Here is a 72,089-nt window from a genome sequence, read left to right on the forward strand (position 1 = left end):
ACAGATTAATCTCTTGGCTTCTAAGCCCATACAGGTTCATCACCATACACATTGCCTTGATATGGCAGACTGCGGCATTGAGATCTAGGATTTACCCCAGGCTTTTAATTAGTATTTTGCCATGAGCTTGTTCCAGTGGGAAACAGCCCCCCTTTCTTTTCTTATTTAGAAAATCCTTCTCCTTATTCATACCTCCTGACCATTCAACGGGCAAGACCTATTGCCATAAGGGATAGGTTCGCCCCTCCTCCTGTAGGCCCCTGCGCTTGGGGGAGGATGCACCTATGGGAGGAAGAAAAAATGCTCAAATCAAGGGTGCAGTTAAGACTGCAGGGGGATGGATCCGCGAGATCCCAAAACCCAAGACCCCTGAGTGGCAAGCTCTGGTGCATGACGGTTGGCATGCATATCCACATGCCATCTCCTCAAAAAACATGCCAAGGCCTGTAAAACTCCCCACCCCGAGTGAGGATGCTTGCTCAGAGCAGAGAAAAACCCTGGGCCCTTAGAGGAAGAGAGCCTCTGTCACCCCCTCAAAAAGAGCAGCCAACAATTGATGGTCAATTTTCTAAATAAGAAAGGGGGAGATGTTGGGAGCCCTGCAGGGAGTCTCTCTGCATGATAAGCTTGACTATCTTGCTGGACCATCTCTCGAGGTTATTTACAGAATCTGGTCTTTGCATCCTGCCCCAAACATTGCCCTAAGCAAACATCTTGCAGCTACTATGGCCAATGAAAAAGCTTCCTTATTCTAAGCATATAAATACCCCTGTGTGAAAAATAAAATTTGGCAGCTTGATCAGAATCCTTGTCTTGCTGTCCTTCTTCGTGTCTCTTGTCCCTTCATTCCTTCTCGCTTAGGTTCATTGCCCTGGTTGAAGTCCTGAGGGTCGGGACAGAAAGATGATCTCTCTCTCTTTCCCTCTCTCTCTCTCTCTCTCTCTCTCTCTCTGTCTCTCTCTCTCTGTGTCTCTGTCTCTCTCTGTCTCTCTCTCCCTCTTTCTCTGTCTCTCTTTCTCTAATGCACACACACACACACACACACACACACACATACACATGACTCAGAGCAGTGCCTCTGTTCATTCCTCATCTGGGACAATGTACAAGCTGGAGCATGGAGGTTCCCTTGAGACAACCAGGGGCTCCCACCCAAGGGGAGCACCACTCAAATGATGCAACACCACCCCGCCTCTCCGTTTCTCCAGGGTCAGATCCTTCCCCTTGGGAACAACCAGCCTTGACTCTACATTCACCAAAACCCTAGGCCAGGATGCTGGGTGAAGGAGTCCTGAGACAGGTGTCTCCTCAGAGCCTGGGAAAGGAAACTAGCAGAGGGTCATGTTGACCTCAGAAGGGTGTCTGACCAGGGGTGGGGCACTGTTGGTGAAATGGATGGAGTCCTGAGGCTACATACATCGACATACTCCTTCCTTCTGGCCTACATGCTTCTGGGCTAATTGGTGGATTCTTGGGGAGGATGAGGAGACCAAATGGACCAAGCATCAGAACATGCTGGCAGAGCTGGGAAAGGTGATGACCCTGTGAGAACTGTTGACAGCTGAGGGGTAGGGGAACAGGCCGGGTGTATGTGTGTGTGTGGGGTTGGGGTTATTCCTCCCAGATATTCACCTTCTGCTTTGACCGCCTGCGTCCTTCACCTCCCTTCTGGGCTTTTCTGGGACCCTCTTCAGGTGAAAGGATGACCAAGCACAGAAGACAAGAGCTCACACAGCAAGGGGGGGGGGTCTATCTTCTGCATCCAACAACCCCCATGCCCAGAAAAAAGGAAAAGACCTGAGAAGGCAGGTGTGGAGGTACTGTTCCCCACCTTTGACTAAAGCCACCAAGTTCCCACTAGGGAGAGAAAGGGTGCAGATGCATGGCTCTGTAGCTCCCACTGCTCCAGGCCAGGGACGATGTGGTGCTCCCTGTAAGGTCCGCTCCTGGATGGCGAGCAGACTCCACCCTCCTCGCAGCAAAGTCTCCACCCAGTACCTGCATTACCTAGGCAACTGGGACACCTGGAAGAGGTCACATCTGAATTTGATGTGGCCACACCTTTCCCCACCCATACCCTACATAAGGGCTAGCCCAGGCCCAGACTCTCTCCTTTTTCTCTCTCTGTTCGTTTCTAGCTCTTGCTGCTCTTTTCTTGCTCTCTTGCTCTCTCTCTTTCCCAGCCACGTGGAGTGCCAACCTTGCCTGGTCCCAGCAGATCTACCCCTTACCTGAATACCACGTGAGTGCTACTGTTCTTACCCCTCTCTCTGCTCTTTTCTCTCTCTTTCCTCTCTTCCCAGCTCTCTCTCATTCCCAGGCCTTTCCCAGCCACGTGGAGTGCCACCCTTGCCTGGTCCAAGCAGGTCTACTGAATAAACCTACCCCTTATCTGAATACCACGCGCGTGCTGGTGCTGTTCTTACTCGGTTACCTCTTTTTAAAAAACCTAACACTCCCTTTTCACCCATCACTGCATCTGCCCTTTTCCTGGGACATTGATCACTAGGGATGGGAGTGGGATCCCCGGGTTAACACCCACCCCCTACCCTTGGGGCGCATTAGTGGCAGAACCCTGGCTGGACTGTGGGGTGTGAGGGAAGTGCAAGTCCGTGACCTGGGGGGGTGTCACCAGGTACGGGTGTTGCAGGGTGCAGGCCCACTGGGCGACCACTCACCTGTGCTGCTGGGAGAAGTTGTTGGTGGATGCTCCTGGTGGGGTGAGCAGCAATGGAGGGGGCATTGCAGACACTCAGGTCCAGAGCAAAGGACTAGGGGCCGGGACCAAGTCAGGGCTGCAAGCCTGCCAGCAGCTTGCCACCACCTGAGGTTTGAAATGCAGTGCCTTGGAGGAAGCAGGGGAGGGGGCTGGGAAGCAGGAGGCCACATCAATTTCCTACTCCAAAGTAGCTTCAAGACTCTTGCTCACTACTCAGCCATCTCTACCTTCTTCAACTGCTGGTAGTGGTGACAACCAACCTAGGGAATCCCAGGGGGTACGAGGCAGCATGGAATGTGGGCGTGGCCACCATTCTTGTATTCCATTGGTCTGAAAGAAACACGAAAGAATGGTGGTGTGGCCAGAATCATGTGATGCAGGCAGCATGGGCAGAGTCAAGATGACAGCAACTCCCCCAGCCACTTTCCCAGGGAACAATGTCCAATTCAGTTGGGGACAAGAGGGTAACCTGCTTTAGCCAGATGGCTGCACAGAATCTTGTGTGTGCCTATTTGTTGCCAGTCCCAAAACTTGAAATCAGGATCTGAGCACAGTCCATGAGCTGCTTTTGCTCAAGGCTAGCCCTCTACCACAAGAGCTACACAACTCTTCTTCTGGCTTTGTTGGCACTGAAGTTGGACAGGGGTCTCAAGGACTTTCCTACTTAGGATAACTTTGATCCTCCCATCACAGCCTTGTAAGTAACAAGGAGGATTGCTGAGAGCCACTGGGCCTGCCTAATCACTGGTCTTGTTTATGTTCTTGGACAGACTGGTGAGTTCCCTATCCTCAGGTTGAAGTGGTGGGAGCTGGAGCCCACTATTCGAATCCAGGTCCTGCCATCTCTAAATGGTAGGAGATCCTAAGAAACTTGTTCCTATCCATATGATTACCAATGTAATGTGATGTAAGTCATGATTGAACAGTTCTTGAATAATTCTAGGATAAAATGATACACAATTATATTATAAGACACTGATTGATTTTAATTAATACTTTATTAAGCATTTAAACAATCACATTCATAAAATGGAGGCATAATGAAATACCTAAGAAATGGACCTTATATACTATAAAGGTGCCATTTTTTCTGCCAAGACTGGGATTGGAACTCATGGTCTGGGTAACTCTCTTGCACTGTGTGGGAAGGGGAAGATTTCCTCCTTGAAGTCAAGAAAATCAAGTCTTCCTTAAGCCTGAAATTGATCCCCACCACTAGAAAATATCCTACTCATGTACAATTTACATATATGATTTATATTTATATACATATGTTGACTCTATATTGCATTCAGTGGAGTTATTCATTTTATTTTTTGTTTTAATCATGTATTGACCGTTTATTTTATTGACTATTATGACACATAGAACATTGATTACATTGATTACATAGGACATAGGTCTGCATATGTATTCCACTTCATACCTGACACCCAGAAGATTCACAGTAAAGGAAAACATGTCACCATCAGATTCTTACTCCACGATTCATTGTTTGGGAGTGCTGGCATCTGAACTCATGGCCTACAAGGCCAAATTCATGAATGGGTGAGTGTCCACATGCCATTCTGGGGCAAATTGAGCTGACAGGCAGTTCCTATGACCTAAGATTGAGCCCCAGGGATTGACAAAATAAGAACAGATTGACACACAGGTGGCAGTATACTAATAAATATATATCTTTATACCATTCCAGAGATGTCTGTCCATTATTCACTTATATAGACTACATTTGTACCAATTCTTGGATATTTATTATATCTCCATGTAATTATTGTTATTGTTTTCATCTTTAAACTATTAATGAACTCTGTGTCTTGAAATTATTGTGTTCCTGTAATAGTATTCTTTTAATGCTTCATAATATTAAATAAAATCAATCAGCCTCCTGAAATTATGCTGTCTAATTTTATAGAAGCATCATTCACAATCAACTCATTCAACCGTGACATTGATAACATTCCATTGTTATTCCTATTGATGAGAATAAGTCTCTTAGTATCTCCTGCCATTGGTTGTGTCAGGACAGGGATTCAAAATCAGGGCCTACATTGCCACGTGGGCCTATGGTTTTCCCGGTATTCTGCCAGTCTTCAGCAATGCAAGGTGAAGTACCCTTTGCAACAGTGTCATTTAGACCCAGGAGGTCACCGTGCAAAGGAAGAAAACATAAAAAGCTGTCTCACAGCATTTTTCTGTGTATTTTTCCCTGCAAGGCCTGGGGGTTTAGGATCCCAGGAGCAGCTATGGGTCCAGTGGCTCCATCCCAGCCTTGAGTGATCAAAGATGAGGCAGAGTTGCCACGAACTGAGTTCAAGTGCCGTGCTGAGCATAAAATAAAATAAAATAAAAAAAAATTAGCTCTCTGGTTTGCAATTTGCACTGTTTATTCTGCACAGTTTTCGATTTGAACTCAGGGTCTGGGTACACATGCAGCACTGTGGATGAAGCGGAATCTTACCATACTTGAAGATAAGAAAGTTAGGCCTGTTCATTAGGCATGAATTCAAGCCCCAGCCCTGGAAAACATACTATTTATATACATTGTAAAGATAGGATTTATACTTACCTATAGATGTTCAGTCCATGCATGTTTGGTGTGGTTGTTCCTTGTATTTTTTTATTCATTTATTTACCATTGATTTTATTTACTACGATGACACCCACTCCATTTATTACATTGATGATATACTATCACATAGCATCTAGATTTGTAGACATGTTCTCCATCATGCCTAACACCCAGGACTCTCAGAGAAAAGAAAAATAATTTTCACACTCAGTTTCTTACTTCATGATCCACTTGGTAATGCTGGGATCTGTCTCAGGGCCTAGCAGGACCAATTGGTGAATAGGTCAAGGTGAACAAACCAGCCTGTGAGTAACTAAGGAGCTAGGCCATTCCCAGGACCTGACAATGATCCTCAGGGTGCCCCACTATAGTCATAAATTCATTATTTAAACATAGGATCTATATTTACATACATGTGTGGACAGCATTTTGCATTCAGTGTACTTCTTATTTTGTGACTAATTCATGGAGGTATTGTGTATTTTATTGAGTTTGGTGACAGGTATAACTGTGCTGACATGGATAACAACCTGTTCATATGGTTATAGAGTTGCCTATGCATTCTCCATCCTTGTTGAGACCCCGCATTTCACAGGAGAGGAAAACATGTGCAACGATTGCTTTCTGACATAAGGATGAATTTTTGTCAGTGCTGGGATTTTAACACAAGTCTGGGTAACTCTGTGGCACAGTGGGGGAAGGGGAAGCTCACCATCCTTAAAGACTAGAATGTCAGTCCCAGTCCAGAGCCTAATTTGAAGCCCCAGCACTGGACAAAATAATAAACCCATCTTTTTTAAACATAGGATCTCTCTTTACCTACAGGTGTCGTATGCATCTTGCATTCAGTGTAGATTTTTTTTATTTTTTATTTATTCATGGATATATTGTGTATATTATTGAGTATGGTGACAGATATAACTGTGCTGACCTGGACAACCTATTTCTATGGCTATAGAAATAGAGTTGCCTATATAGCATTCTCCATCCTCTCTGAGACCCAGGACTTTCACAGGAAAGGAAAACAGGTAGATCGATTGGATTCTCACATCAGGATGAAACTTTTGGCTGTGCTAAGATTTGAAGTCAAGGCCTAGCAGACCCAATTGGTGAAAGGGTCATCGTGAGCACACCAGCCTGTGAGCCACTAAGGCGCTAGGTCATTCCCTAGACCTGAGATCGAGCCCTGGTGGGGGACAATATAGTCATAAATTCATAATTAAACCAAGGATCTATATTTCCATACATGGGTGGGCAGCATCTTGCATTTGGTGTAGTCATTCTCTTTATTTTGTCTCTTATTCATTGATATATTGTGTATTTTTTTGAGTATAAGATGACAGATATAACTGTGGTGACCTGGATGACAACCTAGTCCCATGAGTATAGAGTTGCTTATACATTCTCCATTCTACTTGAGACCCAGAACTTGCAAAGCACAGGAAAACAGGTGCAATGACTGGCTCCTCACATCAGGGTGAATTTTTGGCAGTGCTGGGATTCACACTCGGGGCCTAGGAGACCCAATTGCCCAATGAGTCTACGTGAGCACACCAGCCTGTGAACCACTAAGGAGCTGGTCTGTTCCCAGGAGCTGAGATCGAGCCCTAGGGAGGCCACAAGAGTCCTCAATTCATCATTGAAACATGGGATGTATATTCACATCTGTGTTTAGACTGCATCGTGCCTTTAGTGTAGTTATTCTCTATTTTGTATGCTATTCATGATTTTATTGTGTATTTTCTTGCGTATATGATGACAGGTATAACTCGGCTGACGTGGATGATACCCTATTCCCATGGCCACAGCGTGGCCCATGCATTCTCCATCCTAGCTGAGACACAGGACTTAAACAGGAAAGGAAAACAGGTGCAACGATTGGCTTCTGACATCAGTATGAATATTTTGGCAGGCTGGGATCTGAACTCGGGGCCTAGCAAGCCCAATTGGCAAATGGGTCCATATGAGCACAGCAGCCTGTGAACCACCAAGGAGCTAGGCCATTCCCAGGACCTGAGTTTGAGTCCCTGGGGAGGGAGAAGAAGAGCACAATAGTCATCCATTCATAAGCTGAATTTAGTATGCAAATAAGTACATATTTGTATAGAGTAGGAGAGAAGGCGACCTGTGATGGAATCCAATCTACCGTGTGACTTCCGATTTTTGGATCTTTTTTTTTTTATTTTTTTATTATATAGAAGAATTTTTTATTTTATTTTATTTTATTTGTGAACATACTGTACAGAGGGGTTACAATTACATGGGCAGAGCATTACAAAGAATTCTAAGAGGGGGGACACAACCTGAAGAAAGCAACCAGGAACTGGGGCCTGCCCCAAACAGGCGTTACTCAAAGTCTAACTGAGCAAGCACAGGAGGAAAGGAAAGAAGAAAAACTTAGGAAAACGGAATGACAGGGACAACAATGCATCTCTCTATACTTTCTCTTAATATAAATGGGCTGAATTCGCCAATTAAAAGAAAATGAACTGAGGACTGGATCAGAAAACAAGACCCATCCATCTGTTGCCTTCCTGGAGACCCACCTCTCAGCCAAACATACAAACAAACTCAGAGTGAAGGGGTGGAAAAGGATCTACCAATCAAACGCCCCCAGTAAGAAAGCAGGTGTAGCTATCCTGATATCTGACAAAATAAACTTTTCATTAAAATCAGTACAGAAAGACAAGGACGGACACTACATATTAATAAAGGGAACAATCCAAGAGGAGGATATAACCATCATCAACTTATATGCCCCAAATATTGGTACACCCAGATATGTCAAACAAATGCTCTCAAACTTACAGAATAAAATAGATCCCAATACGATAATACTAGGAGACTTTAACACACCACTCTCGCCAAAGGACAGGTCTACCAACCAGAGGATTGGCAAAGAAGCTACCGAATTAAGAGAGGTCATACTTCAAGCGGAATTAACTGACATCTACCAAGTATTTCACCCTAAAACAACACAGTACACATTCTTCTCAGCAGCTCACGGAACTTTCTCCAAAATAGACCATATCATAGTTCATGCAAGGAACTTAAGCAAATACAAAGAGATCGACATAATCCCCTGTATCCTATCTGACCACAGTGGAATCAAGCTAGCTCTCAATAACAAAGCATACCGCAGAAATTTCTCTAATACATGGAAATTGAACAGCACACTCCTTAACCATGCCTGGATAACAGAAGAGATCAGAGAAGAAATAAAGCATTTCCTACAACTCAATGAAAATGAAAACACCTCACAAAGAAACTTGTGGGACACAGCAAAAGCAGACCTGAGGGGCAAATTTATTGCCCTCAGTGCCCAGATCAAGAGAATGGAGACAGACCAAGTAAATAATCTCATGTTGTAATTAAAACAGCTAGAAAAACAAGAAAAAATGGGACCTAAAGCTACTAGACGAAGCCAGATAACGAAATTAAAAGCAGAGATTAACAATTAGAAAATCAGAAAACCATAACCAAAATAAACCAAACAAAAAGCTGGTTCTTTCAAAAAATAAACAAAATTGATGGCCCATTGGCTAGATTAATTTAAAAAAGAAGAGAGGAAACCCATATTAATAGGATTAGGGATCCACGGGAAACATCACAACACGTACTCAAGATATCCAAACAATTCTAACAGACTACTTTCAAAAGCTATACTCTCTAAAGGAAGAAAATCGGGCAGAAATGGATGCATTTTTAGAGAAATACAAGTTGCCCAAACTGAGCAAAGAAGAAGTTAACCAATTAAATAAGCCAATATCCTATAATGAGATACAGGAAGCTATCAAAAGTCTTCCAACAAAAACAAGCCCAGGACCAGATGGATTCACAGCAGAATTCTATAAGACCTTTAAACAAGAACTAATACCCATACTCCTCAAGCTCTTCAGAGAAACAGAGAAGGAGGGAGCTATCCCAAACTCATTCTATGAAGCCAATATCACACTCATCCCCAAACCAGGCAAAGACCCAACCAAAAAGGAGAATTACAGGCCAATCTCCTTGATGAACACAGATGCAAAGATCCTTAACAAGATTCTAGCTAACAGAATCCAGAAACACATAAAAAAATTAATTCACTATGACCAGGTAGGCTTCATCCCAGAGACACAGGGATGGTTTAACATACGTAAGTCAAGAAATGTAATCCAACATATCAACAGAGCCAAGGTCAAGAATCACATGATTATCGCCACAGATGCAGAAAAGGCCTTTGACAAAATTCAACATTCATTCATGCTAAAAGCTCTGGAGAAAATAGGAATAGAAGGAACATTTCTAAAAACAATAAAAGCCATTTATGACAGACCAATAGCCAAAAGCTACAACCAATTCTCCTAAAATCAGGAACAAGGCAAGGATGCCCACTGTCTCCACTCCTCTTCAATATAGTCCTATAACCTTTAGCCAGGGCAATAAGGCAAGAAAAAGACATTAAAGGGATCCGCATAGGGAAAGAAGAAGTTAAGCTATCCCTTTTTGCAGACGACATGATACTATACCTCCACGATCCCAAAAACTCCATCCCCAAACTCTTAGAAATCATAAATCACTTCGGCAAAATAGCAGGATACAAAATAAACCCACAAAAATTAGTTGCCTTCCTATACACTGATAATGTACAGGAAGAGAGGGAAATAAAGGGAGCAACCCCATTCACAATAACCTCCCGAAAAATAAAATATTTAGGAATTAACCTAACCAAAGATATAAAAGAACTATTTAATGAGAACTATAAAAAGTTAAAGAAAGAAATTGCAGAAGACACTAGGAAATGGAAAGACCTCCCATGCTCTTGGATAGGCCGACTTAATATAGTAAAGATGGTAATATAGTAAATATAGTAAATATAGTAAAGATGGTAATATAGTAAAGATGGTCATGGAGCTTGAATTCTGGGCCTTGGTGCTATCACTCAGCTCTTCAATTCAAGACTAGCATTCTACCACTTGAGCCACACTGCCACTTTCAGTTTTCTGCTAGTTTATTGGAGATAAGAGTCTCATGGACTTTCCTTGCCGAGCTGGCTTTCAACCGCGATCCTCAGATCTCAGCCTCCTTAGTGAGCCACGGGTGCCCAGCAAGAGTTGGCTTTTTGGAGTATGTGAAGAAGTAAAGAATTTTGAAAGTCAAGGTAAAGAAAAGCAGTCAATGTCTATGTGGATTGTAATTCCTCTGCATTTGTCTCTTATAGTAAATTCACTGATGTCTTTCATTTGAAAAGCCTTATTAGTCCCTCTCCAGCTATGTTCCCAGGCACCTGCTCAGGAGGCCTGGGAGAGTAGAGGTAGAAACAGGCCCCTCCCTGTACAGGACAGAAATCCAGGCCTGGGGCATAGGAGTTGTTTTACAGATTTTCACACAAATATATTTGCCCATTTCTTATATTGTTCTTATATTCTTGATGCTGGTTTGCACACATATTTAAAAATAGACCTCCATTTCTGTTCTATTGGAGGTGAGGAGGTGCCAAAGGGAACGGAAAAATGAATGTGTGTGTGTGTGTATAATATATATATTATATAATATATATATTATATATATACTACACCTGCCCCCATGTATATATATAATATATATTATATATAATATATATTTGTATGTATATAATATATTATATATAATATTATATATAATATATTATAATATATTAAATTAATATTCTATATTATTATATATTCTATATAAAATATATATTATATATAATATAGAGTATTATATAATATATAATATTTATAATATATTATATATATATACATCGGGGGCAGGAGTAGTATATGGGCATGCCCTTCCTAACCAATGCCTCCTGCTTAAGTTTTTGAGGTTCTGTCCTCCCACGTAAAATGAAGGCAGTAACACTCACATTTTAGAGAGGGTTGATATAAAGATTAAAATGTATTTAATGAAATAAATGAACATTAAATAGTTGGAATGATGCCTTGTACAGAGCAAGACAATCATTATCAATGCACATTAACATGGTATCTTAAAGCTTAAGTTCAAAATGTATTTGAAGGCAAGATAGACGTTTATTTGGAGGAATATTGGAAATGCTCCAAGAATGCAATCTCTCGTTGTGTATGTGTATGTGTGTTTTTGTGTGTCTCATTTCCTCTCTCTCTTTCCCCTCTGTCTTTCCATTTCTTTCCCTCTCTCTTCTGAACCCCAGACACAAGCTTACGTAGTTTCTCATTCTCTTCATTTTTCCTCCAGGCTTGATTGCTCCACTCATTGAATGCACTGTGGCTGAAAATAGACTTAAGCTCTATCACAGACTCCTATCTGCTGCCTCATTTTCAGGTCCTCAATTCTATTTTCTGAGGCAAGATTGGCATATTAGACTTGGTTGGCAGAGTTCTTCTCTCCTGTCATGTTGTCCTGGTGCCGACCGTTCCAGCTGCAGGGTTAGAGTGCCATGAAGTGATTGAGACTGATTCTAATCTCTTGCAAACAGAAAAGAACAAGTGTTGAGGGAGGAGAGAGAAGGAGAATATGTGAGTAGATGTGTGTATACATGCACACACTGTTGAGGGAGTATTGAGTTAAATGAATAATGTATATTATTCATTTAACTTAGCACCTAGAGTGGTGATTCACATCTGTTACTTGCAGGAAGAACAAATCATAGATTTCAATCCAGTTTGGACAAAGGGAATGAGATAGTATCTCAAAAACCAAATAAAAATCAAAGGCTGAAGTGTTGTAGAACACTTGCCTAAAGTACATACAATTAGATTTAATCCTCAGTATCAAAATAAAAAGAGTATTTAGCATAGACTCTGCCACTAGAAAATTCATAAATGTTTTTAGTGAAATAAACAGAAAAATGCTAGAGGAAATTCACTAAGACAGTAACTGTTCGGGCTGTTTACAGATGATTATTTCTCATTGTTCTCAAGATATTGTACTTAAAATAATTTTTTACAATAAATGTGCATTTCTTACTTATCAATACAGGACAGAAATGTATAAATTAAAGAGTGACAGTTTATTTTAATTTATATTCAACTACTGAATCCCCTATATATTCGACTGCAGGAACATCATTTTTAGCCATGCAATGGACAAAGATCTCATATCTAAAATATACATGGACCTCAAAAAAAATAAATCCCCCAACAACAAATCTTCAAAGAAACAACTGCCCAATAAATAAGTGGGCTAAAGACTTAAAGAGAAACTTCTCCGAAGAGGAAAGAAGGATGGCCAATAGACACAATCAATCTACCTAGCCATAAAAGAAATGCAAATCAAAACAACATTGAGATACCACCTCACCCCTGTTAGAATGGCTATGATCAAGAACTCTAATAAAAGCAGATGCTGGAGGAGATGTGGACAAAAAGGAACCTTACTTCATTGTTGGTGGGAGTGTAAAGTTGTTCAACCACTTTGGAAAGGAGTATGGAGTTTCCTCAAAAGACTCCACATAGAGCTCCCCTATGACCCAGCAATTCCCCATTTGGCATTTACCCAAATATTTACAAACAAGACCACACTAAAGCTACCAGCACGACTATGTTTATTGCACCCCTATTTACTACAGCTAAGATATGGAACCAACCCAGACACCACTCAATAGATGAATGGATCAAGAAAATGTGGTATATGTACACAATAGAATTCTATGCCTCCATCAGAAACAATGACATTGCCCCATTTGTTAGGAAATGGAAAGACTTGGAAAAAGTTATATTAAGTGAAGTAAGTCAGGCCCAAAGAAACATAGGTCCCATGGTTTCCCTCATTTGCAATATCTAGTATATGTCTGAGTCAAGCAGAAAAGGTCAGATAAGGTGATGTTAGGGAAATGAACCCTAAGATATGTACTCAAATGATTTTTTTTATTTCTTGAGATTGTTTCTAACACATTTATAAGATTATTTCTTTGTTGCTTTGTATGTCCCTCCCCCACAGTATGACCCTTGCTTTCACTGTATTTGATGTTATAATTTGTGGAGGGGAAGGGGAAAAACACATCGTTGAAATAGGGATACAGATGGACCCATTGCAACAATGAGATGTACAAGTCGTTATGTCAAAAACGAACTTTACAACTTTGGTGCGGGTGGGGGGGAGATCGGGGAGGATTGGGTGGGGGGGGCGGGGAAAGGATAGGAAGTGATGGAAAGGGGAAACAAAGGAGGAGGCTACAATGCTTGATAAGGAATGTACTCATCTTGTCCATGTAATTGTAACCCCTCTGTGCAGTATTTTCACAATAAAAAATGTAAAAATAATAAAAAACAATAAATGTGCATTTCTTACTTATCAATACAGGACAGAAATGTATAAATTAAAGAGTGACAGTTTATCTATTTTATATTCAACTACTGAATCCCCTATATATTCGACTGCAAGAACATCATTTTTTGATGGTACTGTCCTTTTAATATTCTTATTTCTCCAGTTTTTTTTCAGGGTAGGGGGAGAGGTTAAGTGTTGAGAGGTACCTAACTGCATGTGCTTTGTGATATGTGATGGTTTCAGCAGTTGAAATTTTGCGGTACGTATACTGGATAGTTTCCAAGTTGGTAAAGTAGAGAGAAAGCATTCAAGAAATAAAAAAAATGCAATGTACACTTAAAATCTTCAAACCAAAATTAGTTATTTAATCACAAGATGGACATGTTGTTGCCTTTGATGATTGTTTGGTATCCATCAATAGCACCCAGATAATTCCTATCATCCTAAATGTTGTTTTCCTTTTTAAAGATATCCTGCCTTGTTTATCTGATTGCTGAGTATAATTGCTTTGTCTTTGATTTCAAAATCAGAACTTTTCAGCAAAAAACAAAATGTAAACAAAAAGTTTTCTTATCTTGGATAATAAAAGTAGGAATAAGCAATGGTATCACACAGAAAGACATAGTTTTATATTTTAGCTTGATGCCCTATCTGCTGTGAGAATCTAGTACTTCTTGGTATTTTGTTAATCATAGATAACTTTTCAGATTGTTACCTGGATTTCACTTAGAATGTTTACCCTTAGAAAGTCTAAAGTCACGGGTGATCTCTCTCATGTGGCACCTTCAAATTGCCAAGGTAGATTCTTAGTCTGAAGACTAATAACCATTCAAGTCACAACATTTTAATGAAGAAAGGGGAATATGGGCTTAGACTGTCCAAGTTGTATCTTTCTTGGGAAACAAAGCAAATTCTTTGCCCCTTTGAAATTGCCACTGAGTCATTGTTCATGTTTCCTTTTGTTCTGGGCCTTCCAAGAAACTCAGAAACACATCATAATCAAATTGTGACAATGATCCCTTAGAATTGTTTTGTGTAATAACATTCCATTATACTTTTCTTTTCTTTTGTTTTTCCTGTAAATCTATTTCCTTAACTATATCATTTTTACCGAGATTGCTCCATAAACTAACTCAAAACTTTATTGACATAAAAAATTGCTTACGTAAAAAGGGAATTTTATAAGCCTTATCCCAATGTAGCTGCTGGTATAGACCCAGGACACTTTAAAAAGCCTGTTACACTTTTTTTAAGAAGGGAATTCATTCCTATGGTTTAGTCAGTGTCCACTACACAAAACTCTGTAGCACCACTGTGAACTTGTGACAAGTTAAAGAATTACTCTGAAGATTTAGAAAGTTCCTTTGCTGCATACATCAGCACTGTCCTTAAATCTCTTTTTCAGTTCAATTTTATCCATAAAGTATTTCTATCTACGGGATTTTTTTAGCAGATATTTATAATTTAGAATAAAACTTATATGCATATTTTTTCATGGTCCTTTTGTGTATCTCTATATAATGGTAAGAAATCCTCAAAAGCTCTGCAACAGCTTCATAATGGCAGCTCTATTTCAAATGTGTGGAGACAGAAGATCACATTCCAGTAAGCAGCAGGGATGGGAATGAAAGGCAGGTTCTTTTATTTCTAGGCCAGTCTGTTCCGAACTCTGAACCATGACAGTATTCAAGCTTCTAAAAATTAATGGTTCTTTCCCCAGAGGACACGGAGGTTCTCAGGAAGCTGACCTCATCCTACTCTGCCCTGTTATCACTGAATATCAGAGGCTGAGTGGACTGAGGGAGCTCTTACTAACACTGTCTCTGCATTTATGACTCTCTTTTCAGATTTCAAATCTAAATTCACTTGGAGGTTTTTCAGCCTTGTATATTTTAAATCATGCATAGATACTTAGTATAAACACAAGCTTTTCTACAAAACTCCCTTTGCAAATCAATTACAAAATGGTTTTGTGTGTGATGTTAAAGAACGCAAATTTTGGGGAGGGGGATAAGTTAGATTTAAAGTAAAATAATACATACAAAGTCCTTGCATTCAGAAAAGAAAAAAAAAACAGCACAATGTTAATAGAACTGACATTGTTTAAATTGATGCATTTAAAACAGAGATAAAATATCTTTATTATTTGAACTTTATATTTGTAATCTAGCATGTCAAACACAAATTAGACTTCTTTTTCTTTCTTTCAAGTGAACATATACCTTAAAATTGTATTATCTTTAAGTAGTTATACAAATGGGTTTTCTTTCAAGGTGTCAGGTTCTGACATGACATCTTGATTAATGTATCCCCTTTCAACATTCTCTGTTCTCTACACCCTGCCCCCGAATACTAGGATTTGAACTGAAAGCCTTGTGCTTATTAGACAAGCAAGCACAAACCTCCAGCCCTTTTTTCTGTTTACTTTATTTTCTCAGATAGGGTCTCTCTTTTTAATCTCTGTTTCTCTGCCTCTCTGTCTCTTGTCTCTGTCTCTGTCTCTGTCTATGTCTATGTCTATGACTCTCTTGAATTTTAGGCCTATTTTATTTCCATTACAGCATTTAAAAAGTCTTGTGAGGAATAAATGATGATGTGCCCTATGTTTTATACCACAATTCAGATAGCATTTTAGCATTTAAAAGAATTTTTAGACCTATAGATTTATCCAGAGTGAATTAATGAGGCACAGGTCTAATGGAGGACCAAGTGTCATTTATTATCTTTTGGCCCAGGGAAACCTCAGACTGTAATCTTCCTACCTAGCTGAAATCACAGGTGGGAAATATCATGCCCAGCTTACTGAATGAGATAGGATCTCACTAGCTTTCAGTTATGATTAGCCTTGCATCCCAATCCTCCTGATCTCCACCACCCACGAAACTAGGATTACAGGTATACACCACCTTGATGAGCTCTATTTAGAACTCCTGAATTTCTTTTCCACCCACCATACAAAGCAGTTATGTGCACCCATACACCAAGTTTCCAAAAATTATTATTGGCCTCTCCATTCTCCTTTTGCCTCAAACTGAGCAATCATTTTTGCCTCTTTTTTTTCCTTCACATATTACAGCAAAATATCCCTGGAATCACAACATTACTGACACACTACTGAGTTCTCCAGAGGTCTTGCTCTAGTGGTCACCTACCTGCATTCCCTACATTTCCACTGTTTCTCGTTGCCCCCTACATACCCTAGCAATAGCTGGAGTTGTTGTTTAGTGTGTAATTCATTTGGTTCTTCCTATCCATTGCCTTCTTGATTTTTTTGAGATCAGACCCTAATCACCTCTTTCTCTCTTTCTTCTTTCCTTCTTTCCTTCTTTCTCTTTTTCTCTTTCTCCTATCTCCCTGCCTACCTCCCTGCCTCCCTCCCTCCCTTTCTTTCTTTCTTTCTTTCTTTCTTTCTTTCTTTCTTTCTTTCTTTCTTTCTTTCTTTCTTTCTTTCTTTCTTTCTTTCTTTCTTTCGTTCTTTCTTTCGTTCTTTCTTTCTTTCTTTCTTTCGTTCTTTCTTTCTTCCTTTCTTTCTTCCTTTCTTTCTTCTTTCCATCCCTCCCCCTTCCTTCCTCCATTCTTTCCTCCTCCCTCCTCCTCCTCCTCTTCTCTGTATATGTGTGTGTGTGTATACATGTGTGTGCATGGGTACACATGCATGCCAGTATTTGGGCTTGAATTCATGGCCTTGTACTCTCTCTTAGCATTTTTGTCTCAAAACTCTACCACTTGAGCCACATCTTTGCATCTTTTTTGCTGGCTAATTGGTTACAGAGTTTTTTTACCCAGGCTGGCTGAGACTCATGATCCTCAGAGCAGATCTCAGCCTACATTTCCAGCCTTCTACCCTTGGACTACCCTTGGGATTCCTTGAACTCCAATCTGCAGGAGAGGTGGCATTCTTGTTTGTCTTTGAAATGCCCTGGCTTGGCCTTCGCCTCAGGCTTTGTGTTCTTCACATCTTTCTGCCTGAACACACTTTCTTCTGAACTCTGTGTTGTCTACTCCTTCAATTCAGTGTCCAGTCTTCAGAGTAGCTCTTCACTCTACCAAAGTGTGGCTCCTTCATCTCTACTGCTGTTTCCTTGCCCTGCTGCTTTATCTTCACAGCAAGTTAACTACCTGGTTGCTGCTGAATGCACATTCATTTCTAATCTGCCTCTCCCTTGGGAGCATTGGCAACAGAGGTCCCTGTCCACTACAGCCCTCATGCTTACAGCAGTTCGTATGTGAATGATGCTTTGCTTTAACTTACAATCTATAATCAGAAATGAAGTACATGCTTTTTCCTAAGCATGAGTAAAGACCCATTTATACCCTCAGAATATTTTTCAAAATGCAGCCATAACAAAGAAAAAAATGAACTCTCAGGAGAATTGAAGTTCAATGAAGAAAGTGAAAGTTGAGCTGAGTATGACCTGAAACCTGGCATTACAGAGACTGAGAAAGATAATAATGGAAGAAAGAAAATGAGACTGAAATTAAATATAGGAAGGTCAATGAAAGCCAGCTTCTGGGTCATGGATGGTGGAGCAGCAGAGGGAACCAAAATCTGTAATGCGCTATCTGTAATGCCCTGGGAAAAGAGCTGCCAAGGGCTACACTCTGTGTCAAATCTTGGGGAACCTTTTAATGAAGACGACTGACACAGTCGTGTAAGGTTAGTTGCAGAGTGCATCTGAGATGACAAGAGTGAGATCACATAGCTCATGTAAAGTAATTGTACTACAGGTAGTCAGAAATGTTGCTCGTACAGAAACCACACACAGAACAGGCCATGTGCAAGAGGAGTACAAACTGTTTTCAAGATCAGGATTCCTAGAATCATGTCTAATACTATACATGGCTAATTCTATAAACTATCCACTTGCATAAAAGAAAAAATCTAATATACTAGATGAAAAGGCAGACAAGACAGTGGTTCAAAACAGCAGTTAAACATGGATGTGAAACAGAGTTGAGCATCCCATACAAATAAGGCTGAAGAAATCTGGAGAGTCTAAATCATTGCACACATGCACAAACATGAACATGCTTATGCTTTACATACAGAATAACATAGGAGAATATTTCTGCATGTACTTGATTAAAGATACCTCCTGGTAATAATTTGACAACACTGAATTCAAAGCCAGAATCCCTGGGATTCGAGAACAGATCAGATTGCAAATTAGTTGAGCCATCTTCTCAGTCATTCACTCCTTGAAGCCTCACTTTTTCTCATGGCTAAAGGAAGAGCTCTAACAATTTATGTGCTATAATATTTATGACTAATTTGAGCTAGAAGAAGTATTACAAGTAGAACAAAGCTCATGAAGAATAGGCCCATTCCTATGAATGGCTTGAAGTCAACTACCCTTTGTTCACCATTTATCTGCCCTTCATGCAGCAAATATATACTTAGTAATTACTGTATGCCAAGCACCACTTTAAGAGATTCAACAGGCATAGATTATATTCTTTCCCATAGAGAATTCAACAAGAAGCCAAGTGTTGGTGGCTCATGGCTATAATCCTAGCTACTGAGGATCTGAGAATTGTGGTTCAAGGCCGACCCAGTCAGGAAAGTCCACGATATTCTTATTTCCAATTAATCACAGAAAAAGCCAGAAGTGGCATTGTGGCTCAAATCAAGTGCTATTCTCAGGAACAATGCATAGGCCCAGAGTTCAAGACTTATAACCAATAGCAACAAAAATTTAACAAGGTCAATTGCAGTAGCTTAAATTTATAATCCCAGTTATTGGAGAGGCAAAGTCAAAGACAATCTTGTTTAGAAAATTGGAAAGATCGGGGCTGGGAAGGTGGCTCAGTGGTAGAGTGCTTGCCTTGCATGCATGAAGCCCTGGGTTTGATTCCTCATCACCACATAAGCAAAAAGGAAAAAGCTGGAAGTGGTGCTGTGGCTCAAGTGGTAGAGCACTATCCTTGAGCTGAAGAGCTGAGGGACAGAGCCCAGGCCCAGAGTTCAGGCCCCATGACCGGACCCCCCCCCCAAAGAAAATAAAAGAAAATTGGAAAGATCACTTCTGAATCAATAGCTGACAGTGGTGCTGTGTGTCATCCCAACTATATTAGAAGTATAAATAGGAGAATCATGGTTCAGGCCACCTGGGAATAACCATGAGGTGAGACCTTTTCTGAAAAATAAAGCAAAAATGGCTGGAAGCCTGGCTCAGGTGGTAGAATGCCTGCCTAACAAGCTAAAACACCACTAACATAAAGATGGAGGAAGAGGAAGAGAGGGAAAAGAACAGGAGGAGATTAATGAAGGAGGAGGCTAATTAAAGGTGAATTTGGCTTCAGGATCTGGCTAAGATTCTCTTACTGGTAGTAGACATGAATTTATTTAGCAACATGAAATTTGCATGCCCATGTTTATATCTGTATTTTCTTGTAAATCATATTAGAATTGTTGCTACAAAGATTACATATAGCCATATACACATATGCACACTTCCATGTTCTGCATTCTGGCAGCCTTATTAATATTGCTAAGCATAGTTTTTGTTTAGTTCACTTCTCCAAGTTGGTTCACAGGACTATCCTCAATAGATTCCACACCTGGGTTTGGCCAAAGCGATACTACTACTTGTACAGCAACTATGGGAAGAAGTGCCATGTATACCTTGACTCCCCTAGGTGGTGCAATGAAGCACAGAGTTCCCCTAGGGCATTCAGTGGTCTCACTTCATCATATGTCTCATTCTCTTTTCCATGCCCATTTCCTGGAGGATGAAATCATTTATCTTTCCTTTTTCCTCTTCAGGATGGTCTCTGGCAATTTTTCTTCTTATTTTGACTTGCCAGCCATTCCTAACATCCCTGCAATTTTGCCAGAACCAGGGTTGATATTCACTTGGAAACTTTTATTAAAATAAAATATCTAAGCAAGATGACCTTGGTTATGAATTTGTGCATCCATTGTGTGTGTGTGTGTGTGTGTGTGTGTGTGTGTGTGTGTGTGTGTGTTGGAGCTGGGGCTTGAACTCAGGGCTTATGGTTTTGTCCATGAGCTTTATTAGCTCAAAGATAGCACCCTATCACTTGAGCCATAGCCACTTTCAGCTTTTGGGTGGCTACTTGATGATAAAAATATCATGCACTTTCTTGCCCAGGCTGGCTTCAAACTATTGGCTATACATGTTTAGAGAATTGAAGTTAGATACTTACATATCATCCTGCATCAGACTCAACTGCATATAGATCACAGACCTTGAAGTAAGAGCAGATCCTCTGAAAATATGAGAGGAAAGGATAGGAGATACACTAGGACTCCTTGGCACAGGTTGAAACTTCCTAAATAAAGATCCAGAAACACAACAAATAAAAGAAAAGCTGGATAAAGTGGGATTGCATTAAACTGTGGAGCTTCTGCATGTCAAAGGACATAGCTAGCAAGATAAATGAATGATATAAAATACTTAAGTAGCCCTCTCTGACTGCCTGTAAGTGGGAAAAAAAAGCCCAAACACACAAAACCTTCAATAGCCTTTGAGAGTTTGGATGGTACTTACCCCATTGTGAAATACACAAAAGGAGCTATCATTGGTTTGCAAAATTTAATATTTTTAATCTTTATTTACCATTGATCATTTACTTTAGGCCATGAACCATACATTCCTTTACTTCCCCAGTGTATGACCTGTGAGAAAGAGAAGGGTTATTTATACGTATAGTGTGACTAACAGACATCACAAATGAATCCCCATGAATTATCATGGCATCATGCAGCTTGGTCTCCAGCTTCTCCACTTGCATAATGGAATCTCTCAAGGCTCTGTAGCAAGTCCGAAAATTGCTGGGCTGGTGGTCATTAGCTGTAATCCTACCTACCTAGAAGGCTGAGGATTATGACTCAAAACCAGCCCAAGCAGACAAATCCAAGAGATTCTTATTGCCAGTTAACCAGAAAGAATAAAGTATCGGGGTAGCTGGGGTTGGGGGGGGTTGTTGAAGTGTAAATGTGGCTCAAGTTATAGAGCTCCAGCCCCGAATGAAAGAGTTAAATGCGAGAGTGAGACCCCCTCAGTTAAGCTCTAGTACCAGCAAACACACACACACACACACACACACACACACACACGTCCTAGAATTATGGTCACATGGTCATATGTTTCTCCTAGCTTTTTAAAAGTAAGATAGTTCAATTGAAATCAGGCTAACTTTTGTCATCACTTTCCTCTAATGACAGTGGAGATGTTAGTAGCAAATGAAGACACATTTCGGGGGATAGTGACATACCTATGTTTAGCTATTGACAGTCATCACAACGTAGGATATGTCTCTAATAATACTGCCAAATTATGACACATAATACAGGAGCAGAGGTTGGGTCACCACATCAACTTGACACCTCTTTCACTACTAATTTTACTTTTATATTTTCTATTTTTCCTAAAAGAAGGCTTCTAAAATTGGATTTATACCTGAAGGGTGTGAGGTGTAATCAAAATTTAAATTCAGGTCTGTTTGATTTCAAAACCAGCCCTTGTTATGGTTTAGAATTAAACAATTAATTAAAAATTAATCATTAATTTCTATTATATTTTTATTTTCTTTAGGTAGTTACAATACAACACAGCACATTAGAAATACATTGCCATTCCCTGCCCCCCTTTTTTTGTCAGTTGTAGAGCTTGAACTCTGGGCCTGGGTGCTGTCACTCAGCTCTTCAGCTCAAGGCTAGCACTCTACCACTTGAGCCTCAGTGCCACTTCTGATTTTCTGGTGGTTTATTGAAAATAAGAATCTCACGGACTTTTGTGCCTGGGCTGGCTTTAAACCATGATCCTCAGATCTCAGCCTCCTCACTAATTAGGATTACAGGCATGAGCCACCAGGGCCTGGCAAGTGAAGCATCCTTTACTCATAATGGCTGTGAACCAGTGACTGCAAGCAGACTCATACCCCCCAAAAACTTGCAGTGCCTAATGCAGCTAGTGCAAAGTTTTTGAAGGCAAAAGCCACATCAAGGCAGATGTCACATGGTATGGGAACTAGCAAAGTGTATTTTACAGAAGCAAAGCAAGCTATCCAGGGGTAACAATCAGGGTCAATCAAGGGCCAGTTATCTAAGGGGAACAATAAAGGATATGCAAGGGCAAGTATTCTCTGGAACACATTTTTTTCTGGAGCTAAACAACCCATGATACATCTGCAATTTAACAACTCACAACACAGCTGTAGTTCAAAGAGAGTCCTATGTCACCTCTATAGTTCTTGGAACTGGGTGAAAATTTCCTAACACCTATTAAGACACCAGGATGGTGCTGAGGACAGATAGTATTATTTAGACAAAGTATCCATATTTCACCATCTGAGGCTGTTTTTCATTTTTCTCTGATTGTTCTTGAAATATGGATACTGGTTCTAACTGGCAGCATCTTTGACATGTTGATGGATGAGAGACTTTCTAAAAACTCTTATAGGTGAATCCTAACCCTGGGTGATAGGCATGCCTGAATTGTTAGAGGCAGGGGCACAGACTTGGACAATAGGTTACTGGACCACCAGACCTGTACCATGAACTCATGAGACTCTTTGAACTCTCAAGTTCCTCATGACCCTTTCCCTGACCATGACCGTATTTAGGTCCCAACACCTCAGCATCATTTTGTGCCATGCCTCACGTCTCATGGCCCTCCTCAAGTCACCATGGCATCCCTCTCAACTCTCCATTAGAGTTTATCTGGTTTGTTTTTCTGCTCTTTCTTTCCTATCTACATGCCTCAGTGTTTTAAAACAGTTCTAAGTATATTTGAGGCTGTGAGTTTCTTGGGAACATGTATCCCTCACAGTTGTTGGCTTTCTAATAAAGACTCCTGATTGAAACTTTCAGACTGTGACTTCTCTCTATCTTGTGATCAAATTCCTGTATAACATTCTGAGGCTACTATTTACTTTCCTAAGGAAGGGCTTTAAGTTGGTTCTTTTTGTTCCTAAGTAGGTTTTGGTTATCTCAAATGTATTAAATCTTAAACATTTTTGGCATTTTAAAAAATTCACCCACATTTGTCATTTTTTTTGAAAATATGTATTTTTATTGTAAAGATATTGTACAGAGGAATTACAGTTACGTGAGTAAGGTAATGAGTACATTTCTTATCGAACATTGTTACCTCCTCCTTTGTTTTGTCCCCTACTGTCTCTTCCCTCCCCATGTCCCCAACTCTCCCCCACCATAGTTGTAAAGTTCATTTTCACCATAGTGTCTTGTACATCTCATTGTTACAATGGGCCAAAATGTATCCTTATTTCTGCTTTTTGTTATTTTCCTTCCCCTTCCCAAATTAGAAAAATGTATGTACAAGATGCAGGGCACCAGAATCAAATGCAGTGAAAACAGGGGTTATACCATGGAAGAAGAATATACAAGAGAAATAAAAAAAATCACATAGTACATTATAAGTACATTAAAAACAACAGCAAGAAAGATAAAACCTCTTGTGTCCCTATCTTGGGATTCATTTCACTTAGCATCATCTTATATGCACATAGATTTTAAATAGGGATACAGGTGGACCCATTGCAACGATAAGATGTACAAGTCGTTATGTTGAAAAATGAACTTTACAACTTTGGTGCGGGGAGGGGGACGGGTAGCGGGGATGATTGGGTGGGGACAGGGAGGAGGATGGGAAGGGATTTGAAGGGGAAACTAAGGAGGAGGCTACAATGTTTGATAAGAAATGTACTCATTATCTTGCCCATATAATTTTAATCCCTCTTTACAGTATTTTCACAATAAAAAATAAAAAAAAGAAATAAAAAATGAAAAAAAGAGGTTGGTATAATTTGTGGAGGGGAAGGGAAAAACAAATCGTTTAAATAGGGATATAGGTGGATCCATTGCAACAATGAGATGTAACAAGTCGTTATGTGGAAAAATGAACTTTAACTTTGGTGTGCGGGGAAGAAGATTGGGTGAGGGGTGGGGGGAGGATGGGAAGGAATGGGAAGGGGAAACAAAGGAAGAGGCTACAATGCTTGATAAAAAATGTACTCATTATCTTGCCCATGTAATTGTAACCCCTCTGTAAAGTATTTTCACAAGAAAAAAACGAAAAAAAGAAAAAAAGAAAGAAAAATTTCCAAGGCATCTCTGATGCCATCTCTCCCTTTCTGACACCTTACCCTTTAATTTTGTATTTTCTATTGCTCTTTCTATTGCTTGCATTTCTCTCCTCTGCCTAGATTGTACTTTCTATCACTCATCTGAAATAATTAAGCAACTATCAATGCCATCCACTAGAATGGAAGGTATAACTTGGACATGAAAGATGTCTATCTTTCTGATTCTAAATAGAGATTGAGGATTATTTGGGGAACTTCAAAAAAAGTTGCAAGTAACAATTTTCAGGTAACCTACCTGAAATATGTTTTAGTATCCCTGCCTTTTTTAAGTTTACATTTCAATGACATAATCTAAATAATTAGAGGAGGAATGGGGCTGGTGTGCAACTTCTTCTTTGAGGGAGATTGTTGATGACAATTCAGCTAAAGCACCGAAAGCCCTTAGGGGAGGAAGGCAGGGGTGACAATGGGAGCAACACTATCAGACATCCCATTCTCCAAAGGATAATTTTGTGTCTGCATCAATTTTGAGAGAGTTAATAACTGCAAGGCTATTCAAGATTCATCTGGTCTAGGGGTGACAACTTGTTTTCTGCTAATGCTGATGAGTTTTCTTTGGTCTATATCATGGTCTTCATAAAAATTATGCCAGCACATAAAAATTCTGAAGATCTATACTAATGCAAGCTGTGAGTCTTAAGAACAATTAGGAGATTTGACAATTCAAATTTCATTATGGCAAATGTTGGCTCAATCTGATCATTTATATTTGTTTGTTTGTTTATGCCAGTACTAGGGTTTGAACTGAGAGCCCGAGCTTTTTTGCTTAAGGCTCATGCTCTACCATTTGAGCCACAGCTACGATTTTGGGTTTTGGTGGTTAATTGGAGATAAGAATCTCACAGAATTTCCTACTTGGGCTAGATCTTAGCCTGTTTATTTTTTGAAATTAATTTAATTTATTGTTATATAGTTGAGATACAGAGGGATTACAATTCTTTTTTTTTGGGGGGGGTCCGGTTTTGGGGCCTGAACTCTGGGCCTCAGCTCTTCAGCTCAAGGCTAGTGTTCTACCACTTGAGCCACAGCAGCACTTCCGACTTTTTTCCTTTTGCTTATGTGGTCCTGAGGAATCTAACCCAGGGCCTCATGCAAGCAAGGCAAGCACTCTACTGCTGAGTCACCTTCCCAGCCCGGGGTTACAATTTCTTAAGTCACCTATTCAGTACATTTCCCTTTTATCTGTTTTTTAAAAATTTAATTTTATTGTCAAGGTGATATACAGAGGGGTTACAGTTACATACACAAGATAGTGAGTACATTTCTTGTGGAACATTGTTACTCTCTCCCTCATTTTTCTCCCACTTTTCCCTTCTCCACAAGGTCCCCTCCCCAGGTTGTAAAGTTTCTTTCCAACATACTGTCTTTTGAGTATCACTGTTGCATTGGCTCTCATTTTGAGTAGCTAGGATTACAGATGTGATCCACCAGCACCTAGCTTAAGCTGCCCCTTTAAATGGAGGTATTCAGTAGATATTGATGTCTAACCTTACAATTGCTCGTTTACTTTTTTTTTTTATTACAAATGTGATCTCCTAATCTCACAAGTGTTAAAATTGATGTTCCAAATTCATGTAGATAGGCATGTCATATTTTCATTTGTAGAGCTCTTTCTACATGCCACATTGTTTCCCAACACTACTTGAATCTAATCATTTGTAATATGCAGAAGCAATGACCTGAATACTATTAGAGACACAAAATTCAGGTAACACCTTACCTTAGCACCTCCTTTTTAGTACAATGCAGTTTGCTCAGGAATTATTGTCATTGGGCCAATCAACAGCTCTAACCTACTTGATTACCTAACTTGCAGTTGTGTTCCTACTATAAAACTCATTGTCTATTGAAGCAAGCACACAATCTTCATTTGTATTTCTTACAATCTTGCTCAAACCACATGTGCTGAGGGTCAAGCCTTCTTCCTAGAGTTGTAACCACTTTTCTTTTAGTTTCTAATCAGCTAGGGGAAAATAAGAAGCTAAAACTGATTGTATAGTTTGTTGTCATATTAGAAATTCCTTTTCTCTGTATCTTTAAATATTATTGGTTGCAAACTCCTTATTATCATTACACAAGAAAATTCCAAGTGAACAGAGATTGCAAAAGTTCAAAAGCAGATGAATAAGCACATCAGTGAGGACACTCCCAGTGAGCCACACACACACAAGTCACTGCCATTGTTCCATCTCTATTCTCTCTAGCAGGCTGACTGTCAAAGGAAGCACTGGAATTATTGTTGGGTTGCCTTCAGCCTTGAAAAGTCACTTTGCCTATGAACACTACAAGCAAAGCAGTATTGTTTGTTAAAGAGTACAGGTACAAGTACAGGAATATACCATAGCTAAAGACTTGTGCAGAAAAAGCACATAACCAATAGCTAATCCTTAGAGGGATATAAAAGTGTGATTCCTTCAGTCTGGATAATCCTGACAAGTAAGTTTCCACATAGTTTTCCAGAGTTTGGCTGTAGTATAGCAGTGATCAATTATCTACGACAATAGTTGACTTGATAACTAACAAATCACTTGGCGGTGGCCCTCCCTCTTCTGAGTGCTTTCTTCCTTACCTACCCATGTTCTTTGCATCTGTAAGAAGTCTATTTGACTCAGAGATCTTTGGCTCAGAGTTTGATTTGAAGGATACTTCAACTAAGATAGAATCACTTAAGATTTCCAGAATGTCTCTTATAATAGAGAATATATATGTAAATAGTTACAAGAGTAAAGTCACAGAGGAACTTCAGGGAAAACAATTCCATTTGCTCAAATTAGACATGGTGTCAAATTACAATGTGTCATTTGAAGTAAGTGGAGAATAGTCCTGATTAGATAAAATAGTACCAGCAGCTCAACTATTTCTGCCTTTGCTTCTCATGAAAGTTGTATAAGTGTTTTTAAACATTTTATAGGGTGCTTTCTTATGTTCTAATTTTTATAAATGAAGAAATGGGCATTTGGAGAAATAATTCAAACTGTATAAAGTTGTTCTGCCTGCAAATGGCAGGTTTAAAATTTAAACCTAGTAAATACCTCCTGATAGTCAGAGTTCTTTATGGCATTAAAAGAAAATAGCCTTTCAAGGCAGAGCGAGGTAAGCTTGAATTTTCTCATGTATTAGCTGAACAGAAATTAATAGCTAAGTCTATTATCTCAACTGAAATGGAGATAATTAGTCTGAAGGTCTTGGTATAAGGTTTTACTAAAATGTAACATGTAATATATTTTGTCCAATGCTTGTCATTAAGTATGAATTAAAAAATAAGCAACCCTTTTGTGACAATAACAACGATCATTGGGGGCATGTGAAAACTTCATGTGTTACATCTAAAAATCAGTCTTCTCAGCCTCTGATGGGGTAGTTTAGTTCTGGAGTATAATTTTAAATGATGGAAAATGAGGTTGCCATACAAACTTAGAAACGAGTATTTAGACATTTATGTCAGTTTCAAGTAGTTGACTATGTTCTGCAGAAACAAACCATCAAGGATTTTAAGCAGGGATGAAGAAAGCATGTTAGTCATGCATTTTGGGATTAAGTATACTGGGGGTCACATAAGATGGCAACCTAGAATCACTAAGAATGAAAGATTAGAGGCCTGCAGACTTTTCTGGAAGGCTTTGGGTTCTGATGTAGAATTTTACCCATTCTTATTGTTTTCTAACACTTGTAGTTATACACAAAAATGATTGTGAGTGAAATCAGAGGTGGGTGTGTGTGAGGGATAGAGAGATTAGAAGAGAAAGTGAGGTAAAGATGGAGAAAGACAGAAAGAGAGAGAAAAGGGAAGGAAGGAGGGAGAAAGGAAGAAAGAGAAAGAAAAAGAGAGAAAGAGAGAGAAAGTGAGAGAGAGGGAGGGAGGGAGGGAGAAAGGGAGGCAGGAAGGAAGGAAGGAAGGAAGGAAAGAAGGATGGAAGGGAGGGAGGGAGGGAGGGAGGGAGGGAAGGCAGGAGGGAGGGGTAAAAGAGAGGAAGAAAGAAGGAAAGAGAAAGGAAGGAAGGAAGCAAAACAGGAAATAGTTGGGCTGAACTATCATAAAAATGAATAAATAATCACCAAAAACATTGAAAGCATTCCAGGAATTCTAGTCAAGTCAAATTATTTCCTCTGAGGGAATCCGTGTCTATGACAGCCAGTCTCCAAGATGCAATCTGATGATCAACATCTCCTGGAACTCATAATCTTAGGTAGCCAGCCCCTCTCCCACATCAAATCAGTACTATAGATATGTGACTAACAAAATACCAATGGAAAAGGTAGTCTGTAAACAGTTTTCATCTTGATTCCCTAAATCACTCAAACATGTGTACAACCAAGCAGCTCCAAGCAAAAGTCATAATAGAGAGAAACAGGTTTCAAGTAGACAGTCCAAGCCAGCTTGTCCTTCCTTCAGATGACTAGTCCAGGTTGACTTCAGACTGCACTGCATGAAAGACTGAGAAAGGACAGACGAACCTAGCCCTTTGGACTTCTTGATCCACAGAAACTATGAGAATGTATAAGGTAATGATTGCTGTTTTAAGCTATAAAGTTTGGGCATCAATTATATGCTGCAAAAACTAAAGTACTAATATTTTTCGAGTCTATCCTATATGCCAGAAATTCTATAGGTAATTTTATACTGTCCTAGAAATTCTAAGATTTTTCAATACTAGGTATTGAAATGTTGTTCATTTCTATGCCTACTCTTTTGATGCAGAGAAAGAGAGAGAGAGAGAGGGGGGAAGAGAGAGAGAGAGAAAAAGAAAGAAAGAAAGAAAGAAGGAAGGAAGGAAGGAAGGAAAGAAAGAAAGAAGGAAGGAAGGAAAGAAAGAAAGAAAGAGAGATATGAACACTTAACAGAATTTTGAAACGTTAAGGAGAGTCCATTATAAGTGACAACAGTCTTTAAGCTATTTTATTCTAGTCTAGGGTTTCTTTAAACTTTGGTTAAAGAAACAGCTTGGGTAGACTCCGGGATGCAGAAATAGATGGATAAAATGCAATAGCAAAGATGCCACAAAATACTATCCTCTCTTATAGCGTGAGCTAGGATGAAAAGAATGGGCTAAATCTAGGAGAAGAGGAAAAGATTTGAGCAAAAAGAAAGAAAGAAAGAAAAGGACAAATGAGAATTAATGAGAAATGTGAAGCAAAATGGATTGTCTCTGAAAGGCACCTGAGACTTAGTGCCAACCAGTAATTCACTACTGATAGTAATCAAATGTCCAGCTCCATTTTGTAAAGCTTTGGAATACTCAGGAGTCACTGCTTTGGTGGGTACATTAAGCAAGAAAGAAAGCAAGATACCAATGAATCAGTTAATACCTTGACAAGAACTAAAGTTTATATGTCTGTTCCAAAGGAAGTTTAGCACATTTAGGAGTTGAGCTTTTCTTCAAATTTTAGGTAAAATTATCTTCCCAGCCTTTTTTTTTACCAAAAATTCTCATTCATGTTACTTATAAACCTCCAGGGGTTCATAAATATTCACATATACAAATTGAGTGCTGATAGAGTGATAGAATTTCATGCATGAGTGAACACCTTAGAATTTATTTTCATAATCTTCAATTTGTAAAGCCCAGAGCAGTTTGTTTTCTCATTTGCAGAGTGTGACTTTGGAACTGTGATTGATTAATTCCTTATATGAGAATCTTTGTTTAGAACCAGTAACAAAAGTATTCGTAGCATTAAAATGGAAATTATAGGATTGAAAAATAAAACTTTCTTGTATAGAGAATTATACTGTGACCTATGATTGTGTCTCTGAATAACACCTTTGTTTAAAAGGGGTGGGGGAGATTGTCTGTCTTTAGTCAGTAGGCATGTAAGATAAAGCTATCATCTGACAATGTGTTTATGAGAGAACACCAAGGTGATATATTTTGTCTTTTTTGAAGACTGGTCATTATTCATTTTTCAAAGAGCTATCTTTATGCCAACAGAATAAAAATGATAATTTGTGTCCTGATTTCCAAACAATTTATTTGAAAGGTGTTTATTTTGGGATACCTTTTGGAAAAAAATGATTGTGAACCTTGGAATTAGCATAATGAATGTACTTTATCTTCATTTTCCTTTTAATTAATGCCCACAGTTTTAAATTTCATTGTTAACTAACCTAAAAAAAGTTTTCAGTACACAAATCCCTGGCTCTGATGAAACATTCAGTCAGGGCAGTTATGGAAGATATAATACCAGTGGAAACAAAATTTTCCCAATGGGGAATTATTGTTGAAACTGTACATATAGAGTGAGAAAAATATAAAACTATGAAGTTTAAAATTCTCACCACAATGAAAAGCTGGTTACAGAACTAATAGGAACTTTAATTTCTAATCATTCTAACCTGCTGTATTTGGTAAGGTGATGTAGTTAATAAAAGAAATTCCCATATCTGGGAAAGTGGCTTAGTGATAGCATTCTTGCCTTGCATGCATGAAGCCCTGGGTTTGATTCCTCAGTATCACATAAACAAAAAAATTCAGAAGTGGCACTGTGGCTCAAGTGATAGAGCACTAGCCTTGAGCAGAAGGAGCTCAGAGACAGTGCCCAGACCCTGAGTTCCAGCCCCAGGTCTGGCAAAAAATAAACACTACAATAAAATAAAATAAATTCCCATATCTCAGAGGGTCCATTTGAGAGAAATTTTCCTTCACTGAGGTCAAAGACTGATTGAAAAATAACTTCCTACAAAATGATTAAAAGATTCATATTCTTTCATCCTGTGGCTTTAACAACTTCATTAAGTTGTTTTCAAGAACATTACTTTCATTTTTGTCAAACCTGAAGGGAAAATGACAGAGACAACTACACAAGGTACCTGTTATGGACTGGCCCTAAAGGAGTATGCATTTTCTTTGCTCTCATTCTATTGAGTGGAGTCACTTTGCAGTAACTTTAAGATACTGTCAGCAATAAATTCAGTCTAGCTGGATGCCTAGAAAGAACAGAAAAATTCGATGTCAACAACTAGAATTGTCTACCATAATAGCCAAATGCTTTGTACGTTTTATTGTCATTGTGATATCTAAAAGAAAATGAAAAATTTCAATATTTAGGAAGAATAAACTAAAATATAACTTTTCATTTCCTTTTTTTTCAGTACTGCATTTTGAGCTCATGGTTTTGCCCTGCAAGTGTTGTATCAATTAAGCCATTCCCCAAGTTGTTTTTGTTTCAGTTATTTTTCTAAAGAGATCTTCTGGTCTATGCCTGGACTATTCTAGACCCTCTTGTTTACCTTTCCCACTTAAACTTGGCATAGGCCATTACACCCAGTTTTTATTGGTTGAGATGGAGTCTCCAACTTTTTACCCAGGCTGACCTTGAACCACAACCCTCCCAATATTTACCTCCTCAGTAGATTGGATTACAGGCATGAGACACCAGGCTTCTCCTCCATCATTAATTTTTCTAAGATCTCAAATTTGTCATTTTACAGTTCAGGGAAACAAAATAAACATGTTGCTTAGCCTTTGTGCTATATGAGCAATTCAAAATATATATTTATTTTTGTTTAATTTTGGTTTTGACATATGAACCTGAAATCTTTACCTTTAAACAGTTCACATATTCTATTTTGTCATTATTGACCTAAGTAGAAATCTAAAAGGGTTTATGTTGCCAAATTATCACACCATGTGGCCTAGAGCTCTCCTCACATTTTCTTGTCCCTGTCCTAAAAATTATTCTTGTAGTTTCTCTTCCTCTCAAATATCTCAAAATAAATCTCTGTGCTATAATTAAAAGAAGCAGTATACTCTGGTAATGGGAATAATGGGCGTGTTCTTGATTCAATTTGTTTCTCAGCTCAAGTTTACCATAAGAGCTCTTTTTGGTACAGGGATTCTCAAGGGAAATCAAGAGAATGTAAGAAACTTGCTGAGAATTTCCAGGACAAGTGCAAGGTGGAGGCTATGACATGTCTATGACACCTGCAATTTCCAGAGCAGCTTTTGTCCCCTAAACTAGGAACATCTGTCGATAACACCCCTGCGCTTTTCATCTAATTTCAACTCAGTCATCAAATATATTAAACTTGAAATGCTCTATTTCATGAAGGTGTTAGTATTGCTGTAATTTGTTGAGAAATGAAAGAATATTCATTATATATTATGTTAAACGGTTCTTTGTCTACTGAGTGACTTGAATAATAGAAGGTTGTCTTTGAATTCACCCTGGTTATAAGATTTTTTTTTCCTTAAGATTGCTGCTGGGCATTTTATCCCAGTAAACATATAGCAATTTGCTTTACATTAGGAAATTTTTGTATTTCTTTAAATACCCCACATTTTATTGGCAATAAAGGAATTTTCAAAAAAGGAGTAAGGTAGAAATATCATATTAATCAGTTTTCTAATTTTCCAAGTTCAATTCTTATTCTTACCTATAAAAGATAGTTGATGTTTACCTATTGATATTGATATTGCATACACAAGGTAATGAATACATTTCTTTTATTTATTTATTTTTTTTTTGGGTCCAGTTGTGGGCCTGAACTCTGGGCCTGGGCACTGTCCCTTAGCTCTTCAGCTCAAGGCTAGCACTCTACCATTTGAGCCACAGCGCCACTTCCGTCTTTTTTTCTTTTTGCTTATGTGGTGCTGAGGAATCGAACCCAGGGCCTCATGCATGCAAGGCAAGCGCTCTACCACTGAGCCACCTTCCCAGCCCATAAATACATTTCTTATCAAGCATTGTTGCCTCCTCCTTTGTTTCCCCTTACCGTCCCTGCCCTCCCATCCCCCACAACTTGTAAAGTTCATTTTTTGATATAACCTCTTGTACATCTTATTGAGTGTTCATTTTAAAGAGTAATCAATAAATGTTTATTAACAAATATTTATTTTTGTGCTGCTATATGCTAGCTTTGGTCTTAAGATCTAGATGACAATCAAAAGAAGCCATAAACTCTACTTTAAGAAGCTTACATTCTAAGATGGAGAAAGACAGTAAGATGTGAAAATATAGAGAAGGAGATAATTGTGGAGAGTTAAGACTTTGAACTATGGATGGGAACTGGTGGCTAATGCCTGTAATCCTAGCTATTCAAAAGGCTGAGATCTGAGGAACATGGTTTGAAGCCAACACAGGCAGGAGAATCCATGGAACTCCTATCTCTAATTGAACACCAAAAAACAGGAAGTGCCACTGTAGCTCAAGTGGTAGCAAGCTAGTTTTGAGTACAAAAGCTCCCATGCCCTGAGTTCTAATCCCAGTACCCACAAAAAATAAACTACTGTAAATTCACAACTGGTTGAAGACCCAGGAAAACTACTATTACAAAGACTGAACGTTTTGTTTGTTGGTGGAATGTCACAAAGGTGACTATGACCAAAACAAGGTGAGGGAATGGGAAGCTGAAACAATAAGGTTAGAGAAGTCAATAGAGAACACAGAAAGATAACAAAAAAAGGCCTAGTTATAAGCATTATGCTCACGTTTGGTCCTCAACTCAGCCCAGACCTGAGCTGCTCCCAGGCCTAGAGTTCTCGCCGTACACCTGGCCTCTCCCTCTCTCTGCCAGGCCCACCTGAGCTCCCACCTACCTCACTTCCTGCCCCAGACCCTCCTGCTACCTGCTTATGGACAGGTGCCATGTGCTCCCTCTTGAGGGAAATATGACTTCTCTAATAAACCTTGTAATAACCTTTCTCCTGTGCCTGCTTGCCTCCATGTGGTCCCCTGGGACGTATGTGAAGCTCTTTCATTGATGGCCTTTCAATAGTGAAAGGTGCTGTGGCACCTTAAAAGTCAAGAAGAACAAAGTGAGGGGTGGTGTTAAAAGCTGCTGAGATTCAAGGTATATTTGAAGGTAGAAGTTAAAGGGCAGAGGTTAAAATGTGGAATCTAGGGCAACTCCAAAGCACCCAGAGTACTATGGTATCATTTGTTGTATTAGAGATGATTTGATGATATTTATTCATTCAAACATTTATTAAGTGATTATTTTGTGTCAGACACTATATTCAACCTGTAGTCAGAGATAACCCTCCAAAGAATTCTAAACTAAGCAAGGAATTCTGAGGGCTGGCATTAGGCAGAGGTAGAATGATGTAGAGGAAATGACAAATTTAAGAAGTATGTGGGAGTCGGAGTTGGCAGGGTGTGGTGCCTCATGTTGAGAGTAAGAGGACTCTAGGAGCACTTTAAAATTTCTGATGCAAGTGATAGATGGAATTGCTATTAATAAAGACATGGAATGTGTAACAGTAAATTAGTTTGTGGAGATATGTTAATATAGACCTCTAGATTTGCGTGATGTCAGTGCCATCGATTTACCAACTTTAAAGTTTCCTCATAAACATCTCTCTTAATGGCACATGCAAATCTCAAAGACAGTGACTAGAGACATTATTTCATTTGGAGTTAATAAATCGTGACTTTCGAATTCTTAAAAAGAAAGAAAGAAATCGGTTTGTGGAGAAAGTTATCATAACATCAGCAATGGCAGATCCTGAGTGAGTACTTACTGCTTCCGGTGTAATAGGCACTCCTCTTACTACTTAACATAAACAACCTCATTTCATAATTAAGACATTTATATTGATGGCACTGTTATTGTCCCTGTTCTTGCATAAGCATTGCCTGGAACTTGGAGAAGTAACTTACTCAATGTCAACATATTCAGGGATTAGGAGTGCTAGGTCTTGAATGTTTCCCTTATGCCAATGTTTGTAGCAGTTGGGTTTCAGAAGATTTGTGAACTTGGACTCTGAAGTTGAGATACAAGCTGGAGACAAATATTTGGAAATCATCAGCATAAAAATGATGCTCTGACTGCATACCATCAATGGATGCCTTCTTCCTATCTCACTGTTGTGCCTCTCCTATTGTATGACCCAGGATCATTTTCCATGTAAGCTATTTGCATTTGAATCCATGTCCCAAAGTCTGCTTCTAAGGAGCTAGACCTCAGAGAGAAACTGATGAAAAGGTAATAGAGGACGAGGAATAAAGGACAGTAAAAGTTTTCTTAGGACTTAGTTAAGAAAGTAGGGAAATAAACAGGAAAATAATATCACAACAGAATTCAGGACTACTTTTTTTTATTTATTTTATTTGAGAACATGATGTACAGAGGGGTTACAATTACATGGGCAGGATAATGCATACATTTCTTACCAAGCATTGCAGCCTCCTCCTTTGTTTACCCTTCACCTCCCTTCCCATCCTCCCCCCTCCCCCCCAACCAATCATACCCCCCTCCCCCCCCACACCGACATTGTAAAGTTGGTTTTGACATGACATTTTGTACTTCTCATTGTTGCAACAGGTCCACCTGAATCCTTAAACGACTTGTTTGTCCCCATCTCCTCCACATGTTATACTGACATCAAATATAGTGAAAGCGGGGGTTACACTGTGGGGGAGGGACGTACAAAGTAACAAAGAAATAATCTTATAAATGCGTTAGAAACACATGCATGAAAGAAACGAAGACATTAAAATACATATTTAAGGGTTCATTTTCCTAACATCACATTATCTGACCTTTTCCGCTTGACTCATACCTATACTAGATATTGCAAATAAGGGAAACCATGGGACCTATGCTTCTTTGGGCCTGGCTTACTTCACTTAACATAATTTTTTCCAAACCTTTCCATTTCCTAACAAATGGGGCAATGTCATTCTTTCTGATGGAGGCATAGAATTCCATTGTGTATATATACCACATTTTCTTGATCCATTCATCTACTGAGGGGCATCTGGGTTGGTTCCATATCTTAGCTATGGTAAATAATGCTGCAATAAACATAGTCGTGCTGGTAGCTTTAGTGTGGTCTTGTTTGTAAACATATGGGTAAATGCCCAAAAGTGGGATTGCTGGATCATAGGGGAGATCTATGTGAAGTCTTTTGAGGAACCTCCATACTGCTTTCCAAAGTGGTTGAACAAGTTTACATTCCCACCAACAATGAAGTAAGGTTCCTTTCTGTCCACATCCCCTCCAGCATCTGTTGTTGTTAGAGTTCTTGATTTTTGCTGTTCTAACTGGAGTGAGGTGATATCTCAATGTTGTTTTGATTTGCATTTCTTTTATGGTTAGGGATGTTAAACATTTCTTCATGTGTCTATTGGCCATCCTTCTTTCTTCTTCAGAGAAGCTTCTCTTTAAGTCTTTCGCCCACTTATTTATTGGGCAGTTGTTTCTTTGAGGATTTGTTGTTGGGAAGTGACGCTGTAGCTCAAGTGGTAGAGCGCTCTACTTGAGCTGAAGAGCTGAAGGACAGCGCCCAGGCCCAGAGTTCAAGCCCCACAACCAACAACAACAACAAAAAAAGTGAAAAGGACTACTTTTTAAGAAGGGAAAGAATTAGCAGGAAGGGAAACACTGAAGAAGTCCTGGAAAAGAATTTTCTCAAGAGGTTAGCAAACCAAAGGCAGCAGTAGACAACAAAAATAGAACTAACATAGAGGGGGAAAATCCAAGAGTCTAGGGAAGGAAAATAGTGGCCAGAAAGGCATGAACAGGTCAGACAGTCTTAATTCATCTAAGGTTTTGCTGAGTTGATCAAAGATCACTTGAATAAGATTAGACCTCCTATCTCTGATTTACCTTTTCAAATTCTCTACACTTAATTTGATATACCACTGCTTTAATCTTGAGACTTCACCAATAACCTTTCTGTCTTCCTTTTCATTAAAATTAAGGAAATTATGAAGTTACTCACTTGAAGAATCTTTACAACTAGAAATATACTTTATACAAAGAAACTGAGTCCCTGATCCTCAGCACCACATAAGCAAAAAGAAAAAAGCCGGAAGTGTCTCTGTGGCTCAAGTGGTAGAGCACTAGCCTTGAAAATAGGAGCTGAGGGACAGTGCCAAGGCTCAGAGTTCAAGCCCTTCGACTGGACCCCACCCCCAAAAAAGAACCTGATTCCCTGAGGAGATCTCACTTTTCATGTTTGTGAAATCGTGGTAGGAAACCGAGATGGTCTTTTCTACATTTAGGAACAAGCAAAAGCAAAGAGATTATCTGTAAAAAGAAAGTGTGTGGGTTGATATCAGAAACCCATTTTGAACTCATAACCATTGTGACATCATAATCACTTTGTGACATCACATTGTCATTGTGATATTACTAAACTATTGTGGCATCAAAAACCTGTCCTGTACTCATAAATTTTGCAACATGCATCTGTTTTGGCATCTTAGGCCCTTTATGAGCTAATATTCTGGTATTAGCCTCATAATATTTCAAATATGACATGTGATATTAAAAATCCGCTGTGACATCTTGAACATTATGACATCACAGTGCCAGATATCATGACCATTGTGTTATATTATGAAAATACAAACCAGTTAGGACTTGAGAACATTTGAGACAACACATGCCTTTGGAGACACCACGGTACCTTTGTGAACACATATACTCATTGTGAATTAAAGAAAATTGAGACCCATCATGCCATTGTGACAGTACAAACCCTTTGTGACATTACAAACCTATTATGACCAGTATGGCCTCACCAATTAATTGTGACATCAAATCATGACATGATATTTTGACATCACACTGCCATTGTGATATCACTGTTCAATTGGGTTTTTACATAGTTTGACCTCATAATATATATACAATGGAATTCTATACCTCCATCAGAAAGAATGACTCGGCCCCATTTGTTATGAAATGGAAAGGCTTGGAATAATTTATATTAAGGGAACTAAGACAGGCCTAAATAACCAGAGATCCCATGGTTTCCCTTATTTGCAATTACTAGTATTTGTCTAGAACAAGCAGAAAAGGTAAAAAAAACTATGTACATATGACCATGTAAGATGAAACTAGCGAAGTGAACCCCAAGATAAGGACACAAGTGGTTTTATCTTCCTTGCTATTGTTTTTAATGTATTTATAATGTGCTGATAGTTTCTTATGAATATTTTACCCCATGGAATATCTGCTGTTTTCAATGTTTCTGGTGCCCTGCATCTTGTGTATACATTTTTCTAATTTAGGGAGGGAAAGGGAAATAACATAATGCATAAATAAGGATACAAGTTGACCCATTGTAGCAATGATATGTACAAGACACTATGTAGAAAAGGAACTTAGGGGAGATGAAAGAGTGGAGGAGGTGGGGAGGGAAGGGATGGTAGGATAACAACAAAGGAGGGGGTAACAATGTTCAATAAGAAATGTATTCATTACCTTACTCATGTAATTATAATCCCTCTATAGAGTATCTTTACAATAAAAATATATACAATAAAAGAAAATACAAAACAATAATTTATATAATTTCTTACTCTATTAAAATGATATAAAAATCCCACAACGTGATCTCTCAGGGAAAGGGGTAGGGGCTGATCATTGCTGCCTTTACTACATGGGATTAGTAAAAGGTCACCTGAGACAATAGCCAGCACTTCTCACTTCCTCTTACCTGGTAAGATGGGGACTTGCCTGTCCCCTTATTGGCAGTAAACCTTTTCTTTGTTCTTCCAAAAAAAATGAGATTCCACCTCACCCCTGTTAGAATGGCTACAATCAAGAAATCTGGTGGCTGGGAAGGTGGCTCAGTGGTAGAGTGTTTGCCTTGCATGCATGAGGCCCTGAGTTCAATTCCTCAGCACCACATAAGCAGAAAAAGTTGGAAGTGGTTCTGTGGTTCAAACGGTAGAGCGCTAGCCTTCAGCTGAAGACCTGAGGGACAGCACCCAGTCCAATGGTTCAGGCCACATGACCAACAAAATAAAAAAAAAAAATAATAACGATGCTGTTGGGAATGTGTCCAAAAGGGAACTTTACTGCATTGTTGCTGGGAGTGGAAACTTCATATTGGAAAGCAGTATGAAGATCCCTCCACAGATCCACATAGAGCTCCCCTTTGACCCAGCATCCCACTTTTGAGCATTTACCCAAAGAATCAGAAACAAGGCCATAAGAAATCTACCAACACAACTATGTTTTATTGCAGCGTTATTCACCGTAATTAATATATACAACCAACCCAGCTGCCCCTCTGTAGATGAATTGTTAAATAAAATGTCACAAAACTACAATTATATCTGTATTTTGACATCACATTGTCATTGTGACATCCTAGAAACATTGTGAATGCCTATTCTGTGATTCCATTCTGTCTCAAATGTGGCATGTTGGTTGATGTCAGAAACCCATTGTGACTCCATTAGCTTTGTGACATCACAATCCCTTTGTCATATCACATTGTTATTGTGATTTCAATAACCCACTCTCACATAACAAATCTGTCCTATCCTCATAATTTTTGTGTCATGCATTCATTGTGGTATCAGGAATTTTGTGTACTCATAATCTGTGTTTGAAATCATGATACTTCAAGTATGAAATGTGATATCAGAAATCAACAGTGACCTCAGACCACGGAGACATCACACTGCCAGAGGTCCTGAACTTTGTATCACATTGTGACATCACAAAACTTTTAGGACGTCACATTTGTCATAACATATGCCTTTGGAGACATCACAGTCCCTTTGCAAACTCATATACTCATTGTGAGTTAAAGACAATTGAGACCCAGAATTTAATTGTGACAATGCCAGAAAATTGTGATATACACCTATTTTAACCTCATCAATATTATGGCACCACCAACTAAATGTGACATCAAAACATTATTATGTATTGATATAGTGACATCACATTGTATTGTAATACTACTGTCCTATCATTTTTCAAAAACGTATAATAGGACCTCATAACATTTTAGTAAATTCATGACCCTTGGGACCTGAAGCGCATACAGTGTATACTCATTGTGAACTAGCAGCAATTGAATTTTGATCTGTGAGTGTGATATTACAATCATTGTGACATCACAAACCAAAGGTAACCTCATCACTATTGTGACATAACAAACCAATTGGGACATGACATTGCCATTGTGACATCAAGATCACATTGTGAAATGACAAATCTATTATGACTTGTTAGAATCTTTAAAAAAATAAACACATGATCTTTGTGATATCCCACTTCGTGTACCCGTATCCTCATTGTGAACTAACAGTTGAGATGTGCACATGAAAATGTAACATCACACACCCCTTGGGACATCAGGTCGATTGTCATACCATTGTCTTTATGACACAAACTCATTGTGACATCACCAATCTACAATGACGATCATAGCCATTTGACATCACTTTGTCATGGTGATGTCCTAGACACATTGTGAATTCCTATTCTGTGACTTCAATCTATTTCAAAAGTGGCATGAATTTTGACATCAGAAACCCATTGTCACTTCATATCCAGTGTGACATCACATTGCCATTGTGATATCACTAACCCACTGTGACATCACAAATCTATCCTGTCCTCATATACTTTTGACCTGCTGCCATTGTTATATCTTAAACCTTTGTGATCTCATAATCTGTTTTTTGACCTCATTATATATCAAGTATGACATGATATCAGAAACTGTGACTTCATGACTGTTGTAACATCACACTGCTAGGTGTCCTGAGTATAGTGTCAAATTGTGACATCCCACACCTGTAAGGACTTCATCACTTTTATGATAACACATGCCATTGGAGACTTCAAAGTCTCTTTTTGAACTCATATACTCATTGTGAATTAATGTAAATGAGGTCGGCCATTCCATTGTTATATTACCAACTGATTGTGATTTCACAAACATATTGTTACACCACCAGTATGGCATAACCAATTGTGATATCAAAACATTATTATGGCATGATATTGTGACATCATATTGCCATTGTGATATCGCTGTCCCATTGGGTTTTCACAAATCAGTTGTGACTTCACAATAATTTAGAAAATGTATAGCCTTTGGGATTTCAAGCTTTAGCTGTGTACTCCTATCCTCATTGTGAACTACTAGCATTTGAATTTGGGTGTGATTTGGATATTACAAACTCATTGTGACATCAATATTCCATTGTGACTTCATAACCACTGTGAAATCACAAACCCATTGTGATATCACGTTGCCATTGTTATATCACTAAAGTATTGTGACATCACAAACCTGTTAGGCCTGAAGAACATTTGTGACAACACATGCCTTTGGAGGTATAACAGTCCCCTTGTGATTTCATATACTCATTAAAAAAATGAAAATTGAGATCCGGCATTCTATAGTGACATCACCAACCCATTGTGACATCTCAAAACCATTGTGTCCTCATCACCAGTATGGCATCACCACCCAATTGTGACATCAGTACATTGTTAAGACATGATATTTTTACATCACATTGCCATTGTGATATCATTGTCCCATTGAGTTTTCACAATCTGATTAAGACTTCATAACATTTTAGAAAATTCATGACCTTTGGGATTTCAAGTTCCTCGTTAACTCGTATCCTCATAGTGAAATAGTAGCAATTGATATTGGACATATTCTGATATTAAAAACTCTTTTTGATGTCACAAACCCAAGTTACCTCATTACCTCTGTGACGTCACATTGCTATTGTGACATCATGATTACATTGTGACAACCCAAACTTATTTTGACCTCTTAACACCTTTGAAAAAACACATGGCATTTGTAACATCACAATTGCTTTGTGTACCCATATCATCATGAACTCAGGACAATTGAGAACAGACATGCCATTGTAACATCACAAACCCTCCATCACATTATCACCAGTATGATATGACACTGTCATTATGACACCATCAGCTCATTGTGATATCACCAAACTACAATTACATCGTAGCATTATGACATCAGATTGACATTGTGATGCCATAGATACATTGGCAGTGCCTATTCTGTGATTTCATTCTAATTCAAATGCGGCATGTGTGTTGATAGCAGAAACCTATTGTGAACTCATAACCCTTGTCACAACACAATCCCCTTATGACATCACATTGCCATGGTGATATCACTAACCCACTTTGAGATCACCAACCTGTCCTGCCTCTGTAATTTTTTGGCATGCAGCCATTGTTATATCGGTGGCTCTTTGTGAGCTCATAATCTTTTTTTATTTCAAAATATTTCAGGTGTGATGTGATATTACAAATCCACTGTGACATCATGACCACTGTGATATGATACTGCCAGACATGACTATTGTGCACATTGTGAAATCTAATATCGCTTAGGAATTCAGAACATTTGTGACACATGCTGTTGTAGATATCATAGTCCTTTTCTGATCTCATATATTCATTGTGAGTTAATGACAATTGTGATTTGGCATGCCATTTTGACATTACCAACCCATTGTGACATCACAAAGCTATTATTACCTCATTACTATTATTGAATCACCAAACAACTGTGACAAAACATTATTATGATATGATAGTGTGACATCACATTGCCTTTGTGATATAGTTGTCCCATTGTGTTTTAAAAAACCTCGTATGAACTCATAACATTTTACAAAACTCAATGGATTTGGAGCTTCAAGCTCCTTTGTGAACTCGTATTCTCATTTTGTACTAGAAGCAATTGAAATTGCAATTTTATTGTGATACTAGAAACTAGTTGTGACATCACAATTCCATTCTGACTTCATCAACACTGTGACAGTCCAAAACTATTATGACATCTGAGCACCTTTAAAAAAAATGGCCTTTGTGACATCACAGTTCCTTTCAATACACATATCCTCATTGTGAACTCATGAAAATTGAGATCAGAGATGCAATTGTAACACCACATACCCTTTGAGAAATCATCACCAGTGGTTCATCCCCTCATTGTGGTTTCAGAAAATATAATGACATCATAGCAGTAAGACCTCACATTGTCATTGTGACATCATAGTTATGTCATGATCATTGATGTCACAATTAGTTGGTGATGCCATACTGGTCATGAGGTCACAATAGGTTTGTGATGTCACAATGGTTTGGTGAGTCATAATGGCATTCTAGATCCCAAATTTTTTTGTGATGTCACAGTGGTGATGAGGTCACAACGGGTTTCTGATGTCACAATGAATTTGTAATATCCCAATATGTCCAAATTTACCAATGGAATAGAATTGAAAACCCAGAAATGAACCTACAGACCTATAGCCATCTAATCTTCGATAAGGAAGCTAAAAAAATAGAATGGAAGAAAGACAGCCTCTTCAGTAAATGGTGCTGGCAAAATTGGTTAACTACATGTAGAAAACTAAAGCTAGATCCTTATATATCACCCTGCACCAGAATCAACTCCAAATGGATCAAAGACCTTGAACTCAAAGCAGACACTCTGAAAACATTACAGGATGGAATAGGAGAAACCCTAGGTCTCCTTGGCTCAGGCCGAAATTTTCTGAATAGAGACCGGAAACACAACAAATCAAAGAAAGGTTGGACAAATGGGATTGCATAAGGTTGCAGAGCTTCTGCAGGGCAAATGACATAGCTAGCAAGATCAATAGAAAGGCCACCGATTGGGAGAAGATTTTTACTAGCCATACAACGGACAAGGGTCTCATATCTAAAATATACTTGGAACTCAAAAAATTAAACCACCCAACAACAAATCCTCAAAGAAACAACTGCCCAATAAATAAGTGGGCGAAAGACTTAAAGAGAAGCTTCTCTGAAGAAGAAAGAAGGATGGCCAATAGACACATGAAGAAATGTTCAACATCCTTAGCCATAAAAGAAATGCAAATCAAAACAACATTGAGATATCACCTCACTCCAGTTAGAACAGCAAAAATCAAGAACTCTAACAACAACAGATGCTGGAGGGGATGTGGACAGAAAGGAACCTTACTTCATTGTTGGTGGGAATGTAAACTTGTTCAACCACTTTGGAAAGCAGTATGGAGGTTCCTCAAAAGACTTCACATAGATCTCCCCTATGATCCAGCAATCCCACTTTTGGGCATTTACCCAAATGTTTACAAACAAGACCACACTAAAGCTACCAGCACAACTATGGTTATTGCAGCATTATTTACCATAGCTAAGATATGTAACCAACCCAGGTGCCCCTCAGTAGATGAATGGATCAAGAAAATGTGGTATATATACACAATGGAATTCTATGCCTCCATCAGAAAGAATGACATTTCCCCATTTGTTAGGAAATGGAAAGGTTTGGAAAAAATTATGTTAAGTGAAGTAAGCCAGGCCCAAAGAAGCATAGGTCCCATGGTTTCCCTTATTTGCAATATCTAGTACAGGTATGAGTCAAGCGGAAAAGGTCAGATAATGTGATGTTAGGAAAATGAACCCTTAAATATGTATTTTAATGTTTTCGTTTTTTTCATGCATGTGTTTCTAACGCATTTATAAGATTATTTCTTTGTTGCTTTGTATGTCCCTCTCCCACAGTGTAACCCCCACTTTCACTATATTTGATGTCAGTATAACATGTGGAGGAGATGGGGACAAACAAGTCGTTTAAGGATTCAGGTGGACCTGTTGCAACAATGAGAAGTACAAAATGTCATGTCAAAACCAGCTTTACAATGTCGGTGTGGGGGGGGAGGGGGGTATGATTGGTTGGGGGGGAGGGGGGAGGATGGGAAGGGAGGTGAAGGGTAAACAAAGGAGGAGGCTGCAATGCTTGGTAAGAAATGTATGCATTATCCTGCCCATGTAATTGTAACCCCTCTGTACAGTATGTTCTCAAATAAAATAAAATAAAATTTAAAAAATAGGTCCAAATTTAATTGATAGTAGTTTACAGTAAAAATAGACATTCACAGAAGGAGCTTGAAGTCCCAAACAGCAAGAATTTTCTAAAATGTTATGAGCTCATACTAGATTTTTGAAAACACAATGGGACAGTGATATCATGATGGCATAGTGATGTCACAATATCATTTCAAAATAATGTTTGATGTCACAATTATTTCAGAATGCCATACTAGTGTTAATGTCACAATACTTTGTGTTGTCTCAGTGGGTTGGTGATGTCAAAATGGAATGCTGGAACTCAATTCTCATTTGTTCAAAATGAGTATATGAGTTCACACAGGGACTGTGATGTCTCCAAAGTTATTTGTTGTCACAACATTGATGAAGTACTAAGAGGTTGGTGGTGTCAAAATGTGATATTACGGTCATGACGTCTGGCAGTATAATGACACAAGGGTCATGTCACAGTGGATTTCTGATATCACATGTCATACCTTAAAAATTATGAGGTCGAAAACAATTTGTGTGCTCCCAAAGTGCCTCAGATATCAAAATGGTGACGTTACAAAATTTATGAGGACAAAACATTTTTGTGAAGTCACAGTATGTTAGTAATATCAATATGGCAATGTGATGTGACAAATGGATTGTGATCTCACAATGGCTATGAGGTCACAATGGGTTTCTGTTATCAACCCATATGACATATTTGAAATAGAAATCAATCCCAGAATAGGCATTCACAATTTGTATATGATGCCACAGTGACAATGTCATGTCATAATGCTATGATGTCATTGTCATATTGTGATGTCAAATTGAGCTTATGGTGTCATAATGACAATGATATGTCACACTGGAGAGTTTGTGATGTCACAATGGAATGTCTGGTCTAAACTATCCTCAGCATCCAACATTCTTTCTTCAGCCTCCTCCATTTTTCTTTGAAGACATTTTACTTCACTTTCTATCACCCTTCTTATTGCTGTTCTTTCTTAATGGTGGCCAACTCCTTATTAAAGTTTTCTTTTAAGTCTTGAATAGATTGCCTTACCTTCTGGCATTGGTTGCCAGACTTTTCTTTCCACTCCTTAATCTGGGTCCTTATCTTTTCATTAGCTTCTTTATTCCTCTGCTGGAGTTCCTTTATCTTTTTATTTCTGGAGGCTATGAAGTCATCTATTAGCTTCTGGTTGGCCTCATCACACTCTCAGAATAACCTATTCAGGGTATCCAATTTTTCATTCAGCAGGTTTACTAGCCTTGCAGTTAATCTATCATGAACATTATCCTCTAGGTTATTCTGGGACTGTTCTGTAGCTTGTTTGTGTGGAGATAGTTTTGAGGTTTTTGATTGGCCATATTCCTTGTGTTTCTGCAGTTGGTTCTACCCATTTGGAGACAAGAATCACATTGGTATGACAGTAGGACAGTCTTTTTATGGGGGAGGGGGAGCGGAGCCAACCCAGTGTCATGTACATATATAGATCTTAAGGTTTCAAAGTTATGTGTAAGTGTTTTCCTATTTAGCTCTCTTTTTCTTTGCTTGGAGAGGGATATTGTGGCTTCAGGGTCAAGATTATGTATAGTTGCAACTTGTGACATCCTGGGTTTGGGTGATAAGTACTCTGCTCCTTAGAGTTAACAAGATGGTCCCCTTGTACTCAAAATAGTCAAATGGAACCAATTTTGTGGTCAAATATAGAACCAAATGTAAGTTGGTTCATATATTAACCGTTAGGAATCAGTGGGCTGGAGCAGATGGAGAATTGAAGGGTTAGGATTGGAGAGATATGATTTCAAGTTCAGAAAAGAACTTGGGTATAATGATAGTAGAGGGATAAGAACAGCTTGGGGGAGGGGTATATGTATGTAGTACAATGAGAATAAAGACCTTGTTATCAAGTGTCAGAGGTGGAAAAGAATTTGAAGAAACGTTATGTAGGGAGTAGCTTAGAGATCGAGATGAAGGTAAGAAAAAGAAGTGTATTTGGAAAGTTGCTGAGATTAGAGAAAGATTTTTCAAATATTATTAGAGAGTCGCTTAATCTAAGTTAACTCCTGTAATTATTGTTTACACACGTAGAAGGAGGCCTTACTTTGTGTATAGAACTAGGCAGGGTAGCTCTGATGGAGTATTAGTATAATGTGGAGAGAGAGGAGAAAGGGAGAGTTAGAAGAAAATAAAGAATAAAAATCTGACAAATTAGATCAGAAAGTGGAAGAAGAAACCAAATAATAATGAAAAATAGAAGCTTTAAGAGAAATAGCAAATCCTAAATCACAATACACTTAAATCATACACTTAAATAATACGTAGAAATAAAAACAACCAACAAAAGATCAGACATAAAGCCTAACAAAACAACAAAAACAAGAATAAAAACTGAAGAATTGTTTTTTGGGGAGTTCTTTAGGGGAGCTTTAGTCTCCCCATAGATCTCAGAGCAGATTCCTGATAGAACATTGTATGTCTTGCTGTAGTCAACTTTCCTTGTGGCTTGGTTGGGAGTAGATGGCCTTTTGATAGGAGAGGGTGCCTGTTATCTAGAGTCACACTCTCAGGTCTGGTGGCAGGGAGTTTTGGGGGTTTCAGGTTTGTAGACTGCTATCATAGGCCTGCAGCTGCGTCCCAGGCTTTTCCAGGTAGCCACACCAGCCTTAGGAACAAAACTTATGGCCGTGTTTTGTGCTGGTATGATCCCTTCTTTTGGAAGTGGATTTGGGTCAGAGGGCTTTGGGATTCCACATGGAATTGCCACCCCCAGAGATTAGACCCAGTTGGGTTACTCACGAGGTCTGTAGCTGGTGGTGTGCTGTGGCAGGAAAGACTTGGAAAAAATTATATTAAGTGAAGAAAGCCAGGCCCAAAAAAACATAGGGCCCATGATTTCCCTTGTTTGCAATAACTAGTATATGTCTGAGACAAGCAGGAAAGGTCAGATAAATTGATGTTAGGTGAAAGGAACTCCAAGATAAGGATTCAAATATTTGTGCTTTCATGCAATTGTTTCTAACATATTTATAAGGTGATTTGTTTGTTGCTTGGTATGGCCTTCCCTCATGGTATAACACCTGGTTTCACTGTATTTGATGGTTTAATTTGTGAAGGAGAAAGGAGAAAATTGTATTTAATGGTGAAAAAAAAAAGCCATTCCCTCTTAACTCAGGAACAAGACAAGGATGTCCACTCTCTCCACTTCTCTTCAATCTAGTATTAGAATGCCTAGCTACAGCAATAAGACAAGATGCAAACATAAAGGGGATCCAAATAGGAAAGGAAGAAATAAAAGTATCTCTCTTTGTAGATGACATAATCTTGTACATAAAGAATCCCATACACTCCACTCCCAAATTACTCAAGCTGATTCAAAACTTTGGCAAAGTAGCAGGGTATAAAATTAACCCCCAAAAATCAATGGCTTTTCTGTATGCCAACAATAAGAAAAGTGTGGCTGAAATTAGGAAAGCAACTCTATTTGTAATAGCGCCACAAAAAATAAAATACCTAGGAATTAACTTAACCAAAGAAGTGAAAGACCTCGATGATGAAAACTTTAAAAGCTTGAAAAAGGAAATCAAAACAGAACTTTAAAAAATGGGAAAATCTCCCATGCTCCTGGATTGGAAAGATTAACATCGTAAAAATGGCAATACTTCCCAAGGCTATCTACAAATTCAATGCGATACCTATCAAAATTCCAACCTCATTCTTCAAGGAAATAGAAGAGGCAATCCAAAAATTCATATGGAACAATAAAAGACCCCCAATAGCAAAAATGCTCCTCAACGGAAAGAACACTGCTGGAGGAATATCAATACCAAACTTCAAACTCTACTATAAAGCCATAGTAATCAAAACAGCTTGGTATTGGCACAAGAAAAGACCTCAGGACCAATGGAATAGTATTGAAAACCCAGAAATTAACTTACAGACCTATAGCCATCTAATCTTTGATAAGGGAGCTAAAAAAATAGAATGGAAGAAAGACAGCCTCTTCAGTAAATGGTGCTGGCAAAATTGGTTAACTACTTGTACAAAGTTAAGCTAGATCCTTATATATCACCCTGCACCAGAATCAACTCCAAATGGATCAAAGACCTTGAAGTCAAAGCAGACACTCTGAAAACATTACAGGATGGAATAGGAGAAACCCTAGGTTTCCTTGGCGCAGGCCGAAATTTTGTTAATAGAGACCCGGAAACAAAATAAATCAAAGAAAGGTTGGACAAATGGGATTGCATGAAGTTGCAGAGCTTCTGCATGGCAAAGGACATCGCTAGCAAGATCAATAGAAAGCCTAAGGATTGGGAGAAGATCTTCACTAGCCATACAACGGACAAGGGTCTCATATCTAAAATATACTTGGGACTCAAAAAATTAAATCCCCCTACAACAAATCCTCAAAGAAACAAATGCCCTATAAATAAGTGGGCTAAAGACTTAAAGAGAAACTTCTCTGAAGAAGAAAGAAGACACATGAAGAAATGCTCAACCGCCCTAGCCATAAAAGAAATGCAAATCAAAACTACATTAAGATACCACCTCAAACCAGTTAGAATGGCAAAAATCAAGAACTCTAATAACAATCGATGTTGGAGTGGATGTGGACAGAAGGGAACCTTACTTCGTTGTTGGTGAGCTAAGATATGGAACCAACCCAGATGCCCCTCAGTAGATGAATGGATCAAGAAAATATGGTATATATACACAATGGAATTCTATACCTCCATCAGAAAGAATGGCATTGCCCCATTTTTTAGGAAATGGAAAGACTTGGAAAAAATTATATTAAGTGAAGTAAGCCAAGACCAAAGAAACAGGTCCCATGGTTTCCCTAATTTGCAATATCTCGTATATGTATGAATCAAGCAGAAAATTTCAGATAAGGTGATGTTAGGAAAATGAACCCTAAGATATGTATTTAAATGTTTTTTTCTTTCATGTATTTTGTTTCTAACACATTTATGAGATTATTTCTTTGTTGCTTTGTATGTCCCTCCCCCACAGTATAACCCCTGCTTTCACTATGTGGTGTCGATATAATTTGTGCAGTGGAAGGGGAAACACAACTCCCTTAAATAAGGATACAGGTGGACCCGTTGCAACAATGAGAAGTACAAGTTGTCATGTCGAAAATGAACTTTTCAACTTCGGTGGGGGGTGAGGATTGGGTGGGAGAGATGCTGGGAAGGGATGGGAAAGGGACACACAAGACTATCTGCTAGTAGCAGATGGTGTGTACCCAATCCCAGAGATAGACAAGTGCTTGAGGGGCAAGGGCAGAATTTCCTCCATGGCCTATAGTCACATCACCTCCCTGTGTTAGGATCAAGATTAAGGAATGAATATTATGTTGTCCCTTTCCTATTTACATTTCCTTCTGGGCTACTCTGGTGCTGATTGCACTCTCTAATGGAAATAGTTTTGACCATGGAGGCTCGATCAGTGGTGATAAAAGAGTTTTTATTGGAATGCTAGTGTTGTACAGGTGGCTAATTTCAAAGACCTGCAGCCAGCAAATACACAACACAGGAAACAGACCACAGAGGAAACAAAGGACAAAAACAATGTAACAAACCAATTCAGCTCCAATGGATTGCTGAATGAATTTGGATGCCATGTTGACCAGAGAACAGCCAGGAGACAGGAGACAGGACATGAACATGGAGACATATGACATGGTGTAATGGCACCTGAGCTGGTCCACACATGAATCGGGTCAGTACATGGGGAGAGTCAAGGAAACTCCCAGTCCCAGGCACTGAAATGACAGAGTTAAAAACCTACCAGCCAGATGTCTACCCAGAATTTAAAATTCTGCCATTACCAGTCTATTGTCTTACTAGAAACTTTTATACATTCTGTGTATTTTTCTTGTTCGATAATGTTTGTATTTTTTGGACTAAAACTTTTCAGTAGTTTTGTCGGATATGTATGGTGGAGGTTTATTCTTTTAATTGCACCACTCTGGAAGTATTTTCGTGCATTTGTCCTTTATCATTCACTTGTGAAAAATACCTTAGCAAGGTACAGTAATCTTGGTGGATAAAATGCATTTTTTCAGTACTGTAAGGACTTCCTAAGGACTTCTACCATGCCCTGCTGGTATGTATGTATTATATTTAGGAGTCAACTGTTAGAGGAACAGGGGCACACCTAAGTGTTATGAGTTCCATTTCTCTCCTATTCTAGAGAATCTTCCATACAAAATTCACTTTTGACAGCTTGATCATACAATAGCTTGCTATAGATGTGTAGATGTCATTGACAAAAATTTGATTAGCATTTTATGTTTTTGTATCTTAGTATATATTTTTATCCTTGTGTACATAGAATTTTAAATACTGTCATTACTTATTAGAACAAGCATTTTAACTTGTTGGCATCCTCAACCATTTATTGAATCCACAAAACACTAATATTTACTATTATATATACTGTTGTCAACTTTTGACAAAACTTCTTTCACATGTCCTTATCCTTGCTTTCAGTTTAGTCAACCATATTTACATGTTTGATTAGACTTCCTTCAAGGTAATTATTTTCTTCTGTATAGAAGATATCACTAACCTAACTGCAATAAGTTGAGAAATTTTAAATGTACATATATATTTATATACATATAAATATATATACACTATATATTGAAAAAGTTCATATTCTCATTTGAATTTTGATGTTCCCACTATTGTTTCTTTCTTTGAACAATTCATCTTTACTTCCTCATATTAATTTCCTTAAAATGTGCACACATACATACATAGGAATGAATGCACAAACATGACAGAATAGAAACAAATGTACTTTAATACTTTTTAGTCCTGTTTTCTTTTCTAACCACTATCTCAATCTAAAAATATTGTGAAGGTAATAGTTATTACTGCCTTTTATCATAGTGGCCTTGGAACTGGGATTAAATGTAGAGTTTGCTCACAATTCTTTCCTCATCCCTCAGGTTGGATGTCCCGCTGTTAAGAATGAATTACTTAGAGTTGAATGTATCCCTTTGTCTGTGTTACATGAATGAAAATACATTTCCCCCACCTAATATTTAAACTCTTGTTCTGGTTGATATTTCAGGAAGTGTTGTTCACTATTTTGGGTGTGTGAGCAGAGCTTGCTATAGAATCATATCTAAATGACACTTTGCTCCTGAAAGATGTTCTTAAATTGAAAATTTGTTAGCCTGACCTCCCATACAACCACATACCCTAAACTGATTGACTCAAACCCAAGTTTTAATTTTATTTTTTTTAATTCCCTGGCTTGAACACAGGACTTGAGTGTTGTCCTTGAGCCTCTTTGTACTCAAAGCTAGCATTCTACTACTTGAAACAAGGCATCTCTTCTGGCTTTGAGTGGTAAATTGGAGGTTAATATCCCACGGGGACTTTCCTACTTGTGCTGACTTTGAACCATGATAGATAGATCTCAGACTTCTGAGTAGTTAGGATTACAAGCGTGAAACACTGGTGCCCAGCAAAACAAAAGTTTTTTCACACACATGGAAATTGTTACTCTGAGATAAAGACAACTGAATACTTGATGTCTCATGAAAGTCTATTCCAGGTTTGTACTGTGGTGCATGTGGAAGTGGGGATAAAGCAAGCTCTCTCATGGCTTAAGTAAGTTTCTGAATCTCATTGATAACAAATTCCCTTCATGTCCTTACTTATTCCTATTTACAAACATAAGTACAATATTTGCATTCCATCCTGATTAGGGTAATATTTTAACATATTCATTGGCAGAGAAATAAGCATTCAGTCCATCAAAATCTTAAGTTTTTAAAAACTCCTCAAAATTCTATGCTTATTATGTAGGCTTATTTTCAAGAACTACAATTTGTTTTGGGCTTGGATTTTACTATTGAGATTTTTTTAAAAACATGATCTTTTACATAACTTGATTCTGGGATTTGATATATATGAGGTTCAATATGGAAGTTGGACCACATTTACAGATCCCTTCATTTGCCTCTTTAGGAAGTTCGAGATCCCAAACTACTCTTGTATGAAAGACTAAGTCTATAGCGTTTACAGATTCATCAGGATTAAAATCTTCCCAGACTTGGACACTACTGGACTTCTACAAGATTCAATAGGTGAAAGTAGGACAAGTGAGGAGATACTTTAAAATGTCTAACTTGGTGCCCTTTCAGGTATTAGAAAAGAATGAAAGGAGGCTGAGAAAATGCCATCGCCACTAAGATGCAGCCTGCAACAACAGCAGTTAAGCTGGGAAAGTTTGACTTAGAATGTTTATCAGACCTGAGCCTTTGCTCCTCTCCCCCAGTTTGCCTGACAGCTAACCATACACGTCTGCATGATGCCTCAGGTTGACCACCTCCACAGCCCTTGCAGGCTGGACGCTGGCCTACAGCCAGGATTACAAGGAAAGCTAGCTGAACAGATATTTCAAGGAATTATTCTTTTTTCTGGAGTAGTTGGATTTATCTATGTGTACATGGCTGAACAGTTTAGATGGAATATATAACTATAAACTATATAGTTGGCCGGATTGGCTTTTCTGTGTTTGCTGACATTTCTTCCATGGCCCATCTACAAATGACATCCCCTCACAACTAAGGAACAGAAGACAAGAAAAATGGGATAGAAAAATTAAGAGGCATGCTAAAATAATTGATTGGGGTTTTCATGAGAACACATACTTTTGTTTTCTCTGAGGTGATCTAAATTGATATCATAACCAAATTATGAGATTAAAACTTCCTATGCTCATAAACAAAGTTGCATGTAGATATAGTTTTCTTTATATTTCAAAGACAGTTAGAAATAACTCAGTTGTGTTTGACTAATACATATTTTAAACCAACTCTTCATTATCTTGTTATGAAATGGAAAACTAAACACAAGTATACAATGTTTCTTCCAGGTATAAATAATAAATGCCTCATAAATGACAGCAAAAAAAAAAGAAAAAAGATGAAAGGGAAAGGTATTTAGGAACTTATCAAATTTTGTGATATCCAAGAGTGCATTCAGCCAAGCTCTGGTGGCTCACTCTTGTAATCCTAGCTACTCAGGAGGCTGAGACCTGAGGATCACAGTTAAATGCCAGCCCGGGGAAGACAGACCATGAGACTCTTAGCTCCAATAAATCACAAGAAAAACAAAAGTGGCACTGTGGCTCAAGCAGGAGAGTGCTAGCATGGAGCTAAAAAGCACAGGGACAGCCCAGTGTTCAAGCCCCACAACTGACAAAAAAAGTATGCATTCAAAGATAATGGGATATCTATAATCTAATTAGCTTGGAAAAGGGAAAGGAAAAGTTACTGCAGATTTCAGGTTTATTTAGAGTTTCAAGCCTTATCAATAATTTCCTTTAAGAACTGGGAAGTTGAAAACGACTTTAGAATAAGAAAATATGTTAAGCTGGGTGGTTCACATGTGTTAATCCTAGCTACTCAGCAAAATTATCTATAATTAACAATGAAAATGCAGGAAATAATTTGTATTTCAAGGAGTAAATGCTAGCCTTGAAGCAAAAACAAAAAAAAATGAATGAGGCTCTCAGGTTGTGAAACTGAACTAGCACACGCACACGCACACACACATTCACACATTCACACACACACACACACACACACACACAAACATGCATGCTCATGTGCAAGGTATGTTGAAGTAAATCAGTCTCAGAAAGAGAAATGGGGTCTGTGTCCCCAAAAGAAAAAAGTAAAACACACATATCCATTGTCATGTATATCTGATCAAGCTGCCTAAAGTAGAGTACACATAGAAGTAAAATTTTATGGTGTAACCTCTTTGACCAACTAACAGTATCAAATGTGAACAGTACAAAGATGAATCATATATTGTCTCAGTGGGGTAGGTGTTAAAGAAGAATTGAAAAGTGGCAAAGGAATAGGGAGTCGATGGTTGAGAAAATACTATGTTAAGATTCAATGTACATATGTGAAAATGGAACTAGGAAAGAAAAGGGATGGGTGGTGTTTTTATAGATTGGAGCAGTTGAAGGAAACTGTAACAAAGTCCAAGAGATATTGTCCAAACCAATTGATACATTGTACAACTGTTTAAGAAATTTATCCATGGGGCCTATAATCCTAATTACTCAGTTGGTTAAGAACTGAGGATTGTGGTTTGAAGGCAGTCATGGCAGAAAAGTTCATGAGACTCTTATCTCCAACAAACTACTGAGAATAGGCTAGAAATGGTGCTGTGGCTTAAGTTTTACAGGACTAACCTTCATCACAGAGAGATTCTGAAACAGCACTCAGATCTTGAATTAAAATGACAGGACAGGCACAAAAAAAGAAAAAAATAAACAAACAAAAAACAAAAAAATCTTAATTTTTATATTTTTGAAAATTACAAGAAAAATCAATGTTCCACCTACTTCAAGTAGTTATATAATATACATTATTACAGCGATTATGGTGGATAGAAATTTTCTCATTTATGTAGCATCCAATGTTCATTCCCTTTAGCTTATTTTGGAGCTTTTGATTACACCCTGAACAACAATAAGTTTCCTGTTCTCTATCGGATTGCTTGAGAGGACACACCAATAGCCACTGCTCTGGTATCGTTATTGCTTCACTTCAGCTGATTGGGACTGTTAATAATACAAGATGAGAATGGTTTGAGGATTCTTCATGAATTGAAAGAAGAGATGACTAAGAAATGAATTTGTGTAGCCTTTGCAATAGAAAGAACTCCTAAACAATGCCATTTCATAAATATTCAAAATTATGGAACGTTATATCCAGATTAATACATCTTCAGCAAATATCCTCATTATATATGGGAATAATGAATCCCTGTTGGACTAAACAGTGTGTTTTGAGCAATTTTTAATAAAAGGCAAAGTTTGCATTGTGAACTCACATTGGGATTTAATGATGAGAAGGAAGTATTTCATGCTAGATTGATTTCATGTACCTCATTTTTTGCACCATCACCCAGATATTTCTGGATTCAGAGATTTTCTTAAGACAGTTATTCCTTCCAAATACCCAGAAATTGTTTTTCCTTCCTGGGCTATGGTTTCTCTTTTTTGATTGTTCAGATTCTAAGTCTGACTAATGTTTGAGAAATGTCCTCCTGATAACTCCTTTGACTGGTTACCTAGGCATATCTTTGACATGACTATGTGTGGACACAGTTACAATATATACAATGCTGTTCATGCTGTGGCGTAGGCTCTCCATGAGATGATTATTTATCAAACAATACAAACAATGGGAAACAGAAAAGGGAGAGTTCCTTTCCCTGCAAATATAAGGCCTTCTTTTTTGGATGGTACACACTTACAGAAAAGTCACTTCCTAGAGAGGTTTCTTAGTGTGTAAAATTAAAAACTTAAGGTATTTTTCCAAAACCTAACAAATTATAATTATTTAAATTTCTGTGAGGTACTCTAGATATGGGTTCACGTGCTTAAGTAAAAACAGAACAGTTACAAGGACAAAATGTATTCGACCTTTCCATAATTCCTTTTAGTTACAAATAAGCTCAACATGCCCATAGGTTATGTTTTGAAAAGTAAAAATTCACCCTTTTCCTATGAGTTTCATAAGTATAAACCAAGCACAACCTGCTAAAACTAATTATCTATACTTTTCAAAAGTGATCTAGATTTGTTCTATGTATTAAAATTTTTACAAATCTCACACTGTATACATTAGTTATTGTAGAAAAATACAGCTGTGAATAGTCTCATTCATGATTCTTTACATGGAATTGGCTTTTCTTGAAGAGAACCTTTTTTACTTCTTTGCTGAGTGACCAGGAATTCAAAGGTTTATTTTGATTATTCTCCCTAGAATTTCTTCTTTTTTTATTAATATGTCTTTTTGATTGTTAAAATATCATACAGAGGGGTTACAACTACATGAGCAAGGAAATGAATACATTTCTTATCAAGTATTGTTGACTCCTGCTTAGTTTCCCCTTACCATCCCTGTCCCCCATTTCCCCCCCACCTCCCCGCTAAAGTTGTAAAGATTTTTTTCCACAGAACATCTTGTACATCTCATTGTTGCAATGGGTCCACCTCTATCCCTATCTAAACAATTTGTTTTTTCACTTCCCATCCACAAATTATACCTACATCAAATCCAGTAAAAACAGGGGTTTGTGTACCGTGAGGGAGGGACATAAAAAGCAACAAAGAAATCATATTATAAACACATTAGAAATAATAGCAAGAAAGAAAAACTGACTGAGATGCCCCTCAGTAGATGAATGGATCCAGAAAATATTATACACACACACACACACAAATACACACACACACACACACACACACACACACACACACACACACACACACACACAATGGATTTCTATGCCTCCATCAGAAAGATGACATTGCCTTATTTGTTAGGAAATGGAAAGACTTGGAAAAAAATATTTTAAGTGAATTAAGCCAGGCCCAAAGAAACATAAGTCCCATGGTTTCCCTTATTTACAATAACTAATATATGTCTGAGAATAGTTGAAACAGTCAGACATGTTGATGTTAGGTAAAATGAACCCCAAGATAAGGACTCCTAGAATTTCTTACATAACAATTCATCACCGATCTGTGCTATTTTCAAATTATGAATCTGAAATTAAACACAATCAGATTTTCTGTTTTAACTCTGGGATGTACTTCAACATAAGATGGTGTAATTCTTTTAGCGGTACCCTTTCTGATGAACATACAATTTGACAATCCTGCTGGATATCAAGTGATTTTGCATGAGAGAAGTAAGTTAGAGGCAGAGTGTGACATTGTGAACCTTTGGAATTTTCCAGGTCTTCAACTTCAGGTAAAAGTAGGAAAGTTTTCTCTGTATACACTCCGTGGCATTAACTGTCTTTATCTGAAGATATGATATAGTGGGCCATTGGAACTAGAAAATGTGTTGGATCTAACTCTAATGATGCAAAATTCACCCTTAGAAGTTATACTTGTTTGTTTCTAGTAAATTACTCCTGTAATACAAGCAATTTAGATCACTGAGATAGTGATATGACTTAAAATCATTCCTAGCAGGGAAGCCTGTGAGATTCTATTTGCCAATTAATCACCAGAATCATGGAAATGGAGCTGTGGATCAAGTAAAACTCAATTACAAAGCCCAGTTCAAGCCTTAGTTTTGGCACACACACACACACACACACACACACACACACACACACACACACACACACACATACACACACACAAACATACACACACACAACCTTTATGCCCTATGTACTTAGAAACAACCTAGTATTGCACATTTAAGTATTTTTAACTTAAGAAAATGTATTAATTGACTACTAGATAGAAGATGAAGTAAATAAATTAACAGGGGTAGACACTGGTGGCTCGTGTTAGTTTAAAGCCCAAATGGACAGAAAGTTCTGTGAAACTCTTATCTCTATTAACTACCCCAAAGCTCAAGTAGGATTGGAGCTCAAGTGGTAGAGTGCTAACCTTGAGCAAAAAAAGCTCAAGGAGAGTGTCCAGACAGTGATTTTAAGCCCGAGGATCACTAACCAACACCCTCCAATACAAAGTTAGTTTGTTTCTGAATGTTTGTTTAGAATGTTATCATAAAATATAAACTGCTTTTTCCCTAGCAGGTTTCTATGCTGTAACAAAGCATCAGAGGATCACTTTATGTGTATTAACTATTTATTTTGCTGGCTTCTGTATATGTTCCATTCACTGCTATTTGGGCATATTTGGTGAGAAGAATCAGTGAAGAACACTGTATGAGAATATTCTCACAGCATGGCCACTGCATAAATACGAAGAAAATGAGATTAGACTGGGGCTTCATGTAATTGTCTAAAAACAGAGACATGTGATTTACCCTACACTCTACTTTTAAAGCTTCAAATAGAATTCTTCCTTGGTCCTCATCATGTCTCTGATGAGTAGGATACTGTGAATAATGACATGAATTCAGGAAAAGTGCATAGGGCTGGAGACTAGGATTTGTTTTCTCAGCACTAATCTCTACCATTTAAAAGTCTCTCACTTGTCAATAGTTCTTTGGTCTCGTTAGAGATCAAGGTTGTTATATGATGTGGAATCTATAACAGCATTGATGTAACTGTCTAGATTTATGCTTATAGAAATACTATGCTTATGGGAATGTGACTCAGTGGTAGAGTGCTTGCCTGGCATGCATGAGGCCCTGGGTTCACTCCTCAGTGCCACATAAACAAAAAAAATTAAAAACATTTTAAAAAATAAATACTATGCTTAATAATGCTATTCTTTGAAACATTGGAATTTTTGGGTAAAACGCTGCTGGCACATACCAGATATTTCTAAGCTTCCTCATTTTGTCTGCAGTGCAAGTTTTGATCCTGTATTTCGGGAATCACATCAGGAGGGAAAGGCTGCCTGTTGATTTGATTGTACCCCTTGCTGAGAGTATAAGATGGCTAGTCTGACAGGTAATTGCATGATTTAGGTAGAAATACATTCTCTCTCCCCAAAAATCCCTGCTCCTTTCAATGCAAAAGTTATGTATTAGAATTGTAGCATCAGTATTTCTTTCCTCACTTATTAATTTAATTGTAACTATAGATGATACTGCTCCATGAAAAAGAATCACACAGTTTGAATTACTTGTAGGGTTATTTTTTCTACTCTGTTTTCTGTATGTTTATTCAACTACTCAGTAATATAAGTACCTTTGATTGTATTAAATTCAAGTCCTTTTTATGGACAAGGTCTCCATCTTCTTCAAAATTACCATTAGACTATAAAGAAAACAGACATCTTTCACATGTCAATTTCCTAGTGCTTAGAAATGTTCTTGAACAGAGCAAGTGCTTTGTGTTGGTTTTAGCATAAGGAGCAGTCAAAAGTGTTCTGTATAGTATGACTTTGGAGCCTCAGAGTGTGATTTGATTCTCTGTCCCAATGCATTACAGGTGACAAGGAGTGACAAATTCAACAACTGAAAGCATGGGCTACATAACTAATTAATATTGAACAGAAGCATACGGGAATTTTAATTTCAGCTGCATAATTTTGGATGAATGGTTTGAATAATACACACAACGCTGAGAATTATTATGGCAGTGCTTTGCGTTCAGAAAAATTATGGATTATGGATACTTTTGTATATTCATTTATTTTGTCATTCTTATACATCACTATGCTTCTTAATACTCAAATATATTTCATTAATATTTTCTACTTAACAACGTTCCATATTTCATACACTTATTAGTGTGTTTTCTATAATAGTTGTAGAGTTCTATTCATATATCTGCTTTTTGCCACATCTGTAAGTTTGTTTTGTTGGATCAGTCTCTCCCCATCCTCTCTGTTTCCTTTCCTCCTTCATTCTCTTTTTTTAATTAATAAGCTTTTTTTTATTTTGAAAATATTGTACAGAGGGGTTACAATTACATGAGCAAGGTAATGAGTACATTTCTTATCAAGCATTGTTGCCTCCTACTTAATTTCCCCTTACCATCCCTGCCCTCCCAGCTCCTCCCTGACCCCAACTCCCGCCAAAGTTGCAAAGTTCGTTTTCTGACATAACGTCTTGTACATCTCATTGTTGCAGTGGGTCCACCTGTATCCCTATTTAAACAATTTGTTTTTTCCCTTCCCCTCCCCAAATTATACCAACATCAAATACAGTGAAAACAGGGGTTATACCGTGGGGGAGGGAAATGCAAACCAACAAAAAGGGGAGGGACATGCAAAGCAACAAAAAACATCTTATAAATATGTTAGAAACAATAGCAAGAAAGAAAAACAATTTGAGTCCTTAGCTTGGGTTCATTTCACCTAACATCAACTCTTTTTCCTCTACTTTCTCTAAATTGCTTTAGAATTTCAAGAATTGATTTATATCATTAAAATACACTTTAAATGTGTATCATGATGCATTGGATGTGTGGAGTTCTGTTTCACGAAAATATAGATTTACAATTGTTTGCTTATCCATGGTTGTATTTTTTTAAAACATATTCTTGTTTAATACCTTTAAAATATTATACATACAAAATTATAGATGTATACTTTGTATGATACCAATAGATTCTACATCTCTTGATATTAAGTAAATATTCAATGTCCAATATTTTAATTGTATAAGAAATGCATTGTTCATTATTTAATGGACTAAATTTTCGGATTCTGTTCAAGATTTGACTATTTAAAACACATGGTCACCTAATGGCAGGTCTTCCTACCATCATCTATTGCTCATTGTGCATTTCCTCTGACAGTATTATTTATAATAAGTGAGTGATTGTGGGCTAACAATGGACTTCTATTGCTTTACTATTTTGTCGGTTGTGGGACTGGAACTCTGGGCCTGGGTACTCTCCATGAACTTTTCAGATCATGGCTAGCATTCTACTACTTGAGCCACAGTGCCACTTTGGTTTTTTGGTGGTTTATTGGAGATTAGATTTTCCGGAATTTTCCTGTGTGTGCTGGCTTTGAACCGCAATCCTCAGATCTTAGCCTCCTGAGTAGCCAGTTTTGCCAGCAGCACCTGGCTGTTTTGAATTGGAATTGGCAATTGAATTGAAAATATAACTATGTATTGAATTGGAAATATAACTATATTGGCAAAAATCTTTATATTTCTTTTCCTTTGAAATGGAATATTACCTAGCAAATATTTCTATATCATTAGTAATTGTATAAAAAGATGGTTAAAATACTTCAGTTTCTATTGAAGTTCAGGTTTGTCTTCTCTGGATTTTAATAATTGCATCAATAGATTGGATTAATGTTGCTATGTAAAACATTAATTACTCATTCAGTAGCAAACAATTAACTCTCATCCAAAAATGAATTCCCCACATGAATTCCACTATGCAAAATTCAGAGTACATTTTGTCAATCAGGAAAAGAGCAGATTATCAAATCTGAGTTAGAAAAAAGAGACTAGCGATGATGATTAAGACATTCTGTCAATATTGTGCAAATATTATAGTCAATTGTAGAGAAGACATTGGTGTTGACATTGGTGATAGCAAGGCAATGAAAGAAGATATTCAAATGCTTGCTACCCACTTAAATGAGGGGTAATGAGATGAACAGAGCATTCAAATTGGTAGCAAGTATCCCAGGGAAGTACATATTAAATATACACATAATAATTTATGCATGTATAGTTAGTATTCACTAGTGGGGCAGAGGTTTGGGTGGCATGAGTTCCTAAGAGCTCCACAGAATGATGTCTTCAGGCATTTGCTCTATTTAACTTCAGTTTAGGCACAAAAAGAGTATATACTGTTACTATCATAGTACAATGGTGTCACCTAGTTTGACTATTCAGTTTCTCCAGGAAAGATACAGAAATCCATCCTTTCATGGACACACACACACACACACACACACACACACACACACAAATAGGAACACAAATGTGCACACTCACATACACACAAATGTAAAGGAACTAAAAACTAGTCATTTTTTTAGAGGCAGAGAATTAAGATCAAATGATATATATATACAATTCAGGCTGATACTAGAACTATAATTTTTCATGTGCACTAGTGGCTCACATGTAATCCTAGCTGTTCAGGAAGCTGAGATCTAAGAATCATGGTTCAAAGCCAGCCCTGGCAGGATATCCATGAGACACTTACCTACAATAGACCAATAGAGAATCAGAAGTGGAGCTGTTTCTGAAGGTGGTAGAGTGCTAGCCTTGACCAAAAAAGAGCACAGGACAGTGTATCTGTCCTGAGTTAAAGACTCACCACAGAGAAGCAGTGTGTTTCTTCAGCTTAAATCTCTTTAAATAATCATAGATAAATCTAATGTGTCTTGAACTGCTGAATGCAGAGAGAAAACAAATTTGAAAATACCAAGAAGGTTTGGTAGTATATTTATTAGACACTAAAAACAACAAAATATATACCAAAGGATAGTGGTGCTGGAGGTTTGCCCTGGCTTTGAGCTGCACAACTTCTGATATTATTGCTTATAGATCCTTAATCTACTTGCTTGTTATTAGTTGATGTCAAAGAAAAACTCTGTTAGGACCACTGAATAACTACAACTCTGTTAGCCAAGGTGTGTTGTCACATTGGTTGCTTCTCATCCATTATTTTAGATTCAAAGTATTTCAATTCAATGAAAAGTATTTCCTATCAGATCAGTATCACATACTTCAGAACCAGGAATTTTAAGCCAGGCACACAGTTGTTAAGAGAACTTGTACCTCTGTACAAAATCTGCTGTTCAAATGAAGACTACAACACATAAATATGTTTCATAGAGGATGGTTGGTGAAAGTGAATGGTACCATTATGGATTAGCCACTTATTCTTCAAGCAAAGAGATCAATGATGTCTACATTTAAGTTGTGTTACCCAATTTTGAAGAAAAACACAACAGAAGTTTTATTGACAAAATAAAAATACCAAGAAGCAATGAAAAGTTGAATTAATGCCACAGCAGATAATTCATGAGGACTGAAAGTAAAAAGTGACACAGGATAAGACATCTTTCCTGGCATAAATCATTAATGCCTTAAAATGGAAGAACACCTCTGGGCACCAGTATATCATGCCTACTACTTATTAGGTCGAGATCTGAGGATCATAGCTCAAAGTTAGCTTGGGCAAGAAATCCCATGAGATTCTGCCCTCCAGTTAACCCACACACACAAAAAAAGAGCCAGAAGTGCTGTTGTGGCTCAGGTGTTAAAACACTAGACTTGGGGCTGGGAAGGTGGCTCAGTGGTAGAGTGCTTGCCTTGCATGCCTGAGGCCCTGGGTTCGATTCCTCAGCACCACATTAAGCAAAAAGAAAAAAGCCGGAAGTGGCGCTGTGGCTCAAGTGGTAGAGCGCTAGCCTTGAGCTGAAGAGCTGAGGGACAGCGCCCAGGCCCAGAGTTCAGGCCCCACGACCGGACCAAAAAAAAAAAAACAAAAAACAAACAAACAAAAAAAAAAAACACTAGACTTGAGCACAAAAGCTTAAGGACAGTGCCCAGGTCCTAAATTCAAGGCCTGTAACCTTCACAAATACACACACACACACACACACACACACACACACACACACACACACACACACACACACACAAACTAGTAAAAGTGAAACCCACTCCCACAATCAGCAGGAAGGGGCTAATCTTTCCCTTAGTCTTCCCTTTTGATTCATGTAATAAGCCTTGTTTCCCATTAGGTTGCTAGTTATTTTTTCTGGTGTTCTTTTGATTAATAAAAGTGACACATATGGATGATTTTCTGCTTGAAAAGATACAAAACTCTTTGAAACAAGTAGCCAAGAAAAAGATCTTTACCCATCATACTTACAATCTAGAAGTAAATACGGTATGCTTACTTCTATTTGAGGATCATGGCACACTCTACTGGTGTTTCTTAATCAAGCTGTTTGGTGTAACACCTGAAAAATCTAGTTTCACCTCTTCTGCCTCAGTCCTTCTCCTTTAGTTGAAGGAAAAAGATAGAGTGGATTTTCTCTTCTTTCTCCAATGTGATAACCTGCCCCTCTAAAAGTATAACTGTAACACTGTCTTCTCAGATGCATGAGGTGAAAAGGCTTTGTAAAATGCAAAGAACTTTGGGAAGAAATTTGTTATACTGCACTGATAGATACCATCTTGAAAATACATCGCACTTCCTTATCTCCCACATTTTAGTTATGGTCAATTTTCAGAAAGACTTTTCTAAGAACATTGCTTTTAGAGGTACTAATACCTTGGAATGTAAGAAAGAGTTGCATCACATTTGTACTAGAAAAAACAGTTTATTGACCAAGATCACTTCATTTGCTTGACTTTCTAATATATACTCTTTCAATTGTATATTCTTAAAGGTTGCAACACAGACTTAAACAACCCTATTTTTAAATAAAAAGCTGTACCATGTACTCACACTGATATACAGAGAAAATTCCTTGAATTCTGACACTGTGGAAAAGACAGTAAAGAGACCAGATTGAAACTGTAGAGTTTTGCCTATGTTCTGCTATAAAACAAACAGATTTCCCAAATGCCTAACCAACTCAGAAATTTCTAAAACAAAAGATTACTACACTTGAAAATAGTGAATCTGATATCTAAACTTTTGCCATTTTGTTATCCAAAACTCTATTCTAAAATGAAAATGATGGAATAAAATATGAAAATGCAATGTAAAGATAATTTCAGACACAACACTGATTAGACAAACCTTTTTCTCAACTGTCGGAAGTGTAATGAAAGGGATTATATGAACCATAGCACGCAAATAATCCTTAAAACCAAGGGGAAAGAATGTAAGTATTTACATATCAACAAATAATTAGAGATCATCAAAAAGACCACAGAGAAATTATGTCTGTATAAAAATCACTTAATGAAGTCATGACTATAGTTGCTGAATGGGGCAGTAGAGAAAGAGGCAATAAAATCACTCATGCAGATTGAAAAACAACTATAAAAAGTTCTTTCACATAAAAAGAGTGGAATTAAACAGTTTAGAGAAAAACATATAAAATGATTAGACTATATTTCCAGATGTCACATTATAAGAATGGTTAAAGGGAATTATCTAGAGAATAGGACAAAACATGTTACACAAATATGCAGTGTTAAGAATAATTACACAAATTTGGAACAAAAATTCAACTTTCTATGTTCAAATTTGGTCTCCCAGAAAATATTTTTGATATTATGGATATATCACCAATGTAGTTAAGAGTTTATAGATAATGGTACTATAAAGTGAGTGATTTCAATTGTTTATATTATGGATACCTTGAGTTGGGAACATGCTAAGATATGTGCACTGCTAATGAACAGTAAAATGTAATCGGAAGACTATTTAGATGAGTTTAAATATATTTCAGTAAGTGGGAAATCACAAAAATGCACAAAAATATACTTTATTTCCTAAGGGGGCAGAGAAAACCTATAAAGCACCAAATTAAATGAGTAGACAAAAAGCTTAAGAAGTTTATTTGCAAGGACCACACAAATAGAAAACTTACAGATATGCATACATTTATCAGTAGATAAATGATCAGTTTTAGTAGCAATTATCAAATGCAATAATTAAAACACAGCCACAGTGAATTGGATGGCCAGGACCAACTTTTGTGGCTATACAAGAAAGTACATTTGAATAAAAAGGTGCAAGATTTGGAATAGAAAATAATTTCTACAACTCCTAGAATCTTAGCTATTCATGAATAGCTCAGGGTCACAATTAAAATACAAAGGGGACAAATATGTCCATGAGACTTTCTAGGCTTCTTTAGCTAGGGTTGTGACTAAATAGAACAATGGCTTTGACAAAAAGCAGCTCATTTATGGAGCCCAGGCCTTGAGTTCAAGTCCAGGAACAGCACAAAATGAAAAAGAAAGGTATGGAGGAAGGGAGGGAGGAAGAAAATAGAAGGAAGAAAGGAATGAAGGAAGGAAGAAAGGAAGCAGGGAGGGAAGAAAAGATAGATCATTTCCAGATATCTATGTGGATGTTCAAAATTTGGGCTGGCTGCTATTCTTGGATGCTTTGCAGGCTCAGGGAATGGGCCATCTGTGGGAATGACTTGCAGAATTAAGGTAAAAAGGTGCGGAATCCATGGAGTTGTTTGCCAACCATTTGAATGAGGAACAGGGCTGTGGGAATCAGGCCTATGATCCTATCACCTTTGAGTTTCTTCAGAAGGTGCCCGGGTGCTGGGTGTGGGTCAGTAATCCCAGCAGAAGCTGCTGTCTGATTGAAAGGTATGTGTTGGACAGTGGGGTCAGGTTAAATTCATGCCAAGGGACCAGAAATTAGTACCAGAATCTTGAAGCTTGCAGTCAGTGCCTGGCTCTGATGAGATTCAGAGAGTCCTGCACACAAGGTCCATGTCTGGTACACCAGGATGAGCATCAGGACCCCATCCATGCTCTAGCATCTAACCTTGCAAAGCCTACTGAGCAACCACTCCTTTGTCATTTCAGCCCTGGAGAATCTACCATTGCTATTATTCCCTACTCTTTATGGAGGGCTGTGTCCAGGGCCACTCAGAGGTGCTGAAGGCCACGGTGTAGGCCTGGCCCTTCCTCTTCTTTCCCTTGAGGGATCTGGCAGAATCACCAAACCTGGAGGCCTTCAAAGGGCTTGATCTCCTAGTGTCCTCAATGGGTTCGATCTCCTAATTGTCAAGAAGGAGCACCCCATTGGGTGGAAACAGCAAGTGCTGTTTGTGGCAATTTGTGGCAATTGCAACTTGAGATAAGGATTTAGAATTATCATTCCATGGCACGAATATCTTCTCTGGAAGTCCTGACTGAAAGGTCAACAGAGAGTCACCTTTCAGCTGGGACTGAAGAACAGCCTTTGATCCTCTCCATTAACCTGACTATCGAAGATGGCACCCAGGATGAATTCCAAACCTATCTCCGCTAGTGGGCCAGGAAGTGGAAAGAAGGAGTCCAACTGTGCTCAACCAAGCTTCAGATTCTGTCTGGCTCCTCTACAAAATCCGGAAGGCTCTGCATGAGGTGAGCCTTGACTCCATCACTGAACTTGTGTTGAACAATTTCTGGTGTCCAGAAACCATGAGAAAATTTTCTCCTTCCCGGGGTCAGACAAAGAACCTTTGCCTATTCTTCTCCAAGATAAGTGGCAACTTCTACACTTCCAGCTTCAGTAATCTCTCATATTTCTGCAAATACATGGCGCATCTGGGGCAGCCTCAGCATCTCCAGGAGTTTCCTGTGCAGGATATCTTTGTCCTGTATGGATGGCTACCCTCCATCCTCAGGAACCCGACGACTTTGAACACCTTTACTTTGAGTTCATGTTCACTGAAGGAAGCCAATGTGAAGTCCTTGTGCCAGTGTCCCTGTGCCAGGCAGCTCAAGCACCTGTATATGAGGAGTTTGTGCATGGGCTGTTTCAATCCTGAGTCCCTGTGAGCCCTGCTGGAGCAAGTGACCGGCACCATGGAGATCCTGGCCTTGGAGCACTGTGACATCACTGAACCCCAGCTCTTGACAATCCTGCCCTCCCTAAGCCAATGCTCCCAGCTGCATTTCCTCAGATTCTATGGAAATTGCATCTCCACAGCCACCCTGAACAACCTACTGTACCACACAGCCAGGCGAGGCCATTTAAGCGAGGGCCCCACCTTACCCCACTGGAGAGCTACTGCCCTCCACAGTGGGGCCTAGGGAACCTTGACCCCTACAGATTTGCCCAGGTTCAGGCTCAGTTGGCACAGGTCTTGAGAGAGAGGGGGCCAAACCAGAAGGTCCAGATCTGTATCAATTTCTGTCATCACTGGCCAAAATGCCAATTATATAGCCTGGAGCCCCATGGCTACTAGCAGCTCACCCCCGAGGGTCTTCCTAGCCTTCTGCTCTGCTTATGTAGTCACATGCATCTTCTAGAATCTCTTGTCGGCATCACAGAGGAAACCGAAGACACAAGTTCATTTTCCATGGAGCACACCCTGCATTCTTCTGTGCGGGTGGAAGAGACTGGGTGTCTTTTCCTGAACTTCCTAGCTATCAAACCCCTGGACTTCTCATCCCAGTAGGCATCTATGTGTCCTGTGTACACAATATTAGGAAGCTGGAGTGGTCTCTGCCTGGTAAGAACTGGAACATGATCCTGTTCCTAAATGTTTGTAAGCAAACCTACAAGTGCTGCGGCAATCCCTCAAGATCTTTCATTTACTGTATCACTCCCTTAATAAAACAAAAATAAAGGAAAAGCATGAATAGAATTGTGTCATTTCTAAGCACCAATGAATGAAACTATTTTTGGTGTTGAGAATCCTAGCTACTCTACTAGTCTGAGATCTGAGCATCATAGTTCAAAGCTAGCCTGGGCAAGAAAGTGTCTGAGATTCTCATTTCTAGTGAATCACCAAAAAATGCTGAAGTGGAGCTGTGGTTTAAGTAGTGGCATGCTGGTATTGTGCATTAATGCTCAAGGACAACTCCCAGGAAGTCAAGTTCAAGACCCAGAATTGGTACAACCCAACTACCATCAAATATACCCATGATCAAGATATGGATCCAATTTTAGAGAAAATGGAGTGGGTGGGGAAATTCAATATCAAATACCAAACGACATCCATGAAAACAAGAGAACTTTTTTCCAAAGTGTTTTGTGATGAGCGTCCTAGTTACTCAGCTAGTCTAGGGTCTGAGGATCACAATTGAAATCCAGGCAGGGAAGGAAGGTCTGTGAGACTCTCTTCTCTATTCAATCACCAGATACACTCTTAGTTGTCCTATAGCTTAAATGTTAGAGTGCTTGCTTTGTACATAAAAGCTCATGGACACAATAATGGAATATAAGGTGTATGAACCCTACAAACATGTTTGTGAGAATAAGTATCAGTATCCCACAGTGATGTAAAACGTTTGAAATTTATGTATTCACTTAATCTATATAAAGAAAAAAAAAACTAAAGGGTATCACTACAGACCCTGAATTTAAGCCCCAATGTTGACACAAAAACAAAAGCAAAATAATGCCATGATCACACTCAAATATAAATATATCCAATCTTAGAGAAATTTATAAGTAATTTTCAAAGTCAAATGTTATAAGACATTACATGTAACAAAAGTATTTCTGCTTCTACAGCATATTTTTGGATGATAATTTTCAGTATGTAAATGTGGTTTGTGGTTGATCAGACATGTCTTAAAACTTCAGGCTCACTTCAATTTGTTTTTCTATAAGGAGTATTAACTCTGTGTCCACCCAGGCATGCCAAAAATAAAGAATGAAAATATATGACCTTCGGTATCCTTCCATGAAGAACTATAAAGTAAAGTATGTGACATCACCTTCCTATGATGGTAACAGAGTTTCACTGGTTTTTTTTTTTTTTGCTTCAAATCAAAATAAACTAATCAAAGCGTGGGGACATCTTTATGGAGCTGTGAGGGAACTGAGACCACCCACACTTTGACCCATCATTGAATACCCATTATATGTACATAAAGTATTATATGTGTATATTTAATATGTATTACTCTGGGATATTTACTATCAGTTATGTGTGACCTGCTTAGCTCATGACTCCTTATTGAAGTGGGTATTTATCCATTGAATGTCATTTTTTTGGGGGGGGGCGGTCGTGAGGCCTGAACTCTGGGCCTGGGTGCTGTCCCTCAGCTCTTCAGCTCAAGGATAGTGCACTACCACTTGAGCCAAAGCGCCTCTTCCGGCTTTTTCTCTTATGTGGTGCTGAGGAATTGAACCCAGGGCCTCATGCATTCAAGGCAAGTGCTCTACCACTGAGCCACCTTCCCAGCCCCTGAATGTCATATTTTTATTATTACTAATGTCAATACCAGAACTTCATCTCTACAATTGGCCATACTATTTGCATAACCTTGTCAGTTTGTGTAAAGAATCATCTCTTCTCTTTTTTTTCCCAGATTTATAACTTTTTTTTCCTTCCTGATGGCCTAAATGCACTTAGTTCTGCATAATGGATAGTTGGGGACCTCATGTGTCGCGACGAGTGTTAATGTGCAATCAGTGTTTAATTCACCAATAATAATCCAATTGTATTGAAGAAATTATTAAAATAAAGAAGAAAGATAACGTGAACTTTCTAGAAACTAATGTATTTTGACCATCTCTTGATAAAATACTAATAATTTAGAAATATTTGCAAAGTAGTATGCCTTATGAAAGGATAATAAAGAGTAATGTGGAATTTTGCCAATACTTCCAATTCAAAACTAAAGTCCATTGTTAGTATATAATCATTCTCTTAGTAGAAATTAAATATCATTGGACTCATTAATTGCATGTTGAAGGAAAACATTTATAGTACTCAGATATACTAAAAAATAGATTTTCACATAAAGCAATACAAATGCCAGAAGACAGAAAGGTGCAATAAACCAAAGGACAGGGCAGAAAGGCATGCCATTATGTGACCATTTGTCAGAAATAGTCATGTCTTTCTTTAAACATAGTATAAAACCCAATAGTTCAATCTGTTTCGAATAATGCATTTCTTATAAAATTAAAATAATAGAAATGTAAAAATTATTTGTTATCACATCAATTGGAAACATAAAAAGAAAAAGTATTTATAGACAGATAAAATGTATATAATTTTAAGTCAGGTGACAGTTGCTCACCCATGTAATCCTAGCTACTCAGGAGACTGAGATCTGAAGATCACTTTCAAAGCCAGCCCAGGCAGGAAAGTCTGTGACTCTTATCTCCAATAAACCACTTGAAAACCAGAAGTGGTGCTCTGGCTTAAGTGGTAGAGTGCTTGCCTTGAGCTGAAGAGTGCAGGGACAGGATTCAGGCCCAGACTTCAAGCCCAACAGACCGACAATAAAAGCATATAATTTTGTATATATAATATTTTTAAGGCTATAAAAAAAAGAATTACTTGAAAAATACATCCAGCCATGGGTAAACAACCTACTATGAATCTTTACTTTTTAGCTATTACTTCATAAAGCTAATACATTATGGTATACAATTGAAGTGTATTTTTGTAGCTTATAAAATCCATTTTTGAAATTCTGAAACAACACAGAGAAAGCAGAGACAGAAGAGGAAGAAGAAAAGGAATAAAAGGAAAGACAGTGGGAATGAAATTGGACATGGGGAAGATGGATCTGACAAAATAGATTGAGGAATATGGAAAAAGGCAGATGTGTGAATGGAAATATATAACAATGAACCAAAATACATTCAACTAAGTATATGAAACCATGCACTTTTAAAAGTGCATAATATGAATGAATTGTGACTAAGAAGAATAGTGATATAAAGGCAGGCAGAAACTATATTTCAAAAATTAGGAAAATATGTATAAACTAAGCTACATAGAAAGTTTTGATCTGGTGGTC

The sequence above is a fragment of the Dipodomys merriami genome, unplaced genomic scaffold (genome assembly GCF_024711535.1).
Source record: "Dipodomys merriami isolate MVZ:Mamm:240054 unplaced genomic scaffold, mDipMer1.0.p SCAF_353, whole genome shotgun sequence".
Classification (NCBI taxonomy): Eukaryota; Metazoa; Chordata; class Mammalia; order Rodentia; family Heteromyidae; genus Dipodomys; species Dipodomys merriami.